The 72,089-nt window shown below is 40.8% G+C and overlaps 2 protein-coding genes across 2 annotated transcripts; both read left to right on the forward strand.

The window, feature by feature from the left end:
• The first annotated feature begins 27,658 nt into the window (after nt 1-27,658).
• On the forward strand, nt 27,659-44,538 carry LOC135512064 (inward rectifier potassium channel 16-like). The gene is made up of 2 exons (XM_064933688.1): nt 27,659-27,777; nt 40,598-44,538. The coding sequence occupies exon 2, from the start codon at nt 40,608-40,610 to the stop codon at nt 41,844-41,846; it is 1,239 nt and encodes a 412-aa protein (XP_064789760.1). The 5' UTR covers nt 27,659-27,777; nt 40,598-40,607; the 3' UTR covers nt 41,847-44,538.
• A 6,764-nt stretch (nt 44,539-51,302) lies between these two features.
• Nucleotides 51,303-55,072, forward strand: LOC135512065 (inward rectifier potassium channel 2-like). Its single transcript, XM_064933689.1, has one exon. It carries the CDS (start codon nt 51,537-51,539, stop codon nt 52,812-52,814), a length of 1,278 nt encoding a protein of 425 aa, XP_064789761.1. The 5' UTR covers nt 51,303-51,536; the 3' UTR covers nt 52,815-55,072.
• The last annotated feature ends 17,017 nt before the right edge of the window (nt 55,073-72,089 follow it).

The raw sequence follows: 72,089 nt of genomic DNA on the forward strand, positions 1-72,089 counted from the left end.
GAAGTAACTATGCATAGATAATAAACAGTGAGTAGCAGCAGTGTACACATTGACTCAGTACACTGTATATAGTCTCATTATCATTATTTTGTGTTACATATTATTTAAAAAATGTAAGTACATTTTGTATAAATATTTTTTTTTTTTAACTCTATTTCTTGAACTGTATTGTTGGTTAAGGGCTCGTAACTAACCATTTCACGGTAAGGTTGTATTCGGCACATAATATTTGGTTTGATTTGATAAAATATCATATTTTCTCAGTTAACTTACCTGGTAAAATGAGTTTTAATAAATAATATTCATAATAAATACATTTAATGTTTGCTTTAGCCTACCTGCTCTTCTGCAACGATTATATTAGTTCCATTGCACCAGGCAAGCTCAATCAAGCCCAGATACAGTATTTGAAATTATTTTGAATACTATTTGAACCCATGTCTGGTGTGTTATTAATGAGTATTCTCATCCACCACCACATAAATGAAAACAATACCCTGAGCTCTGCTCTGACTTAACTGCATGGATGGAAAGCTCTCTCTCTCATCATAACAATCTCATGAAGAATTTCTAGTTCATGCTAAATTACGTAGCATACTTTTTCAAAGTGTTCTGTGAATCTGCTGATTAGGGCTCTGTCCCAAATGGCACCTTATTTCCTGATATATTTAATTTGGGCCCTGGTCATCAGTAGTGCACTATATAGAGAATAGAGTGCAATTTGGGTCATATACTTAGGGGTCGTTCCAATTTGTCTAAACCAAGCTGGTACACTCCAAAGCCACAGAGACACTTAGAGTGAATGGTATTTTTAGTACAGCTGGGTCTGGAATCAGATCAGTTCAATTAAAGTATTTCCAAAATAGAGAGAGGGAGAGAGAAAAAAAAGTGGTGAAACTATTTTCGCCCGCTGCAACCAAACCGTTTACACAAACATTATGCACAGATGAAAGATCAGGATATGAAAATGTTGATCATATTTCTTCACACGACATTCTAAGAATAATAACTACTCAATGATGTAATATGTGTAAAAAAAACAAGATGGAAAGAAAATGTAAAACGAAATTAGACAAACTCAAGAGACAAGTTTGAACCCAAGAGCGGGCCGGCCTTTTCAATTCAATTTCAATAACTGTGACAACACAATCCCCAGTCTTTTATTGAGATGCAGAAGAAGCTCTTTATACCTATATCCAACGGCCAGTAAACAGCAGTGCAAATGGATCTAGGAAATAGTGTTTTGTTGGTCAATTGCAGGCACTTATATTTTATAGGTTCAAACTCTTAAGGGTGGCACCCATAAAGTCAAGTGTTTACAAACCTTTTAAAACACATAATTTGTGATTAGAGTTAAATAGGTTAATATAGTTTAAGTTGTTTGTTTAATTGTTGTTTATTAAATGCACTGTTAACCAAGAGGCTTTGAAATGAGCGCTGTTAGGCATACATTAATGACTTAATTCACCTGGTGATGTAAAGTATTCGGCCTACATTTTACAATACTATTACATAATGAATCATATGGTTACAATCAATGTTATTGATGGTTGTTGTTGGATGGAATAAATACAGACAAGAAACAGAAAACAAAACAATGGAAGCAAGATGTAATAGAAGAACAAAACAGCAGGTACGAGATGTGAAACGCAACAGAACACAAAAGAAAACAGAAGCCTCAGAAGCTGACGCTTAAACGTAAACTTTTTTGAATGTAGCCCCTTTGTTGATGTAGTTACACGTAATTGCACATGGTCAAAGGATACATGTTTAGCTGTTCACATTAGTTCACACCTGTCACATTTAGCCCTATCCTAACCTCATCAAGTGGCATTGATTATTTCCTGTAAAAATTCTCCATCAACCTGTCAAAGATCTTAAACCTTTTTATCACCAAACCAATGTAATTTCATAAGATGGGTCAACTCAGCCACCAGAGGAATATATATTTAAACCTCCAAATTCAAGGTTTACTTTTGTTCCACTTTACTTGGTCTGTCTCAAGTGCAGAGTGCCAATATTGCGTGATCATTGCATCCTTTAGGTCATCTTAAGACAAATCTCGTGTTCGCATATATCACTAAAATGTTTTGCTTATCCGTTTACCATGCATCCATGTGCTTTTACTGAGAAAAAGTACATCAGCTGTCTCAATATGTCTCCCGATGTTGTTAATAAAGATAACAAACAACAGGGGACCTAAAATTGATCCTTGTTGCACACTTGAGAACAACTCTACGGTGTCCAACTTACAACCAGCTTAACACACTGTGTTTGATTTGACATGTAGTTCACAAACCACTCCAGAGCATGACCAGTAATCTCAACACACTTTAATCTCTACACCAAGACAGTATAGTCCACATTGTCAAACACCTTTGGCAAGTCTATGAATACAGACACACAATGCAGCTTCCTATCCAGGGCACAGTGAACATCATTCAAAACCTTCAACATTGCTGTGACAGGGCTATGGCAAGACTTGAAACCTAATTGTATACCACTCAAATTGTTTTCCTGGAGGTAGGCCTTAAACTGCTTATTGATTAGGGACTCCAATACCTTTGTCAGAACAGACAACTTAGATATGGGCCGATAGTTATACAGTAGAGTGGGATCTCCTTGCAAAAGAGGTAGGACAAATGCTGATTTCTACACCCTGGGGATTACAATGCATTCTAGGGTGAGGTTTAAAGTGCATGTTACAGGGGGAGCAATGGTGTCTGCAGCTAATTGTGTTAGGCAGGGGTCTAGCACATCAGGGCCACGGATCTTTTAATCATTAATTGCATTCAGGGCTCTACGCATCTCTGAGACATAAAAGGGCAAGAAGGAGAACCTGGAGGAGTTCTAGGGAGTGTCAGGCAATTTCAAAGGAAGATCAAGCCAATTAAATAATCCGCCTGCATCAAGAAAATTTGATTAAAATAGTTCAGAATATAGGTAATTTTAGTTACCACCTGTGAGTCAACCAAGATTTGTTTAGGGAGCTGTGCATTTTTTTTATTATTCAGATGATCTTCTTTTGGACTGGGGTCAGTATTGAGTAGCTTGGATAAAAGGTTCCCAGAGTAAACTGCCTGCTACTCAGGCCCAAAAGCTAGAATATGCATATTATAAGTAGATTTGGATAGAAAACACTCTGAAAATTCTAAAACTGTTTGAATGATGTATGTGAGAAAACAGACCTCATATGGCAGGCAAATACCTGAGAAACCATGGGAAATCTGAGGTTTGTAGTTTTTCAAGTCATTGCCTATCGAATATACAGTGTCTATGGGGTCATATTGCACTTCCTAAGGCTTCCACTAGATGTCAACCGTCTTTAGAACCTTGTTTGAAGCTTCTACTGTGAAGGGGGAGAGAAAGAGAGCTGTTTGAGCCAGGTGTCTGGCAGAGTGCCATGAGCTGATCACGCGTGTGCCCGTGAGAGGTAGCTGCGTTCCATTGCATTTCTAAAGACAAAGGAATTCTCCTGTTGGAACATTATTGAAGATTTATGTTAAAAACATCCTAAAGATTGATTCTCTACATCGTTTGAAATGTTTCTACGAACTGTAATATAACGTTTTTGACATTTCGTCTGAGCAAGTGATTGCGCATTATGCATTTGGATTACTGGGTTAAACGTGTGAACAAAAAGGAGGTATTTGGACATAAATGATGGACTTTATCGAACAAAACAAACATTTATTGTGGAACTGCGATTCTTGGGAGTGTATCAAAGGTCATCAAAGGTCATTAAAGGTTAGTGAATATTTATAACGCTATTTCTGACTTTTCTGACACCTCTCCTTCTTTGGAAAATGGCTGGATGTTTTTCTGTGACTCGCGCTGACCGAACATAATCGCAAGCTGTGCTTTCGCCGTAAAGCCTTTTTGAAATCTGACACAGCGGTTGCATTAAGGAGAAGTTTATCTATATTTCCATACACAAGACTTGTATCTTTTATCAATGTTTATTATGAGTATTTCTGTAATTTGATGTGGCTCTCTGCACTTTCACCGGATGTTTGTTTGAGACAATGCATTTCTGATCATAACACACCAATTTCAAATGAGGTTTTTGGACATAAAGATTAACTTTATCGAACAAAAAGTCCTGTGAGTGCCATCTGATGGCTCAAGATGACTCAAGATCATCAAAGGTTAGTGATTAATTTAATCTCTATATCTGATTTTTGTGAGCCTTCTCCTTGGCTGGAAAATGGCTGTATGGTTTTCTGTGACTAGGTGCTGACCTAACATAATCGTTTGGTGTGTTTTCGCCATAAAGCCTATTTGAAATCGGAAGTTTATCTTTAAAATGGTGTAAAATACTTGTATGTTTGAGGAATTTTAATTATGGGATTTCTGTTGTTTTGAATTTGGCGCCCTGCAATTTCACTGTTTGTTGACCAGGTCGGACGTTACCGTTCCACATATCCCAGAGAAGTTATCGGCAGTAGACCACACCCTTATTTAGAAGGTGTTTAAAAGCCATTCAAACATCAGCGGAATAAGCTACATGCTCTAGATGTTCATCCATGTTTCTCAAACATCAAATTTCGAAGTTGTTGCCAAACGTCTCATTTCAAAGTGTCAAATGTTAAGTTTAGGCATTAATCCGTTTAGGGACGCAGATACTCCCAGGATTATCAGAAGCGGGTCTGGATCTATTGAAGTCTCCAAAACTTCAGAGAGGATCCCAAAAATTCCACACCAATAACCATGCAAGCTAGAGCATAGGGCAAAGCAGTGGAGTAGTGTACCCTGTGCAGCCGGGTAAAATAAAGGTAAAATAAAAAATACAAATAAATAAATATATATATATATATATACACATACACACACACATACATACACACATACATGCATATATATATATATATATATACACACATACATACACACATACATGCATATATATATATACATACATATATATACATACACACATACATGCATATATATATATATATACATACATATACATACACACACACATACATACATATATACACACACATATATATATATATATATATATATATATATATATATATATATATATACACGTACATACATACATACGTACGTACATACATACATACATACATACATACATACATACATACATACATACATACATACATACATACATACATACATACATACATACATACATACATACATACATACATACATATACATACACACATACATACATACATACACACCCACACATAGATACACACACACATACTTACAAACCTACACAAAAAAATGCATATATAAAAAAAATATGTATATACATCCATATACACATACAAACATTCATACCCCAGAATAACAATCTACAGTGATTTAAAATGTACACATACATAATACTAAATCAAATAAAATCAAAATCAAATGTATTTATATAGCCCTTCGTACATCAGCTGATATCTCAAAGTGCTGTACAGAAACCCAGCCTAAAACCCCAAACAGCAAGCAATGCAGGTGTAGAAGCATGGTGGCTAGGAAAAACTCCCTAGAAAGGCCAAAACCCAGGAAGAAACCTAGAGAGGAACCAGGCTATGTGGGGTGGCCAGTCCTCTTCTGGCTATGCCGGGTGGAGGTGCTGGACGTTGGCCCGGTCCAGGCACTGGGACAAGGGAGCGATGTGTACGGTCCAGCTGGGGAACCGAAGCCAAAACATCCGATCCCATTGCATCCTTCAAATGCTTGGCAAAGAAGTCGGTGGGGCGAGAGCCTGCCTCTACCCGCTCTGCCAGACCAACAACGCGAAGGTTATTATGTCTGGATCGGCCCTCCAGGTCCACCACTTTCACAGAAAGCCTCTGCACACTATCCTGCAATGACGTGCATAGCTTCTCTAACTCGTCGATCCTACCAGCGTTGAATTCAGAAGCTTTCTCAAGGTCCACAATACTCTGGCCATGCGAAGCGACCGTTCGAATGATGCTCTCGATTTTGGTGTCCAGTTCAGCAATAGTGGCCTTAAGATCCTCAGCTATAGCAACACATAGCTCCCCCAAAGGCCGGGTAAGTTCTGTAAGTGTCAGGTTGTTGCATGTGCTTCCCGCCATGTCTGTCTCGTTGTTTAGTGGGGAGTAGGCCTCCGCTGTGGATTTATTGTCCTTTGGTCACTTATTACTCGGCATTTTCATATAAAAAGTTACAATCTTGTATTAGAAAGAAACGTTTGTTGTAAAAAGTGCCATAAAGTAGGTTAACTTCTTCGATACAGGGGGTGCTCTTTTCATTTTTGGATAAAAAAACGTTCCCGTTTTAAACAAGATATTTTGTCACGAAAAGATGCTCGACTATGCATATAATTGACAGCTTTGGAAAGAAAATACTCTGACGTTTCCAAAACTGCAAAAATATTGTCTGTGAGTGCCACAGAACTAACGCTACAGGCGAAACCAAGATGAAATTTCATGCAGGAAATGCCCCAGATTTTGAATGCGCTGTGTTCCAATGTCTCCTTATATGGCTGTGAATGCGCCAGGAATGAGCCTACACTTTCTGTCGTTTCCCCAAGGTGTCTGCAGCATTGTGACGTATTTGTAGGCATATCATTGGAAGATTGACCATAAGAGACTACATTACAACAGGTGTCCGCTTGGGGTCCTCCGTCGAAATTATTGCGCAATCTCCAGCTGTGTCCACTTTTCCATTAGGTTCAGAGGAGAAAGGCAACTGCCACGAATGATTTATCATCGAATAGATATGTGAAAACACCTTGAGGATTGATTCTAAACAACGTTTGCCATGTTTCTGTCGATATTATGGAGTTAATTTTGAAAAAAGTTTGCCGTTGTAATGACCAAATTTTCGGGGGTTTTCTTAGCCAAACGTGATGAACAAAACGGAGCGATTTCTCCTACACAAATAATCTTTATGGAAAAACTGAACATTTGCGATCTAACTGAGAGTCTCCTCATTGAAAATATCCGAAGTTCTTCAAAGGTAAATGATTTTATTTGAATGCTTTTCTTGTTTTTGTGAAAATGTTGCCTGCTGAATGCTAGGCTTAATGCTATGCTAGCTATCAAAAGCATATTTTGAAAATGACAGTGTTGTGAACAAAAGGCTAAGCTTGTGAGCCAATATATTTATTTCATTTAATTTGCAATTTTCATGAATAGTTAACGTTGCGATATGCTAATGAGCTTGAGGCTATGATTACGCTCCCGGATACGGGATTGCTCGACGCTAGAGGTTAAATTAGATTATTTTGCAAAAAAGTTGCAGGAGCCTCTCCTGCACAGCCGTTCAATCCAACATGCTAGCTCCGCCCCCTCTCACTCCAGTTTTTAATTGCTAAATTGTAATTATTTCACCACTATAGCCTATTATTGCCTTACCTCCCTAATCTTACTACATTTGCACACACTGTATATAGACTTTTCTATTGTGTTATCGACTGTATGTTTGTTTATCCCATGTGTAACACTGTGTTGTTTGTGTCGCACTGCTTTGCTCTATCTTGGCCAGATCGCAGTTGTAAATGAGAACTTGTTCTCAACTGGCCTGCCTGGTAAAATAAAGGTGAAAAAAGTCCTTCTGCTCACCCAACCTAGCATTCCTTACAATCAAATGCCGGCCATATTACCTCCCAAGAGAATTCTCATCAGTTATCGTCACAGCTGTGTACATTCCTCATCAAGCAGACACCAAGGCGGCCCTCAAGGAACTTCACTGGACTCGATCTAAACTGGAAACCATACATCCTGAGGCTGCATTTATTGTAGCTGAGGATTTTAACAAAGCAAATTTGAGAACAAGGTTGCCTAAATTCTATCAGCATATTGATTGCACTATGCTTGGGGGTGATACACTCGATCACTGTTACACTAACTTACGCGATGCATACAATCCCTCCCCCGCCCTCCCTTCTGCAAATCTGAACACTATGCCATCTTGCTCTTACCATCTTATAGGCAGAAACTCAAACAGGATGTACCAGTGACTAGAACCATTCAACGCTGGACTGACCAATCGGAATCCACGCTTAAAGATTGTTTTGACCACACAGACTGGGATATATTTCCGGTCAACCTCAGGGGGCAGGATCGATCTATATGCTGACTTGGTGAGTGAGTTGATAAAGAAGTGCATTGGACACGTTGTAGCCACTGTGACTATTAGAACCTAGCCTAACCAGTAACTGTCGATGGATAGCGGCATTTGTGCAAAACTGAAATGGCGAACCACCGCATTTAACCATGAAAAGAGGTCTGGGAATATGGCTGAATATAAAAAGTGTAGTTATTCCCTCAACAAGGAAAACAAACAAGCTAAATGCCAGTACACAAATAAAGTGGAGTGGCAATTCAACGGCTCAGACACGAGACGTGGGTCCACAGGAAATCACAGACTATAAAAATAAAACCAGCCACGTCACGGACACCGACATCACGCTTCCAGACAAACTTAACACCTTCTTTGCCCGCTTTGAGTATAATACACGTGAGCAAAACATTTAAATGTGTTAACCCTCGCAAGGCTGCTGGCCCAGACCGCATCCATAGCCGTGTCCTCAGAACATGCGCAGACCAGCTGGCTTGTGTGTTTACGGATATATTCAATCGCTCCCTATCCCAGTCTGCTGTCCCCACATGCTTCAAGATGGCCACCATTGTTCTTGTACCCAAAAGGCAAATATAACTGAACTAAATGACTACCGCCCCTTAGCATTCACTTCTGTGATCATGGAGTGCTTTGATAGACTCACCAAGGATCAAATCACCTCCTCCTTACCGGCCACCCTAGACCCACCTCAGTTTGCATACCACCGCAAAAGGTCCACAGACGATGCAATCGCCATCACACTGCATACTGCCCTATCCTATCTGGACAAGAGGAATACCTACAGATGAAGTCGGATGTTTACATACACCTTAGCCAAATACATTTAAACTCAGTTTTTCACAATTCCTGACATTTAATCCACTTAAACACTCCCTGTCTTAGGTCAGTTAGGATCACTACTTTATTTTAAGAATGTTAAATATCAGAATGATAGTAGAGAGAATGATTGATTTCAGCTTTTGTTTCTTTCATCACATTCCCAGTGGCTCAGAAGTTTACATAAACTCAACTAGTATGTGGTTGCATTGCCTTTAAATTGTTTAACTTGGGTCGAACATTTCAGGTAGCCTTCCACAAGCTTCCCACAATTTAGTTTTTAGATTTTGGCCCATTCCTCCTGACAGAGCTGGTGTAACTCAGTCAGGTTTTTAGGCCTCCTTGCTCGCACGCGCTTTTTCAGTTCTGCTCACACATTTTCTATATGTTTGAGGTCAGGGCTTTGTGATGGTCACTCCAATACTTTGACTTTATTGTCCTTAAGCCATTTGCCATAACTTTGGAAGTTTGCTTGCGGTCATTGTCCATTTGAAAGAACCATTTGCGAACAATCTTTACCTTCCTGACTGATGTCTTATGATGTTGCTTCAATATATCCACATAATTTTCCTCCCTCATGATGCCACCTATTTTGTGAAGTGCACCAGTCCCTCCTGCAGCAGAGCACCCCCACAGCATGACGCTGCCACCCCCGTGCTTCACGGTTGGGCTGGTGTTCTTCGGCTTGAAAGCCACCTGATTTTCCTCCAAACATAACGATGGTCATTATGGCCACAGTTCTATTTTTGTTTCATCAGACCAGAGGACATTTCTCCAAAAAGTACGATCTTGTACCGTAGTCTGATTTTTTATGGCGGTTTTGGAGCAGTGGCTTCTTCCTTGCTGAGCGGCCTTTCGGGTAATGTCGATATAGGACCTGTTTTACTGTGGATATAGATACTTTTGTACCTGTTTCCTTCTGCATCTTCACAAGGTCCTTCACAAGGTTGTTCTGGGATTGATTTTCACTTTTCGCACCAAAGTACGTTCATTTCTAGGAGACAGAATGCGTCTCCTTCCTGAGCGGTATGATGGCTGCGTGGTTCCATGGTGTTTATACTTGGGTACTATTGTTTGTAAAGATGAACGTGGTACCTTCAGGCATTTGGAAATTGCTCCCAAGGATGAACCAGACTTGTGGAGGTCTACAATTGTTTTCTGAGGTCTTGGCTGATTTCTTTTGATTTTCCCTAGATGTCAAGCAAAAAGGCACTGAATTTAAAGGTAGGCCTTGAAATACATCCACAGGTACACCTCCAATTGACAAATGATGTCGATTTACCTATCAGAAGCTTCTAAAGCCATGACATCATTTTCTGGAATTTTTCAAGCTGTTTAAAGGCACAGTCAACTTAGTGTATGTAAACTTCTGACCCATTGGAATTGTGATACAGTGAATTATAAGTGAAATAATCTGTCTGTAAACAATTGTTGGAAAAATTACTTGCGTCATGCACAAAGTAGATGTGCTAACAGACTTGCCAAAACTATAGTTTGTTAACAAGACAATTGTTGAGTGGTTGAAAACTAGTTTTAATGACTCCAACCTAAGTGTAGGTAAACTTCCGACTTCAACTGTAAGTAAAAATGCTGTTCATTGACTACAGTTCAGCATTCAACACCATAGTTCCCTCCAAGCTCATCATCAAGTTGGAGGCCCTGGGTCTCAACCCCATACTTTGTAATTATGTCCTGGAATTATTGACTGGCTACCCCATTTGGTGAAGGTAGGAAACAACATCTCCACTTCCATGACCCTCAACACTGGGGCCCCACAAGGGTGCATGCTCAACCCCCTCCTGTATTCCCTGTTCACCCACAACTGCATGGCCATGCACGCCTCCAACTCAATCATCAAGTTTGCAGACAACACAACAGTAGTGGGCTTGATTACCAACAACGACAAGACAGCCTACAGGGAGGAGGTGAGAGCACCTCCTCCTGGTGTCAGGAAAACAACCTCTCACTCAACGTCAACAAAACAAATGAGATGATCGTGGACTTCAGGAAACAGCAGAGGGAGCACCCCCCTATCCACATCGAAGGGACAGCTGTGGATAAGGTGAAAAGCTTCAAGTTCCTCGGTGTACACATCACAGACAAACTGAAATGGTCCACACACACAGACAGTGTGGTGAAGAAGGTGCAACAGCACCTCTTCAACCTCAGGAGGCAGAAGAAATTTGGCTTGTCACCCAAAACGCTGATAAACTTTTACAGATGCACAATCGAGATCATCCTGTTGGGCTGTATCATGGCCAGGTACGGAAACGGCACCGCCCTCAACCACAAGGCTCTCCAGATGGTGGTGTGGGCTGCACAACACATCACCAGGGGAAATCTACCTGCCCTCCATGACACCTACAGCACCCTATGTTAATGGAAGGCCAAAAAGATCATTAAGGACAACAACCACCCAAGCCACTGCCTGTTCACACAGCTACCATCCAGAAGGTGAGGTCAGGACAGGTTCATCAAAGCTGGGACTGAGACACAGAAGCTGTTTTCAATCTCAAGGCCATCAGACTGCTTAACAGCAATCACTAACTCAGAGAGGATGCTGCCTATATTGAGAACCAATCACTGGCCAATTTAGAAAATGGATCACCAGTCACTTTCAACAATGCCACTTTAAATAATGCCACTTTAATAACGTTTAAAAATATTAGATTACTGATATCATATGAATAAATATGTATATAACATCTATTGTATATACATATGTATATACCATCTATTGCACCTTGCCTATGCAACTCGGCCATTGCTCATCCATATATTTTTTTGTACATATTCTCATTCAACCCTTTAGTTTTGTGTGTATTAGGTAGTTGTTGGGAAATTGTTATATTACTTGTTAGATATTACTGCACTGTCAGAACTAGAAGCACAAGCATTTTGCTACACTCTTATTAACATCTGCTAACCATCTGTATGTGACCAATAAAATTTGATTTGATTTGATTTTTTGTGTGTCTGCTCATGTGTGTGTGTGTGTGTGTGTGTGTGTGTGTGTGTGTGTGTGTGTGTGTGTGTGTGTGTGTGTGTGTGTGTGTGCGCGCATGTGTGTGTGTGTGAAGCAAAACATCTGTATGTATAAAAATAACACAGAGATCTTGGGTGTCAATTATTTCTGTTGGCATGCAGTGTAATGTACTCCAGAGAGCAGCCTTGATGGAGCCAGTGATGTGCCAGCAGGAGGAGAGAATATTCTCATACTGACTGGGCCACAGCCTTTTTACAGCACATACAGTCATAGAGAACACCTCAACATCATGCGGATCAAAGAGAACACAGAGACAGTGTACGTCCTCAGAAGCAAAGGGCATCAACGGGAGGCATAGGCAAACTTCTTTCTCTCCTAATGTTTAACACATGGGTAAAGCTAGTGACCTGCAGTGAACCAGAACTAGTACAGACAGTGTAAACATTAGTGAGGGTGGCCGACAAGCCTCCTGCTACAACCAGGCATGTTTGTTTTTGTGTTTATTTGTTTGTTTGATTGTTCAGGTTCTTAGAAATGGGGGTTCTTTCTGAGTCATTACAGACCAAATACCTTGAAGACACCCACCTGTTGAACACACACCCACCTGTTGAACACCCACCCACCTGTTGAACACCCACACACTAGTTGAACACTAGTTGAACACCCAACAGACACCTGTTAAAGAAACACCTGTTGAAGACACACGCACCCGTTGAAGACACACCCACTTGTTGAAGACAAATAGAGTGGGGGAAAGTGAATTATGAGACTACAAGACTCTTTCAAAAACGTATCCACAGGCAAAATGAACATCTAGAAGCAAACCTTATTGGACACACACTCTTTTAGCTATGGTTCATCATAGGAAAATAAAAATAAGAACAAATAATAATAAAACCATACAATAAATTCTGTAGACACAAATAGATGGAATTAAACTGGAGGCTTGAAAATAGGTCTGTAGGAGATGCAACAGAGGATACAGTATAGTGGTTTTGAGTACAAACATTGTAAAAAGCGTGAGAGAGATATTGCCTTTAGACTGAACGAAATTCACATTTTATGAAACCACGTCATGGAATATGAAACTCTACTACATATATTAAAGCTAACAAAATGTTGTATATTGTGGTATAAAGGATAGGAGTTGAATGGAGGTCCACATTATTTAGTAGCCTGAATCCAATATTACTACATTAAAAATCATAACAACTTCTTTATGCAATCTAGGCCAATACACAAGGACATTCATAAAAACATAATATATACATACTGTAGATCTATGTTTTGCATGGAGAGTTACAAGAGAATGGATGAGAGGGAGGAGAGGGGAGAAGAGGGAGGAAAGGGGAGGAGGGGGAGGAGCTTAGCACTCAGCAGTCTGCTATTCATGTATTCTGTGAATCTCTTTTATTGAAAACAAATTATTTCTACTTCCTGGAAATTAGGTGATTTTTTAAAATTGTTCTTCAGACTCCTGCGAACGCACACAAACTCATGCATGCACGCACACACAGACACTTCGTCTCTCAGAATATGAAATCATGTCCAGAAATTTGGCAGTGTTACACAGACACACATATTCTCAGACAGACACCCACAGGAATCTGTCTGAGGGCCTTCTACTGAGTTACAACAAGGGAAATAAAACAACTAATCATGTACAGAGAAACATGATATGTCTCGCTTTTCTCTTCTCAAATGTTTTCAAGAGGTGTTAAACAACTTGTGCAGCTTTGTTTGTCTCTCCCTTTTAAGCGAGCACATGGAATTATATTACTTGGCTAAACTCATTCAATTCCCCCACCAAGCTCACCTTAAACCTCAGTGGCCTCCCACGGGGGCCATTGACAAAAAGTGTCCCATCCATGTCTCTAAGGCGTTGCAATGATATCATGTTGTTCTTATCCTCTATACAACTGGGGTGAAGATGGGTGTCAGATTCTGGTGACCATTGAAATCCATTTCCTATGTCGACCACAGCAACCGAGCCAATACTTGGGTCGTTCCACTAATAGAGTGCATTTTATGTCCTTGTGACATTGTGTGTGCATTTTCATAAAACACTATATATAACAGTTTGAACACGTATAGGTAACTGACAAAATAAACACAACACTTGAGTAAATGAGGGATACAAAGTCCACACTGGTGTGGTTCCTGAGTGAATTAAGCAAGTAACATCCCATCATGCTTAGGGTCATGTATAAAAATGCCCAGTTGCCGATTATTTTGGCTACCATGGCTAGAAGAAGAGATCTCAGTGACTTTGAAAGAGAGGCCTCGTGTGCGCTAGTGCGTCGACCCAACTGAACACTTATGGGAAATTCTGGCACCTGAAACACCACATTCCTCCAACAGAGTTCCAGAGCAAGGCACATTGAACCTGTTCTGGCAGCTCTTGTTGCCCCACAACCATATTAAACTTTTACATTGACATTTACTGTATCTGACTGTTTCTGAACGAAACATGTAAACAGATCATTTGAATTCAGTAATGTTTTGCGTTATCTTTTTCCTGAACCTAAATATGCTACACTGCCTGCACATTTTTATACATAGTTTAATATGTCTACTCAAACAAATGAAAACTACAGTGGTAGCCTCTGCACTTCAAGGCAAAATATCAGCTGTTAAATTTGAATGTATATTATAAACTGCGCTCTCTTATAAAATGAACCCACCATGGCCAGAAAAGGTGGGCTGAATTTAGTCTGCAATGAGTTATGAAAATATGCATTATGTTAATAAATTGAATATGGTTTACTTTAGACATTTGACATTACAGTAGGCTATTTAGACGTAGACGAAGAGAGAAAAGGTGAACCATCTGTTTTAGCAATAAACTGCTCTCTGGATCAGATCACATGGAGTCAAATAGTTGAAATAGCTTATCTATTTACTACTGTGAAGTGAGTCCAATTAAATCAGAGATGAGATGTTGTAGGCTGCAAGCTACTTCGCCAGTATGAAAATATCACAGTCAGAAAAAGTGAGGGATGTATTCTGCAATGATCATGGGAATTAAATAAATAATAGGAAATACTGTATTTTCACTCTTCTTACTAATGGCAAATGATTGCATTTTGTTATTATATTTAGACCTACTTGTTGTTTTGCTGTGAATACGCGTCATGATATCCCCCATTTGCACAAAATACTAGGCTACTGGCAATGCAATAATTCAACCACTAAAAACTGTGCATGTGCATGGGAAGCTAAGCATACGGGAAGTTAAGCACATTCTCACATCAAGTTCAGTTTTTATAAATGACAACTTTTTGTGTGAAAACTGGTACACGCATGTTTTAGGGTATAGTTTGTACATACGCAATATTAAGAAATTAGGCACCCGGGGGGTATCCTGCGTAGCAAGCAACGTCTACTTAGGGATTTCTAAAGCTAACCAGCTTCAGCTAACCATACCACGTTCGAAATTGCTCGCCAACCTGACGCTAACTCTAGCAGGGTTATAACTACAAGTGCTTGTCGCACATGGCTAGTTGAACGACAAACTCTTCAGCCACGTTCAAGGTCCTAAACGATATCATAATCGCCATCGATAAGAGACATTACTGTGCAGCCGTATTCATCGACCTGGCCAAGGCTTTCGACTCTGTCAATCAACACAATCTTATCGGAAGACTCAACAGCCTTGGTTTCTCAAATGATTGCCTCGCCTGGTTCACCAACTGGTTCACCAACTACTTCTCTAATAGAGTTCAGTGTGTCAAATCGGAGGGCCTGTTGTCCGGACCTCTGGCAGTCTCTATGGGGGTGCCACAGGGTTCAAATCTCGTGCCGACTCTCTTCTCTGTAGACATCAATGATGTTGCTCTTGCTGCTGGTGATTATCTGATCCACCTCTACACAGAGGACACCATTCTGTATACCTCTGGCCCTTCTTTGGACACTGTGTTAACTAACCTCCAGACGAGCTTCAATGCCATACAACTTTTCTTCCGTGGCCGTGCATGCTCTTCAACCGATTGCTGCCCACACCTGCCTGCCCGTCCAGCATCACTACACTGGACGGTTCTGACTTAGAATATGTGGACAACTACAAATACCTAGGTGTCTGTTTAGACTGTAAACTCTCCTTCCAGACTCGCATTAAGCATCTCCAATCCAAAATTAAATCTAGAATTGGCTTCCTATTTCGCAAACAAAGCATCCTTCATCCATGTTGCCAAACATACCCTCATAAAACTGACCATCCTACCGATCCTCGACTTCGGCAATGTCATTTACAAAATAGCCTCCAACACTCTACTCAACAAATTGGATGCAGTCTATCACAGTGCCATCCGTTTTGTCAAAGCCCCATATCCTACCCACCACTGCGACCTGTACGCTCTCGTTGGCTGGCCCTCACTTCATACTCGTCTCCAAACCCACTGGCTCCAGGTCATCTACAAGTCTCTGCTACGTAAAGCGCCGTCTTATCTCAGCTCACTGGTCACCATAGCAGCACCCACTAGTAGCATGCGCACCAACAGGCATATCTCACTGGCTACCCCCAAAGCCAATTCTTCCTTTGGCTTCCTTTCTTCAAGTTCTCTGCTTCCAATTACTGGAAGGAACTGCAAAAATCACTGAAGCTGGAGACTTAATCTCTCCTCCACTTTGAGCCATGAGAGATTTACATGCATACTATTAATGTTAGCTCTCCGTGTACATTTAAGGTTCAGGTATGCTGCCCTGTTCTGAGCCAATTGTAATTTTCCGAGGTCCCTCTTTGTGGCACCTGACCACAAGACAATAGTCCAGGTATGACAACACTAGAGCCTGTAGGACCTGCCTTGTTGATTGCGTTGTTAAAAAGGCAGAGCAGCTCTTTATTATGGATAGACTTCTCCAAATCTTAGCTACTGTTGTACCAACATGTTTGGACCATAACAGTTTCCAATCCAGGGTTACTCCAAGCAGTTCAGTCACCTCAAACTTGCTCAATTTCCACATTATTTATTACAATATTTAGTTGAGGTTTAGGGTTTAGTGAATGATTTGTCACAAATACAAGGCTTTTAGTTTTTGAAATATTTAGAACTAACTAATTCTTTGCCACCCATTCTGAAACTACCTGCAGCTCTTTGTTAAGTGTTGCAGTGATTACACTCACTGTAGTTGTTGAGCTGTATAGTGTTGAGTCATCCGCATACATAGACACACTGGTTTTACTCATGGCCAGTGGCATTTTATTAGTAAAGACTGAAAAAAGTAAGGGGTATAGACAGCTGCCCTGGGGAGTTCCTGATTCTACCTGGATTATGTTTGAGAGTCTTCCATTGAAGAACACCCTCTGGAAAATATTTATCCACAATATAGCAGTGGGTATAAAGCCATAACACATACGTTTTTCCATCAGCAGACTATGGTTGATAATGTCAAAAGCCACACTGGCATGTCATGCCTGGTTGTTAATCTTGCCAATGAAACAATAATTAAAGTAACTGGCAACATCAGTGAGTTATGTGATGAATGAGCCATCTGATTCAATGAATGATGGAGCTGAGTTTGCCTTTTTGCCCAATTTTTGTTATTTAAGGTGCTCCAAAGCTTTTTACTATCATTCTTCATATCATTCATCTTTGTTTCAAAGATTAGTTTCACTACAATTTGCAGTACATTTGCGTAGTGTGTTACCAATTGTTTTCTTGGTGGCTATAGTCCCAGCTGCCTAGAGATCATTGACAAGATCCTCCCGTGTAGTTCTGGGCTGATTCCTCACCGTTCTCATGATCATTGCAACTACACGAGGTGAGATCTTGCATGGAGCCCCAGGCCGAGGGAGATTGACAGTTCTTTTGTGTTTCTTCCATTTGCGAATAATCGTACCAACTGTTGTCACCTTCTCACCAAGCTGCTTGGCGATGGTCTTGTAGCCCATTCCAGCCTTGTGTAGGTCTACAATCTTGTCCCTGACATCCTTGGAGAGCTCTTTGTTCTTGGCCATGGTGGAGAGTTTGGAATCTGATTGATTGATTGCTTCTGTGGACAGGTGTCTTTTATACAGGTATCAAACTGAGATTAGGAGCACTCCCTTTAGAGTGTGCTCCTAATCTCAGATCGTTACCTCTATAAAAGACACCTAGGAGCCAGAAATCTTTCTGATTGAGAGGGGGTCAAATACTTATTTCCCTCATTAAAATGCAAATCAATTTATAACATTTTTGACATGCGTTTTTGTGGATTTTTTTGTTCTTATTCTGTCTCTCACTGTTCAAATAAACCTACCATCAAAATTATAGACTGATCATTTCTTTATCAGTGGGAAAACGTACAAAATCAGCAGAGGATCAAATACTTTTTTCCCTCACTGTAAGTTCATCTCTAGGAGACAGACCATGTCTCCTTCCTGAGCGGTATGCCGGCTGCGTGGTCGCATGGTGTTTATACGTGCGTACTATTGTTTGTACAGATGAACGTGGTACCTTCAGGCATTTGGAAATTGCTCCAAAGGATGAACCAGACTTGTGGAGGCCTTGGCTGATTTTTTTTTAGATTTTCCCATGATGTCAAGCAAAGAGGCACTGAGTTTGAAGGTAGGCCTTGAAATACATTCACAGGTACACCTCAAATGGACTCAAATTATGTCAATTAGTCTATCAGAAGCTTCTAGAGCCATGACATCATTTTCGGGAATTGTCCAAGCTGTTTAAAGGCACAGTCAACTTAGTGTATGTAAACCTCTGACCCACTGGAATTGTGATACAGTGAATTATAAGTGAAATAATCTGTCTGTAAACAATTGTTGGACAGATTACTTGTGTCATGCACAAAGTAGATGTCCTAACCGACTTGCCAAAACTGTAGTTTACATGTGCTACGGGTGGGTGTTGTTATCGTGACAGGTGAACTGAGATAAGGCAGATCTTTACCTAGCATAGACTTATAGATGACCTGGAGCCAGTGGGTCTGGCGCCGAATATGTAGCGAGGGCCAGCCGACTAGAGCATACAGGTCACAGTGGTGGGTGGTATAAGGTGATTTGGTAACAAAACGGATGGCACTGTGATAGACTGCATCCAGTTTGCTGAGTAGAGTGTTGGAAGCTATTTTGTAGATGACATCGCCGAAGTCGAGGATCGGTAGGATAGTCAGTTTTACGAGGGTATGTTTGGCGGCGTGAGGAGACTTTGTTGCGAAATAGAAAGCCGATTCTAGATTTGATTTTTGAATGGAGATGTTTAATATGAGTCTGGAAGGAGAGTTTACAGTCTAGCCAGACACCGAGGTATATATAGTTGTCCACATATTCCAAGTCGGAACCGTCCAGCGTGGTGATGCTAGTTGGGCAGGCGGGTGCGGGCCACGAACGGTTGAAAAGCATGCATTTGGTTTTACTAAGGTTTAAGAGCAGTTGGAGTACACGGAAGGAGTGTTGTATGGCATTGAAGCCCGTTTGGAGGTTAGTTAGCATAGTGTCCAAGGAAGGGCCAGAAGTATACAGAATGGTGTCGTCTGCGTAGAGGTGGATCAGGGAATCACCCGCAGCAAGAGCGACATCATTGATATATAAAGAGAAAAGAGTCGGCGCGAGAATTGAACCCTATGGTACCTGTTTGAATCATGTCTGTGACCATAACAGAACTTATTTGGCAGGCGAAACCCTCAGATTTTATTTTTGAGGTCACTCTCTTTTCAATGAGATGTCATTGGGAATCCAGATTTATAAGGGACCTTCTTGCAGTTCCTATCGCTTCCACTGGATGTCAACAGTCTTTATAAATTGGTTAAAGTTTTTCCTTTGAGAAATTAAGAAGTAACACTGTTCAAAATGAGGGTAGAGGGAAGTATACTCTTTGTTAGAGGTGCGTGAAAAGCACGCTACACATTGTTTTCCTCCGGTATTGAACACAGTATATCTTAAATTTTATCGATTATTTACGTAGAAAAATACCTAAAGTTGTATTACAAAGCAGTTTGAAATGTTTGGACAAAACGTACAGGTAGCTTTTGTAGTCATGTTGCGCGAGTTGGAACCAGTGTTTTTCTTGATCAAACGCGCCAAATAAATGGACATTTTGGATATATATCGATGGAATTAATCGAACAAAAGGACCATTTGTGATGTTTATTTGACATATTGGAGTGCCAACAGAAGAAGCTCGTCAAATGTAAGGCATGAATTATATCTTTATTTCTGCGTTTTGTGTCGCGCCTGGAGTGTTGAAATATGATGGTCTGTGTTTGTTTTCTTGGGTGCTATCCTCAGATAATAGCGTTGTTTGCTTTTGCCGTAAAGCATTTTTGAAATCTGCCACGTTGGCTGGATTCACCTCAAGTGTACCTTTAATTTGGTATGTTGAATGTGTGATTTCATGGGAGATTAATTTTCATTGTAATATATTTGAATTTGGCGCTCTGCATTTTCACTGGATGTTGGTCAGTTGGGACTCTACCGTTCCACATATCCCAGAGAGGTAATCATAAGGCATACCCCCCACCCCTCTTCTTAACCGAAAGATGCTTGTTTCTGTCGGCGCGATGCGAGAAGAAACCAGCTGGCTGTACCGACTCCGATAGCGTGTCTCAAGTGAGCCATGTTTCCGTGAAGCAAAGAACATTACAGTCTCTTATGTCTCTCTGGAATGCTACCCTTGCTCGGATTTCATCTACCTTGTTGTCAAGAGACTGGACATTGGCGAGTTGTATGCTCGGGAGTGGTACGCGATGTGCCAGTCTCAGGAGCCTGACCAGAAGACCGCTTCGTCTGCCCCTTCGTGGTCTGATCGAAGGATTCCAGACCTTGGCCGAACGCCATGACCAAGCATTGAACGCATTGCTGGAGCAATTCCACGGGTTGTCTGATAGGCAGCCTACCATGATGGTAACCTCCCAGACCCTCAGTAAGCCGACTGTTAGCAGCACTGCCTCCCCAGCCACCAAGTTTCCAGGGAACCCGCTTACCTCCCCCGGAACGCTTCGATGGAGAGTTGGGCACCTGCCGGGTGTTTCTCGCTCCGTATTCCCTCATCATCTAGCTGCAGCCCTCCATCTTCCCCTCGGACTGCTCTAAGATAGAGTACCTCATCACGCTAATGTCTGGGAAGGGTCTCGTCTGGGTTACGGAAGTATGGAAACAACAGTTGGCCATATGCTTCAGTCTGGAGGAGTTTGTGGAGGAGGTAAGGAATGTTGTCGATGTTCCATTGTCCAGGAGAGAGGCCGCCTGGAAGTTGCTTCAGCAAGACCCCTGCATTGTGGCAGACTGCGGTGGATTTCTGCATGTTGGCAGCTGAGAGTGCCTGGAACCTGGAAGCGCTATTCGACATGTTCCTGCACGGAATGTCGGAAGAAGTAAAGGATGAGCTTGCAGCCCGGGAACTACTGACGGTTCTCGACTCCCTCATGCCATTTGACCATTTGGATTGATGGGCAACTAAAGGAATGAAGGAAGGAGAGGAGATTAGATTTCATTCGACCGCCCAAGGATTCCACCTCGCCTCCGAGGCATCCCGGAAGTCCCTGACAACTCTATTGCAAAAAGAACCCGAGGCTACCCGTATTCCCCCGAGAGTCTCTGAAGACTGCCGATTCACCTCTTCCCAAATAAATGCAACTTGGCAGAGCTAGGCTGTCCCCAGCCGAACGGCTATATAGGCTTCACACTAAGAGTTGCCTGTATTGCGGGGACTACTGGTCATTTCGCCTCCACCTATCCACTAAAAGACCAGGCTCACCGATAGGAGCGAGTGCACTGGTGGGCCATACGGATAACTTTTCTTCTCCCCTTACTCACACCCATTTTCATGCCTTTTTGCTGTGGGGGAAACAATCAAAATCTTTCTGGGTACTCACTGACTCTGGGGCCAATGAGAGCTTTATGGATGCTTTCCTGGCATCCGAGCTGGGCATGCCCACTCAGCCCCTCTCCATTCCCATGGGCGTTAGAGCGCTGGACGGGCACTCTATAGGCTGGGTCACCCACAATATCACCCCCATCCACCAACGTGTGTCAGGGAACCACAATGAGACAATCCAATTCCTGCTCATTAAGTCTCATCAGGTTCACGTGGTATTGTGATTCTCTTGGCTCCAGCAACACAATCCCCTTATTGACAGGTCAGCTGGTGCCATCATGGGCTGTAACCCGTTCTGCAACGATTATTGGCTGAAGTCAGCTCAGCTTCCCCCGGGACATCTTCCTGGGGGCTCGAAAGTTTCCACGGACCTCTCCACCATTCCTGCGGAGTACCAGGACCTCCGGGAGGTGTTTAGTAAGGCCCTGGCCACTTCGCTTCCACCGCACCGACCCTATGACTGTGGGATTTACCATCTCCCAGGCATCACTCCTCCCCGGGAATGACTGTACTCTCTGTCGGGTCCGGAGACCAAGGCTATGGAGATCTAAATTGAGGACTCCCTAGCGGCAGGGTTCATCCGTCCTTCTGTCTCCCCAGCATGCTCAAGGTTCTTCTTAGTGGGGAAGAAGGACAAAACCCTGCGCCTGTGCATTCACTACCGGGGCTTTTTTCTCTCTCTACCCTACTGATACATTTGTTACATTTGCAAAAACCTTGGTTAACATAGAGATTCTGGAAACATCAGAAGGTGGGGGGAAATTAACTATATTCTGGTAATCCGAACAATTGAACATATGCGGTGGTACTTAATGAATATGATGTCAGTTCGGTTGTCATCTGAGACATTATCATCAATGATAAGATGACAAACTCTACAGTGGAAAGTCTACACATCAGAGTTATCGGATTCACATGGAATTGTTGTTCAATTTAAATGTTTGAATATGGAATTTATTGTGATGGGATGAAATGTTATTTTAGCTTCTAAAATGTGAGATGTGGGTTTTCATAAGATAGGGCTGCTCAATCAGTGGCCCGCCCTGTGAAGGGACATGGGCTATAAAACTTTTCAAACACGCCATCCTCTCCCTTCCTATATAAGCCTTGACGACAATAGAACTGCCTGTTCCGGGGATGTAGGACGACGGTCCGATGTCAGAATGGTTCAGATAATAACTACAGAATGAAGCCAACATCAGCGTGAGCTTTGGTTGAGAATGGTATGAACTTTTACCTCCTAGCCGTTGAGTTCGCGACAGCAGCTGCAAAAACGCAGGTTAGGAAGGAACAGACAGAGTATCCCATCTATCACCCAAAGACGTTACGACAACCTATCCAATTGACAACCAGAGACATTCTTCAAAGGACTCGGTTGGGCAACACGGCCTCCCATCTACGACCAACCTACCGAAGCGCAGCTCAGAGTAAATATTTATAGCATTTTCCTTTTCCAAATGGGCGGTCATTTAGAATGCATAAGACACTGCTTCTTCCCCTTTTTCCTCAGTCTTCCCGCTCTTTCACTCAAACCCAGCCCCTTTTCTTTTGTGTAACAAGCTGTCATATCTGTTCTGCCTGCTAGGGACATTTTCCTTTATGACGTATTTGTAATCAAGTTATGATTTAATTATGTGCATGTGTAATTCTGTGTGATTAGTTAGGTATTTAGTAAATAAATAATTAAACCCAATTTTGTATTGCTGATTCCAATTGGTAGCCAGGGTTCGTGCAGATAACCAAGAATTTACAACTTTCAGATGAGACTGAATTAAGACGACGATTGATATTGACTGCTATTGATGTAAAATATTACTAGGTCTTTAAAAGTTTATTCGGAAGATAACAGCTCTATAAATATTATTTTGTGGTGCGTGACTCTCTCGTTAATTACATTTACATGATTAGCTCAATCAGGTGATATTAATTGTGGGAAAATTATTTTATAGAATAGCATGTCATATCACTTAATCCGGCATAGCCAAAGACACGACAATGGTGAAGAACTGCTACCCGCTACCACTCATCTCCTCGGCCTTTGAGCACCTCCAGGATGCCACTGTGTTCTCCAAGCTGGACCTACTGACCGCCTACCACCTGGTGCGGACACAGGAAGGGGACGAGTGGAAGACTTCCTTCAACACGACCAGCAGTCACCACGAGTATCTGGCCATGCCATTTGGCCAACGCGCCATCTGTGTTCAAGGCTCTGGTTAATGATGGTGTCCGCATCCAACGCATACCTCATCTTCTCCCGCTCTGCCCAAATAAACGTGCTCCACGTCCAACATATTCTCCAATACCTCCTGGTGAACCAGCTTTTTGTGTAAGCAGAGAAATGTGAATCCCAACGCTCCACTATCACCTTCCTGGGTTACATCATCACTGCAGTGAGTGTATAGATGGATCCCGGGAAGGTGAAAGCTGCAAACATTCCTGGGATTAACCTAATTTTATCACTGGGCCCTGCTTTTCACCTGGTTTAACTTCTCCCTCTCATATTGACCGGGATCCAAGAATGTCAAGCCTGGATGTGCTGTCACACCACTATAGCCCCATGGCTGAACCCGAGACCATCCTTCCCACCTTGTGCCTGGCGACGGCACTCAGTTTGGGAATAGGGAAGCAGGTCCATGAGGCACAGCATTTCCAGCTGAACCCCGGGGGGCCCAGATAACTAGATATTTGTTCCTGATGCGGTCCGCTCCTTGGTCCTGGAGTGGACCCACTCCTCCAGACTTGCCTGCCACCCGGGCTCCTGTCCGACCCTGGCCTTTGTTCAACAACGCTTTTGGTGGCCTACCATGGTTCCTGACATCTCTGCGTTCGTTGCCGCATGCATGATCTGTGCGCAGAACAAGACTCCTCTGCAAGCTCTGACTGGTCTCCTTAAACCTCTGCCTGTCCCTCACCATCCCTGTTCTCACATATCCCTGGACTTTGTCACGGGTCTCCCCCCATCTAATGGCAACACCACCATCCTGACAGTAGATTCCTCTCCCCAAGCTACCCTCTGCCAAAGAGACTGCCCAGCTCATGGTGCAGCATCAGGATCCATGGACTCCCAGTGGACATGGTCTCCGGCCAGGGTCCTCAGTTCTCATCTAGGTTCTGGAAGGCATTCTGCACACTCATTGGGTCATCAGCCAGCCTGTCCTCTGGGTTCCATCCCCAGTCCAATGGCCAGTCGGAGCGAGTCAAACAAGACCTGGAGACGACGCTTGGCTGCCTGGTCTCCGCCAACACCATCTGGAGCCAGCAACTAGTGTGGGTTGAATATGCCCGCAACACCCTTCCTTGCTCTGCCACGGTTCTCTTGCCCTTTGAGTGTTTCCTGGGTTTTCAGCACCTGCTCTTTCCTACCCTTTTGTGACTAGGGGGCAGTATTTTCATTTTTGGAAAAAATAATGTTCCCATAGTAAACGGGATATTTTGTCAGGACAAGATGCTAGAATATGCATATAATTGACAGCTTAGGATAGAAAACACTCTAAAGTTTCCAAAACTGTAAAAATATTGTCTGTGAGTATAACAGAACTGATATTGCAGGCGAAAGCCTGAGAAAAATCCAATCCGGAAGTGACTCATCTTCTGAAAGCTCTGCGTTCCAATGCGTCCCTATTGAGCAGTGAATGGGCTATCAACCAGATTACTTTTTCTCCTTATTCCCCAAGGTGTCTACAGCATTGTGACGTAGTTTTACGCATTTATGTTGAAGAATACCCGTAAGCGGCTACATTGTGCAACTGGTCACCTGATAGCTCCCAGAGTGATTCTCGTGTAAAATACAGAGGTAGCCATTATTCCAAACGGTCCTACTGAAAAACCAATTGTCCCGGTGGATATATTATCGAATAGATATTTGAAAAACACCTTGAGGATTGATTATAAACAACGTTTGCCATGTTTCTGTTGATATTATGGAGCTAATTTGGAATATATTTTGTCGTTTTCGTGACTGCAATTTCCGGGCAATTTCTCAGCCAAACGTGAAGGACAAACGGAGCTATTTCACCTACAAAAATTATATTCTTGGAAAAAAGGAACAGTGGCTATCTAACTGGGAGTCTCGTGAGTGAAAACATCCGAAGCTCATCAAAGGTAAACGATTTAATTTGATTGCTTTTCTGATTTCCATGACCAAGTTACCTGCTGCTAGCTGGACAAAATGCTATGCTCGGCTATCGATAAACTTACACAAATGCTTGTCCAGCTTTGGCTGTAAAGCATATTTTGAAAATCTGAGACAGGGTGATTAACAAAAGGCTAAGCTGTGTCTCAATATATTTCACTTGTGATTTTCACGAATAGGAATATATTCTAGAAATATTTATGTCCGTTTCGTTATGCTAATCACTGTCAGTCGATGATTACGCTCCTAAGCAAGAGGTCGGCATATCTTCGGCCCAGATGTTTGTCCACCGCTGTCCAGTGAAATTGCAGAGCGCCAAATTCAAAATGCAGGAATATCAATATTAAACATTCACGAAAATATATGTGTAATAGATCAAAATAAAGCTTAACTTCTTGTTAATCCAGCCGTTGTGTCAGATTTCAAAAAGTCTTTACGGCGAAAGCAGACCATGTGACTATCTGAGGACAGCGTCCCGCATACAAACACATGAAAATAATTTTTCAACCAGGCAGGTGCGGCACAAAAGTCAGAAATAGCCATATAATAAATGCCTTACCTTTGAAGATCTTCTTTTTGCAATCCCAAATGTCTCAGTGACACAATGAATGGTCATTTTGTTCGATAAATTCCTTCTTTATATCCCCAAAATGTCCATTTATTTGGTGCGTTTGATTCAGAAATACACCGTTTCCAACTCGCACAACATGACTACAAAGTATCTAATAAGTTACCTGTAAACTTGGTCCAAACATTTCAAACAACGTTCCTAATCCAACCTCAGCTATCCTAAAATGTCAATAATCGATCAAATTTAAGACGGACTTGTTTCTAGTACCGGATAAAAACAACGTGAAGAGCGTTCCTGTTCACGCACACCAAAATAGTAGGGACCTTCAGAGTGACACATGGAATGAATAGCCCTACTTCTTCCTTTCTCAAAAGAAAAACATCAAACAATTTCTAAAGACTGTTGACATCTAGTGGAAGCCATAGGAACTGCAACCAGGTTCTTCATAAATAGGGCTTCCCATAGAAACCCTTTGGGAAATCCTATGACCTCAATGTTTTTTTCCCTGGATGGTTTGTCCTCAAGTTCTTGCATGCCAATTCAGTTCTGTTATACTCACAGACATAATCCTAACAGCTTTAGAACCTTTGGAGTTGTTTCTATCCAAATAGACCAATTATATGCATATCCTAGCTTCTGGCCCTGAGTAACAGGCAGTTTACTTTGGGCACGTTTTTCATCCGGACGTCAAGTGAGAAGAAGAAGTCAACATTAAAAAGAAAACCTTGTGTAAAGAATGGCAACACTGCCATTTGATCTGAGCCTTGGTGTTAGAAAACCACATTAGTGTCCAACATTCAGCTGTCACAGATGCACCTCCCCAGACTTCATTCTTTAACATTTGTCTCAAGTCGGCTGCTTTTGCCTTAGCACTCATACATGCCCAAGATCTTCTGTTCTGCTCATGGCAAAGTCATCTCACTGAGTCTACCTTTAAATTATGAAGTCACTGTGACCCGCCATATTCAGAAGCTTGAATACCCCATTAGAATAAAAGAAAGCTTGATAACCCCATCAGATTTTTGCCCCTCCCCCCTGAAAATTTACAAATAATTCATGATGGTTTTTATCTTATTTTAGTTCGTTTTGGAGTCAAACATAATAGTTTTAGTATAGTTTTAGTTTTTCAAACAGATTTGTTATTTTATTTCAGTTTACTTAATTGTTTTTTTAATGATTTGTTTTTAGTTTACAATAATAATCTTGACACACACACACCTTAGGGGAGGTGTTATTCTTTACTTTGTGCAGCTACAGGTGGGTTGATTCATTCTTGCAGGCACGGATGTTGTTGCACCTGTGCCAGTCTCTGCTTTGGTAGCAGTCTCACTCACGGGTTGACGGACTCCGGACACTGATTCATCAACTACTTTTGTAACAGGTATGAAACAACCATGCATTCTCTCTCTCTTTCTCCTTATAGTCCCATACGGAAAAAAATACATGTCAATATATTCAACGTCACATAAATAAATACTTCAGATACATTTGCATCTTTGCTAATATAATATTCCAGAAATGCATGGCTATGACATTTAGTCTATAGTGTGGCCAAAGTGGTTCCTAATTTGACTTCTTAAATCAGACATGAATCCCCCTGTGACATGGGGAATGGAAGCTTGTTGTGTGCAACAGGGTGGGGCAATTTAATGCAATATTCCCAAAACGTTTAATTATTTAAACATTTCTGGCTTGTCTATCTATGGGTAACAGGGTGAAATGTTATGCTTAACACACTCAGGTTTTCACCACAAAACACCAGAAAATTGCCAAAAAGATTAGAATCAGCTCACCTGCTTTTACACTATGATTTGACTATCAGATATTTATTTTGAATGTTTCTTTTGAATGTATCAATGTTTCTTTTGAAATACATATTTAGAACCATTTTAGAAGGAGAGTTCAGTTCCCGGAACAGGATTGACCTTAAAATGAGGGAGGGACAGACATAAATGAATTACTAACCACATTAAATAAATAACAATCTTCAGAATTAACTTTGTCAAAGCAACAAAATTACTTAGGATTTACAATTATGTTGAAAGCGTAAGAGCATTTAATAAAATAAATATATTATTAAAAACAATTCTTCACATACACCGGGTAGGTGCAGTAAAATGTGTTATTTTACAGGGTCAGCCATAGTAGTACGGCACCCCTGGAGCAAATTAGGGTTACGTGCCTTGCTCAAGGGCACATCGACAGCTTTTTCACTTTGTTGGCTTGGGTATTTGAACCAGTGACCAATGTTCTAACAGCTAGGCTACCTGCCGCCCTATTTTGAGGGATTAGTGAGTTCAAATCTTCTTAGAAGTCACAGAGCGTGCATGGAAGGACATGTCAAAATGCTGCATTTTTTGCACTTTAGCATGTCTTTATTCATATTGAAAATCCGATGTATTGAATTGTTCATGTGGTCTATATTAAAGGGCACTTAATTTAATATAATAGTGTCAATTAAATATTGGTGTCATGTATCTGTGCTTTATTACTTTTTCACCAAGAAAGCAAATCTATACACAGATTAGTGCTGGTGTTTGTTGGGTGTCAACTTTTTGTTTTCAGATTTAAGTGTTGAGACACAACAGCTAAGTAAGGCTAAAGTGTAAACTGACAACAAGGATCTGACAACTACGATCTGCTGACAACAACAACAAAGGAAAACCTGAGAGAGAACATGTTGTAATCTAAGCTATTTAATTACAGACCGACCATGCATGACTGGTTTTACAAAAAAGGGTAGTTGTCAAGGGTGATAGGTAAAGTTTTGTTGATCAAACTTCTTCCTTTGAACTTTTATTCAAGGTTAAAGAAAAATCTATAGTAAGTATCAGAATATCAGCCCCTACATGTTGTTGCATTTCTGAGATGTCAAAAAAAACAAGACAGACAGAAGAGAAGTAAACAGAATTATTACATCAAGGTACATACAGTAAGTACTTTGTCTGAATATCTAGAAAGGTGTAAACTGGGTGAATTACAGTAATTGCCATTTGTTTCTTTGTCACTAAACCACAGGAAAGACTTCACGCTTTATGAATACGGGTCTTGCATGCCTAGTAATATGATGTTCTAGAATGCTCTAGATTCCCTTTCCTCAGAGGAACTGAAGGTTAAAAGGGGTGACAGAGGGCCCAGGGCAGAATAGGGGGCTGGGGCCACCTGCGTGAAGTACACCGTTCTGTGCCAGTGAACCCTGGATGGGGTGGCAGAATGTTATTAGTTGAATATTAAGTGAGCATGTAATGGAGTTGTAAGCAAGGGCCCTGAGCGGTACAGGAAATAAACCCTGTTTGTTGGCCAAAGTGTTTTCCCTTGTTTTATCCCTCTAGTCCAGTTGTCCCTGAATCGTTGACATGCAGCTGTGTGCCATTGTGGAACAGTGGCTAAACTAGCCTGGTCCCCAAATCTTGCCATTGGTGTGACAATGACAGATCTAAGATGAGGCTTAAGCTTGCTGCTTGTTTAGGATCTGTGTTAGAGAAAAGTTTACTGTAGGGCAGAGCCTGCTTTGCTTTGGCTGTGTGTACTTTATGTAGGTGTCGAGTCAGCTGTGCTGTTTTGTACACAAAAGGCATAAGTTCCAGCAACAGGGTAGAGGCTGAATTGCAGGTGAATTGTACAGGCATTGAGTGCAGTAAGGCAAAGGTTTTCAGCACAAACATGCATTCTGGAAGGGCACCCGCTTTACGGAATATTACTGCACACAAGCAAGCGATGTGTGTGCACTGTGCACAGCAAGGACAATCAGAGATGATCAATCAGAGATGATAGGAGTAAATAGGTGCACAAAATAAGAAAAAACATGGTTTCAATATATTTAACATGTCTTCCAGAGATGCATACAGCACCTTCAGAAAGTATTCATACCCCTTGACTTCCACTTGTTATGTTAAAGCCTGAATTCGAAATATATATATATTTAATTCACCCACACAATACCCCATTATGTGAAAACATGTTTTTTGACATTTTTGCTAATTTATTGAAAATGAAATATCTCATTTACATAAGTATTGACAACCTTGAGTCAATACTTTGTAGAAGCTCCTTTGGCAGTGATTACAGCTTTGAGTTCTCTTGTGTATGTATGTACCAGCTTTGCACATGCGGATTTAGGGATTTCCGCACAATTTTACGTGCAGATTTTCTCAAGTTCTATTAATTTAGATGGGGAGCGGTGGTGAACAGGAATATTGAATTGTAAAAGCCTGCTATGTGAAAGGAAGTGCCTTTCAATATAGACCACAGGGAGAATTCAATCAATATGTATATGGCTCAATATGGATAAATACTTGCTAAAGTGTCAAAATTCAGCATTTTGAAATGTCCCTCCGTTCACCCTCTGTGACTTTTAAGATAACGTTAAACCACTAACCCCCCAAAATACATTCCACAGATTTTCAATGGGATTCAAATCTGTGCTTGGCTGGGCCACTCAAGAACTTTCGCATTCTTGTTCTGACATGGTGTTTTGAATTCAGGACAAATGGTAAAATGTTTGTCTCATCAGACCACAGAATCTTTTGCCTTATGTTCTCAGTCTTTCACGTGCCTTTTCGTAAAACTCCAGGCGTGCTGTCATGTGCCTTTTCGTAAAACTCCAGGCGTGCTGTCATATGCCTTTTCGTAAAACTCCAGGCGTGCTGTCATGTGCCTTTTCGTAAAACTCCAGGTGTGCTGTCATGTGCCTTTTCGTAAAACTCCAGGCGTGCTGTCATGTGCCTTTTCGTAAAACTCCAGGCGTGCTGTCATGTGCCTTTTCGTAAAACTCCAGGCGTGCTGTCATGTGCCTTTTCGTAAAACTCCAGGCGTGCTGTCATGTGCCTTTTCGTAAAACTCCAGGCGTGCTGTCATGTGCCTTTTCGTAAAACTCCAGGCGTGCTGTCATGTGCCTTTTCGTAAAACTCCAGGCGTGCTGTCATGTGCCTTTTCGTAAAACTCCAGGCGTGCTGTCATGTGCCTTTTCGTAAAACTCCAGGCGTGCTGTCATGTGCCTTTTCGTAAAACTCCAGGCGTGCTGTCATGTGCCTTTTCGTAAAACTCCAGGCGTGCTGTCATGTGCCTTTTTCTCAGAAGTGGCTTCTCTCTGGCCACTCCCCCATATATCCCAGATTGGTGAAGTGCTTTAGAGACTGTTGTACTTCTGGCAGGTTCTCCCATCTCAGCCAAGGAACTCTGTAGTTCTGTCAGAGTGATCATTGTTTTCTTGGTCATCTAAAAGCAACTACATTTCTTGGTCTTTACAATTATTGTAAAATGAGTATGTTGGGGGTTTAGTGGGTTAACATTTTCCTAGAAGTCACAGGGGGTGAATGGAGGGACATTTGAAAATGCAGAATTTTGGTACTTTAGCAAGTCTTCATTCATATTGAAAATCGGATTTGTTGAATTCTCCCTGAGGTCTGTACTAAAGGGGATTTCATATAACAGGCTTTTAAAATTCAATATTGGTGCATCATTTCTACTTAACATATCAAAGGGATTCAAAAGACACACATTTTGAGGAATGACCCAGTATAGGTTAAGTTCTACCCATTGGATGTTGGTTGCAATGCTCTTGTCAAATTGATATATGCATGTGAAAATATATTCTAAAGTACTTTCTATAATGTATTTCAGAATTTACTGTATTTTGAAATAAAAAATAACAATTCATTCTGATGCATATAACATATATTATGATATACATGATTTTATTTTTTAAATAAGTTATTTGGACAATTTTAAGTCCTGAACAGTAATTCGGATTCCCATGTAAAAAAGCCTTTTCAGTCACTGAAATATCACACATAATATTTGTTTTGGATCGAAATGTTCCAAATTCTCTCATGGTTAACTCCCAGGAAGTTTGAAAACACAGGCTAAGTGGGCTGGGAACTTATATTCAGGAACTCACCTTGACTGACAGTTCTTTGAAATAACTTCATCAAGCAACTTGGAAGCAGTGAGCAGTGTTGCAGTAAAATCATCTCAAGCAGATTTGGTGACACACAATACAACTAAAATACTGAAATTGCATTAATAATGTAAATTTTGTTCATATACATCTCCTGTTTGGCATGTCTCTTGTGATGCATTTCCCAGCAGCACTGACAGATGTGTTGACATGACAACTGCATCTGAGTTTTGAACCCCACCCCCCACCGCCCTTTTGTTCCATGCTGGCTGAAGACCTAGCTAGCCAGTAACTAGCTAACACCAGACACATATGAAAGGGGAAACATATAAGCATCTTCACATACTGTAGATGAATAGGTTAAACCTTTAATTATATTTTCTGACACCCTACAGTAAAGCTTTCACATCGGTAGAATAGCTCTCTAGCTATATAAACCACGCCCCTCTGAAACACACCTTTGCAGTGTTGGTTACACGGCAGTAAGAGAAGTAAGAGAATATCATGTTACCATGGGGTGTTTTAAAATGGGAGCGTTAGGGTGATGTCATCCTATCCCGTTAATAATCCCGACTCCTGAATCCAAGTGTTTGACATGGTGGAGGGGAACAGTAACTTTATGATCAAACTTTATCAATGTAGAAGCAACAGTCATTTTTAATCCTTTGGTCATCATACTTTGATCTGGTTTCACCCAAATATCATCCCATTTCTTGAAAAACATGATTTTGACTGTTCAAGACCTTTAAATATTTCACATATCCTACATTAAAAAATATTTAAAAAATGCCCAAATGTTTTTTTTTCTCCTTATGGGTGGTGTGGAGAACAATGCCTTCCTCTGTCTTCTAAGGATAACCCTGAGATGCTCTCTCTCTGTGTGTGTGTGTGTGTGTGTGTGTGTGTGTGTGTGTGTGTGTGTGTGTGTGTGTGTGTGTGTGTGTGTGTGTGTGTGTGTGTGTGTGTGTGTGTGTGTGTGTGTGTGTGTGTGTGTCCCTCCCCATACCTGTGGCCTAAAGCAACTACAGTTATGTTGTGAGTGGTGCCTATGTACAAAAGGACAACTGGGTTACTTCAGCTGTAAATGCATTATATATTATTCTATAATATTATTATTATTATGTTATATAGACTTATTGTATGTGATCTCTGATATAATATAATATAATTAACATGAACTGAAAAATAAATCTGCTTGACATAAATGTCAGGCATTGTATATGGTTGATAGTCTACTCGGTCTCTGTGGAAATACCCTATTATGACGCTTCATAGAGAACAGTGCAAACTGGGTAGAAATCAAAGAGAAAGTGTGAAACTTAATCTGACCACAGTGTAACTTGATTCAATTAAACTGAAATTAAGACCTTTATTCTGGTGCATAGGCTACTCATGTTTTATAGCCTATTTCTCACCAGTGTGCTGTAGTTTCCTTCCTATATTCCTAGCTTCATCATTAAACATGTTTTCAAATGCAATACTAAACTTGTTTTAATAGATTTAGATGAATAAACAGATTATACTCATGGAAATCTATTTGTATGAAACTATCAACATTGGGAGGGAACAAAACACTCTGTTAACATATTTGAAGGGGGCTGTTGTGAACTTCTTTCCTTGTTCGCCATATTGTCTTGGGAGGTATGGGCCTTAATTAAGCAATATTGAACCTGACTGAGGGTTGCATCCCTAATTGCATCCTATTTCCTGTATAGTGCACTACTTTTGACCAGGGCCCATTTGAACAATGGAAAAGGGCTCTGATCAAAAGTAGTGCACTATATAGGGAATAGGGTACCATTTAGGATGACTAATGGGTAATGTAGGTTGATCAAATTAGGGCTGCTCACAACATAGCGTAGCTGGGGCTAAGTGTGTACACAGTTTACAACTGTCTTAACAGTGAGTTTATAGCAGTAAAAAACCTTTTCGTCATAAAGCACTTTCAACCTCATTTACTATACAGTATGTTGTGTTAAGTCCATTTGGATTTGTGTGCTTTGTTTTCCGTTTGAACATCTTGACCATAGTCAGTGAAAATATGTGTTGATTTAGGCAAAATACATAGAAAATACTGCTGTGATTAAGAGTTTTATGACCTGTGAAATGTGATTAAAATTTGTGTTATTATACCGCATAACAGTCTAACAGAAGGAGGATTAACTTTCAAAAGGAGACAGTTGTGGTAATGTAAAGATGATGCTCAGACATACAGGAGTTTCCATTCAATAGTATATTGTTGTCAGAATTTTAACATTGTGGTTTCCAAAATTATGTTTTGTTTCCTTCTTTCATTTAAAGATATTTACATTTTGGAGAAGAACGGGTTATAGAAAGTTAGTAGAACCTTTTTTCTGTATAACCTTATATTCTGGCAATGGGGGCTACATTTTTAGCCAGGAGGAAGCTACATCTTTTGCCAGGAGGAAGCTGTCAAGGTGTGTATGAAGGCGAAGTCAGGTGCAGGAGAGCAGAGTATGATAAATAAAGTGCACTTTATTATAGTTCCAAACCGGGAGCACAACAAAACAAACTCGCTCAAAAGAACGGAACAATAAAGTAAAACGCTAAAGAACATCGCTTGACAATAAACAATTACACACAAACATGATGGGAAACCGAGGGTTAAATACAAGTAGATTGATTGGGGAAATGAAAACCAGGTGTGTATGAAAACAAGACAAGACAAATGGATATATGAAAAATGGAGTGGCGATGGCTTGAAAGCCGGTGACTTCGATCACCGAACGCCGCCCGAACAAGGAGAGGAGCCGACTTCGGCGGAAGTCGTGGCAGAAGCAGAGTTTGAGACCATAAAGTCTGGTTGACTCAGATAGGTGGAGAATAGGAGTGATTGCACTCAGACGGAAAAAGAGAGAATGCTTTCAGTGGTGTGTGTGTGTGTGTGTGTGTGTGTGTGTGTGTGTGTGTGTGTGTGAGTAAAGAGGATGCGCTCAGTGGTTTGGCTGTGATGGAGCCTTCTTCTGCCCATGATTGTTCCAGTTTCCACATTAATTCTTCTCCTCAGCCTCAGTCTAACCTAGACCAATTCAGTCCTGTGGCGTTCCTTTACTGGCTTGTAGACAACACAACACTTTTGACTCCACCCAAATAAAAGTCACTTCAACAGTGGGCCATGCACTGCCTTGCATGCACAATCTCATCAATTTCGAGTTACATGTTTAAGATGAGTACAGAATTATTTGTCCAAGTACACTGCAAAATCGAATTACCATTTAGTTAGTAATCTGAAAGTAATACTATCCAACCACTGGCACTTGACTCAAAACGTGTATTTTTGCTGGTTCTTCAAACAATCAACATGTCACAAAATTTAAACCTAATTACTGTAAGTGTTACGTGTTTCTCCTTAGATGACCTTGGTAAGACAAAATATATAAGTTACAGGAAGCCCTGTGAGTGGCAGGGCAATAGAAACAAACTGCAGTAGGGAAAAATACACCTCTGCATAATCATGCCACATGATACTTCCAAGTAGCTGAAAACACCACAGAAAATTAATGGGGCCAACAGGGTCTGTTGCCATGGGTTTTTGCATCTCTAGGCAACTGCCTCATTATGATAAACGGTATTGACACAGTGCATGGAGGCAGGAAAAAAGGGAATCATAGATGGTAAACATTCCCAGATTAACATTTTAAAATAGCATCTTGAGAGCAGAAAAGTGCGCCATGGGAGAAAAGACAAAATATGAAGAAGAACCAATAAGAAAAAAAGAAAACCACTTCCATGAAATTATGAACAACCAGCTGTGGAAAAAAGTAGGCAATAAAGTGTCTGCCACTCCCTTCCTCTCTCTCTTCCCCCTTGTCTCAAATGCCTTGTCTCAAAGTTTTCACTGTCAACAAAAAAGTGTCCTTAGCTTTCTTCTCTCGAGCACTAATCACAAACGCATGTACATGGAACAAAAATATAAACGCAACATGTAAAATGTTGGTGCCGTGTTTCATGAGCTGAAATAAAAGATGCAAGAAAAAAAACTTATTTCTCAAAAATGTTGTGCACAAATTTGTTTACAACACTGGTAGTGAGCATTTTTCCTTTGTCAAGATAATCCATCCACCTGACAGGTGTGGCATATCAAGAAGCTAATTAAACAGCATGATCATTACCCAGGTGCACCTTGCTCTGGAGACAATAAAATGTCAGTCTAAAATGTGCAGTTTTGTCACAAAATACAATGCCACAGATGTCTCAAGTCTTGAGGGAGAGCGCAAATGGCATGATGACTGCAGTAATGTCCACCAGCACTGTTGCCAGGGAATTGAATGTTAATTTTTTGACCAATGTAATTTTACAGAATTTGGCAATATGCCCAACCGGCTTCACAAATGCAGACCTGTCACGGCTGTCGTAAGAACGGGACCAAGGTGCAGCGGATGTTGAGTTCCACATATTTATTGCAAAGTGAAACTTAAAGAAAAAACAATAAATCAATAACCGTGACTACGTGGTGCACAAACACAAAACAATATCCCACAAACACAGGTGGGAAAAATAGCTACTTAAATATGATCCCCAATTAGAGACAACGATTACCAGCTGCCTCTAATGGGGAATCATATAAAACACCAACATAGAAAGTATAAATTAGAAAACAACATAGAAATTATAAACTAGAATACCCCTTAGTCACACCCTGACCTACAACACCATAGAGAAACAAGGGTTCTCTATGGTCAGGGCATGACAAGACCATGTGTAACCGCACCAGCCCAAGCTTCCACATCCGGCTTCTTGACTTGAGGGATCGTCTGAGACCAGCCACCTGGACAACTGATGAAACTGTGGGTTTGCACAAACAAAGAATTTCTCCACAAACTCATCATCCTCACCAGGGTCTTGACCTGACTGCAGTTTGGCGCCGTAACCAATTTCAGTGGGCATATGCTCACCATCGATGGCCATTGGCAGACTGGAGATGTGTGCTCTTCACGGATGAATCCCGGTTTCAACTGTACGGGGCAGATGGCAAACAGCGTGTATGGCATTAGCTGATGTCAACATTGTGAACAGAGTGCCCCATGGTGGCGCTGAGGTTATGGTATAGGCAGGCATAAGCTATGGACAATGAACACAATTGCATTTTTTCAATGGCAATTTGAATGCACAGAGATTCTGTGACGAGATCCTAAGGGACCATTGTCCTTTCATTCATCTGCCGCCATCAACTCATGTTTCAGCATGATAATGCACATCCCTATGTCACAAGGATCTGTACACAATTCCTGGAAGCTGAAAATGTCCCAATTCTTCCATGACCTGCAAACTCACCAGACATGTCACCCATTGACCAGTAAAATCGTTGAAATTGTTTAATGTTGCACTGATATTTTTGTTGGACCCTTCTGAAATGTTGGGACTTGTCAAGTTGCTCTATATCGACGTGTACAACAGTGTGCCCCAGTTCCAGCAAATATCCAGCAACTTCGAACAACCACTGAAGGGGAGTGGGACAACATTCCACCGGCCACAATCAACAGCCTGATTAACTCTATGTAAAGGATATGTGTCAAGTGTGCATGAGAATAATGGTGGTTACACCAGATACTGACTAGTTTTCTGATCCACACCTTTTTTTAAGGTATCTGTGACCAATAGATGCATATCTGTATTCCCAGTCATGTGAAATCCATAGATTAGGGCCTAATTAATTTATTGATATGAACTGTAACTCAGTAAAATCGTTGAAATTGTTTCATGTTGCGCTGATATTTTTGTTGGACCAATCTGAAATGTTACGACTTTGTCAAGCTGCAGTAACCGACACAATTGACAATGATTTCTGTGTCATTTGGAGGAATGAAAATGAATCTAACTTTTGTGCACTAGTGCGGCGACGAAGCAAAAATACTCAAATGTGCATTTCGTGATAAAAGCACCAAAGTTGGCACAGAGGTAAATGCAAGCAGACTGAAAAGATGTAGCCACCCCAGATTTGGCCCCTGGGGGGCATTGCAGTCACTGTAACAAAAAAATAACTAAGGAATTGAAATACATATTTTGCCTTAAATCAATGTATCTGGTGAGAGTCTCATCTTTGAGATTCAATTGGAACTGAGCTGATAGCCCATAGCATTCTAAAGTTAGAGCTACAAGTCTGTTGGCACTGGTGCCCATATCACCCATATTAGAAGCCATCTTTGGTCGTACCGGTATGTCAGATTGGCTCAATCACCAATATCTCAGACTCTAAGTATCACAGAAAAACATCACTTTGAATAAATAACATCTGTTTTTCCATGATGAATCTGTTATTCAATATGTTTCTATGGGCAAATAACAGTAAGGCAAAATTCTATGTTTCATCAATTATTTTCTTTATATATGTTTTTGATACCTAAATGGGTCCTAAAATTCTAAATACAATATCTAAATAATCCTTGGTATGTACAGCTTAAAACAATTCCACATGTTAGGGGCCCACCTTGTCAAGTGTCAGTGTGCAGTGGTGAGGACGGTGTCAGGCGCAGGACACAGACCTGAATAAAATGATGTACTTTACTCGAAAAGAAAAAAACATAAATTTCACGCAGGGAAAACACACCATAACACATCAGTCTAACACTCGACAAGGAACAAACATGCATAAAACATATTGGGAACCAGAGGGTTAAATAGGGAAAATAATATTAACGTAATGGGAACCAGGTGTGTACAATCAAGACAAAACAACCTAGAAAAAAGAAATGTAGATCGGTGTCAGCTAGAAAAGCCGGTGACGACAAACGCCGCCCAAACAAGGAGAGGCACCAACTTCGGTGGAAGTCATGACACCACTCGTAATTTCAAATAAACAAAAAAGTGTGATGAGTCTGCAATGAAAAATATGTAGCATAATGCTTACTTTCTTTTTCATTTTTTAAATTAATTTCACTGCATCAGAGATAGTGTACACAGACATTTCAGCTTTGCAGCCTTCTTCAGTGTGTATGTACACATTTTCTTTGTCATTCAAAACAGCATTTATGGGGAACTGGTTAGCAGCAGGTGCTTCTAATCAGGATAGATATTTTTGTTTTTTACATCTCAGTCGACCAGACAGGTCATACAGGCTCTAGTTTTGTCGCACCTGGACTACTTCCCAGTCATGTGCGGCAAAGAGGGATATACAGTGAAAATTTTGTTGTTGTTTTGGCACTGTACTCCAGCACTTTGGATTTGAAATTATTTGATGACTATGAGGTTAAAGTGCAGACTGTCATCTTTAATTTGAGCAAATGTTCATCCATTTCGGATTATCCGTTTAGAAATTGCAGCACTTTTTGTACGTGGTAATGTGTATGCTACCATGATAAATGATAGTCCTGAATTAATTGTGAATAATGATGAGTGAGAAAGTTACAGACACACAAATATCATACCCCTCCAAATAAATGCTAACCTCCCCTGCTATTGTAATGGTGAGATGTTAGCATGTCTTGGAGGTATGATATTTGTGTGTCTGTAACTTTCTCACTCATCGTTATTCATGACATACTGTACATCAGATTTCACCAACATGTTTGATAGATTTCTTTTTCGTTCATAGTTAAATAAGTGTGGATTCTGAAAGTTAGAATTTAATGAAGTGTCTGATGATAGTATAAGCCAGTGATGACAATAGACTTGATGCTTTTACAGCTATCATTGAAAGGAAATATATTGAAAAATCATAAAATGAAATAAGCTTTACCGCTACTTCTTTTTGAGTGTGGACCATCACTCTTTGTTGCTTCCAAAACTTTCATAAAATAAACATGTTACTGCTTGATAGACAATGTCTCTTTGAAATCATTACCAAATTGGGGTCAGAGAGAGAGCAACCACATTTCAACTCAACTGCTTTCTGTCGAAACATTTTTTTTTGCCAATGAATCTCAGAGAGAAGTCTCCCAAATCACCATCAAGTTGATTCCAATTGCAGAAATGTTCCATCATAATGATGGAATTGCAAAACCTCTCCACATAAGTGTTCTCCTCCCTAACACACAAACACCCAACTCAAATCCACACACTCAAAATGACCATGACCCACCAACAAACCACGTGAATGTATCTGGATGGAGTGTGCTGTTGTAAAACTGTTGTCCTTCAAATGCCACCACACGTAAATATATTTGTTCAGATATTTTGTAAATTATGTTTGTTTAATTCTTAATTTATAATCTCGGAATCCAGAACCAAATCTCAGTTTGGCCAACAGTTCTAGAGACTACGATTCATAACAGTAACATGTTCAGTGTTATACGGTAGAAAATACAATCATTAAACATTGTTTTCTTGTCTCTCTTCTTCCCAGATCTTACAGGATGAACAAAGAGTACATCGAGGTCAGTTCCTCTGATCCCTCCGTCAATGCCCACACCACCACCCTGTCCGCTGTGAAGGCCGAGATCGACTACAAGCGCAAGAAGTGCCGCTACGTCCGCAAAGATGGCAAGTGCAATGTCCTGTTCCGCCATGTTCCTGAGGAGTGGCTCATGTACGTCACCGACATCTTCACCACGCTGGTGGAGATCAGATGGCGCGTCATGTTCCTCATCTTTGCCCTCTCCTACATCTTCTCCTGGCTCTTCTTTGGCATCATCTATTGGGTGATTGCCATGGCTAATGGTGACATGAAGGACCCTACTAACGCCCCCTGTGTGTACGAGGTGAGGGACTTCACTGGGGCATTCCTCTTCTCACTGGAGACCCAGACCACGATTGGTTATGGTTTTAGAGGGATGTCGGAGAACTGCATGGTGGCGATCATCGTTGTGACTGTGCAGGACGTCATCAGCTGTTTTATTGACACATTTGTCATCGGTATCGCTGTGGCGAAGATGGCATCGGCACGGAAACGGGCGCAGACGGTGGGCTTCAGCAACTGCGCCGTCATTAACTTGCAAAATGGGCAGTTGTGCCTGTCTTGGAGGATTGGGGACTTCCGCCGGCACCACATGGTGGAGGGGAAGGCTCGCGCCCAAATCTTCCGCCCCAACATGCACGCCACAGGCACGGAAGATGTCAACTACAAGGACCTGGAAATCAAACAGAGTGATTTAATTTTAGCGATACCAACCACCATCATCCACGTTATTGAGCCAAGTAGTCCACTCTACCGCATGAGCCTAGAGGAGCTTCGCAAAGATGACTTTGAGTTGGTGGTGTCCTTCACCTACACAGACGACTCAACGGGCATCCTGCACCAGACCCGCACCTCCTACACGCCCGATGAGATCCACTGGGGACATCTGTTCCAAGAGATGCTGAATGTTAACCGGAGGTACTACAAGGTAGACTACTCCATGTTCCACCACACTGCTAAGGTCCTGGTTCCGGAGGTCAGTGCAGAGGAGTACGAGCAAATGAAGCTTGGGCATTACCCACGCAACTCGCGGCGCCCCAAGAGCCCATGCATTAATCGCAAACCCCCAACTGTGAATGTAGAACTGGTGAATGGCACCCCAGAACCAAAGGAACATGTAGCCATGGTTGCCACTATTGCAGCAGTTTGTGAGGATCACGGACATTTGTGTCTTACAAGGAACCCCGTTCTGACATAGATGTTCTACTGATATGATGATGCCAACACAGTGATCATGGCCATTCAGAAACATATGAACTCATGGACAATTTGATCATTTCTTCACAGGCAACAATAAGAGCAGGCTGTGTACTTAGTGGAATTTCTTGCAGGAAGTAACCCCCCCAACCCGCACACAAATGTGGAAACTGCTGTCGTGTTGCTTGCTAAGTTTTTTTGTCAAACTTAGTATCTATGGTGGAGTCACAATTATACAATGTCTGCTCCTCAATATGATAGATAGGCTACTGAAATCAAAGAGATACAGAAAATGAATAAAAATAAGATAATCATGATTTTTATGGAGAGGTTATGGTAACTTAGTACTGTCATCTACAACAGAAAGTACTATATAGAGATGCATTTATTTTCAGAATATGTTTTGAGGTGTGAGATAAAATGCTGTTTTATTTTGTGAGTGCTTTGTAAAATATGTACAGTGCCTTCAGAAGTACCCCTTGACTTATTTCACATTTTGTTACAGCCTGAATACAAAATGGATTAAATATTTGTTTCTCACCCATCTACACACAATACCCCATAATGACAAAGTGAAAGCATTTAGAAATGATTGCAACTTTATTTAAAATGAATACAAAAATATCACATTTACATAAGTATTCACACTCCTGAGTTAATACATGCTAGAATCACCTTTGGCTGCGATTACAGCTGTGAGTCTTTCTGGGTAAGTCTCTAAGAGCTTTGCAAACCTTATTGTACAATATTTACACATTATTCTTTTTAAAATTCTTCAAACGATGTCAAGTTGGTTGCTGATCATTGCTACACAGCCATTTTCAAATCTTGCCATAGCTTTTCAAGCCAATTTAAGTCCAATCTGTAACTTTGCTAAACAGGAACATTCATTGTTGTCTTGGTAAGCAACTCCAGTGAATATTTGGCTGTGTTTTAGGTTATTGTCCTGTTGAAATGTGAATTTGTCCCCCAGTGCTTTGTCCCCCAAAGCAGACTGAACCAGGTTTTCCTCTAGAATTTTGCCAGTGCCTAGCTCTATTCCATTAATTTTTATCCTAAAAAACTCCCTAGTCCTTGCCGATGACAAGCATACCCATAACATGATGCAACCACCAACAAGCTTGAAAATATGAAGAGTGGTACTCAGTGATGTGTTGTGTTGGATTTGTTGAAACAAAATGCTTTATATTCAGGACATAAAGTTAATTTCTTACATCTTTACAACTTTTTTTACAACTTTAGTGCCTTATTGCAAACAGTATGTATGTTTTGAAATCGTTGTATTCTGTACGGGCTTTCTTCTTTTCACACTGTCATTTAGATTAGTATTGTGCAGTAACTACAATGTTGTTGATCCATCCTCAGTTTTCTCCTATCCCAGCCATTCAAATCTGTTTTAAAGTTAGCATTGGCCTCATGGTGAAATCCCTGAGCAGTTTCCTTCCTTTCTGGCAACTGAGTTAGGAAGGACGCTGTATCTTTGTAGTGACCGGGTGTATTGATACACCATTCAAATTGTAATTAATAACTTCACCATGCTCAAAGGGATATTCAATGTCTGTTTTTTTTATTTTTTTTATTTTTTACCCAACTACCAATAGATGCCTTATTTGCGAGTCATTTGAAAACCTCCCTGATCTTTGAGGTGGTCATTCAGAAATCATGTCAAACACTATTATTGCACACAGAGTGAGTCCATGCAACATATTATGTGACTTGTTAAGGAACTGTTTTACTCCTGAACTTAGTTAGGCTTGCTGTAACAAAGGGGTTGAATACTTTTGGACTCAAGACATTTCAGCTTTACATTTTTAATTAATTTGTAAAAATGTCTAAAAACATCATTCCACTTTGACATTATGGGGTATTGTGTGTAGTGACACAATCTCAATTTAATCCATTTTAAATTCAGACTGTAACAGATAATGTGGAACAAGTCAAGGGGTGTGATTACTTTCTGACGGCACTGTATGTGAGTATGTTGAACACAATGATGTACCATCACATTACAGAAATGTTAAGCATAGTGGAATGAAGAGTTCTGCTTGTTGTGTGGTTCGTTTAAAACATGATACTTTTGCGCACACGCTGTGTTCAATACACATTTACATCTGTTGCTTTTATAAACTGATCATTAAAATGATTCACTGCACAGCAAATTGGCTAACATTTCTAGTGTTGATTCAGGAATTAAAGTAACTCCGTAAAAGTTCAATTAAAACTCAGTGGTGTAAAATAATCCCAGTGTTTGTGTTAATAACCAGAGTTGAACAAAAACCACATCCATCATTATAATATTTACCAGCATGCCCTATTGCAGGTTGATTTTTAGAATTGTTTGTTTCAATATCTATGTTTGTGCATGTACATTGATTTTTTAATTTATCTTATGCTACTCAAATATAAATAACATACATTTTTTAAAACTAATTCAATCCGTAACTTAGATTTATTACACATGGTACTGAAATGTTTGTTCCAGTTTAGATGCTTTAGGTAGTCTCAGACTGTAGCTCAGTCTTCTCAACCATGGCAGTCATTCTGGATGCGGGTTACAGGTGAATAAACATTGGATATCCCCACTCTGGCTGGCTTGAAATTTGCAAGCCAGCATAATGTGACATGCAGGCCTGATGTGGACTGAAAACCACGAGTTTCGGGTCACTGTATTAGGGTAAAACTAGGCCCTCCAAATAAGGCTCTATGAAATATGTATTGTCTTAAAAATAAAATTTGAATGATAACATATTTGCTTAGGACGTCACTTGCTGAAAGCCACAGGACTGAAGGCAACACCCATGTCTCTGTCACTAACAAATATAGTAATGGTGGTAAACTCTACATTTCACTCGAAAGGCACACTGGAATATATGCAAATATATGGGCGGCAGGTAGCCTAGTGGTTAGAGCGTTGGACTAGTAACCAAAAGGTTGCAAGATGGAATCCCTGAGTTAACAAGGTAAAAATCTATCGTTCTGCCCCTGAACAAGGCAGTTAACCCACTGTTCCTAGGCCATCATTGAAAATAAGAATTTATTCTTAAGTGACTTGCCTAGTTAAATAAAGGTCAAAATAAATAAGGCTTTACATTAAGCAGTGTTGTAATTTAACACTGGAAAGTGTGGACCTGTATAGACTCTGGAACATTGTTAAATTGAACACTCTCTATTTTCATTTTTACTAGATGTAGAAGCACTGAAGGTGGGGGTGTTTTATTTTTGGTAGTTTCATCATTGACAAATCAATCATGAGTGTATCATGAGTGACTAAATGTCTTTCCTTGAATATGCAGAAAGTAGTAATAATCATGACCCATGTTACCTTGTCTCTTAATACGTTACTGAAGAATCATCAGTGTTATTTAACTTGGAATTGAGTGGGTACATTTTTATTTGGAGACATATTGTGGTCACTGTGGTGTAAACACCTGTTAGTCTGGCATGCCTATTTCCACTGGACCCACACTGCAGCCCAATACCCTGAAGCACAATACCTGGCATTTATAGTATCCACCTCCGTGTCATTGGTGGCAGAGCAGCACCTGGCATCTGATGAATCTGGTCCATGTCTGTAAGAACAAAAGTGAGGAACGACAAGGGAACTTTGATGTGCAGGAAGCAGATTACACTGTCTCTGTAAGTGCCTTTCAGTTGCTTTGATTTTACAGGGATGTTTAAATCCATAATGTCATTAAGGCAGTATAATGTTTTTTAAGAGGATAATAAATCTATCAAAAAACTATAATATTGTCCAAGATATACAAAACATGTGGTGTAACATTTAAAACAGTTACTGTAACTACACTGTCATGATTGCTCATATACAGCGAACTGAACAGTGAGATTAATAGGCCTACTTACCCAATATCTTCTTTAAGTCATAAGACAATCATATGAGAGGTCATAGGGCACAAACATGAACACAGATATGGCACCATGTCAATATAGAGTGAATGCAAGTTGATGGACATCTCTCCATGTTTCTCACTCATACTTCCTCCCCACAGCGTCACAGGAGAGCTCATGTGGGGACCAATCATGTTCCAATATCAGTCTCGTGCTCTCCACCTTGTGGCCCTGAGCAGCATGACTGTTTCTTCTGACTCCTGTAGTTGTAAATTGGGCATGAAAAGCAAACAGGCGCTGAGTGCCGATGGCCAACTCAGAACTCACACAGCAAGTTCGGGTAGCTAAATGTATGACCTGCTATTAATAGAGCCACTGACATATAGCACAAATAAACAGTTCAATATGTGCAGAATAGGAGGTAGGATAAGGGTCAGAGCTTATCATTAGTAATCATCCTGCTCTTATGGCATCTAACTGAAACAGCTGTGTAGCAAGACAGACAGATCTTGACCTAAAATTAAACTTTTGAGGCATAACCATCCTCAGAACTTTTATAGTGGAGGAAGATAACCAAAATATAACATTGGAAGTTAGAACAACTTTTTCCTACTAAATACATTTGCATTTTACCATAGGCTCTAGATACCATGGAAATGTCCTAGATAAACAGATCAAGAATAATGCATATTTAAGTGTATTTTATTGAGAGGGTCAGATTTATGGGAATATCTTCAGATGGGATAATGTGAAGGAAGCAGCAGGCAAATAGATAAACTGTTTCAACTTGCGTATAGGTAATGGGCACTTTTGAAGCCAACCGTGCATAACAAGTTTGATTCATTCTTTTAATTTCTAACAACTCTTTATTCTTTGACAGTAGCCTAACATTATTGCCTGAACATTGTAGAACATTTAGGATAGTTTTATAACTTGTCCCGGCGGAGGGGTTTAGAGTATAAAAATATACCCTTTGGGTGAGATTATGTTCCTGTGTTCTGCTTAAAATGAACCCACCATCCCCGGCAACTCTAAAACGAATGATCGATAATCAATATTAATTAACACCACTAAACTACCAAGTTGGTGTTAAGCACGGCCGTCCTTATCCAAACCCCTGACATGTCTCCCCAAACACCGCTTTCATTCTATAGTCTATGGAATTTCTCACAAATTTCAAACAGCAGTGTCAGTGTATCAACAGACTATATTAGCGCGTTTTCGTCTCTGTAATATTATTGGCTGGGTATGGACCAGAAGGCGGAGCATGCCGGTATACGCTATTTAAATTGCTCTGGCGAACTATTTGCGAACCACATTGTCAAGACCAGTCATTTTAGTGACATGAGGAACTGTCGGTTATCGCGGTCATCATAACAAGACAACTACTTAAAAACAGAAACAAACGGTTTGAAAAGTGTGGATACCAGATAACATAACTTCTGGAATATAATTTAAACTGTCCGTTGATCCGGTCTACAAATGAGCAACTGGTAGGTTTAAAACCTCTTTCTAGCAATTCGTGTCAAACTTTTGGGGAAGTTGATGATGCTGAATGCATGCCATGGAAGAATACTGGAGTCTATTACATAACTATTAGCCAACTCAATAGACTCAGTTTTATTTTATTTGGTCTCTCGGCCTATTTGAAAAGCGTGGAACAGTGGCACTTGAATGGATGCGCGGCGCAGGGGAGTAGGGATACGGGCGATTTACACGACAAAGTCATATCCACTGTGGCTGATAGCTTGCAGAGAATATAACTGCTATTCATCATTGTTTATGGATTTAAATCATTTGATCAAACTATTTAAACCCAGCATAATACGTTTAAGTGCGATAAATATGTCATGTTTATGCGTGGGCTGATTCATGCATGTATGATGCAATAGGCTACACTTCTTGCAAATATATGCAATACAAACATTTTACATTTGCCATGCAATCATTGTAAGTCATAGGCCCTACATTATCAATGTAAACATATGCTTGTAGGCCTACAGTTCTAACTTGTCTGAATTGAATGTTTGAAAGACGCAGTTGGTTCCCATTTTTTTAGGCCGCACCTGTTCGTATTTGTAGATGGCATTTACCTTATTTTGAGTGCCGCTTGGAGCCTGGCTGTAGATACATATTTTATTGTATGTTAAAATGGTAGTCGTAAATTAAACATTTTAATATATATATATATATTTGTGTGTGGCTGCAGAGGTATAGTAGCACTGTAACAATTGCAAGACCATCCCTTAGGCACTCGTGAACAACTGTGCGCTGGCAGTAGGTCAGGGTTACCGTAAATTCTGGTAATTCTGTTTCTGCAGAAAAACTTCAACCATGACATTGTTTCCAGTGAATGTTGGCACTATTATAAATCTCTCAGATTAGGCCAGTCCATGAGTACTGTGTTTTAGTTTTCCACAGAGCATAATTATCCCACTGATCAAAAAGGGTCTGTAATAATAGAATAATAGACAGTTATACTTTTCCATTCTGTGACCATGGTCCCATAGAAACAGATAGGAATATCGCTGTTTAGTATATATTGATCTTCCTAAAAGCAACACAAAATTAAGGATCCTGTCAAACCACATAATCTAAATAAACAAAGGAAACAAAACAGCCTTATCTATTCAATTTCAACAGTAAACTTCCTATTAATCAAGTACTGTGTAAACGAGACAATCATCCTAATTAATATTCATTGAGGAGAGGTTGTAATGCTGACTGACTTTGCATGTCATATTACTGATTCCTGCCAACAATGCAAACTTCCCCAAATAATGCCCAAGTTTGATGAATGAGGTGCTCTTAACTCCACTCATCACCAACATGCTATTTGAGATCCAATTTAATAAGATATTTTAGGACTAATTCTAGGAGCTGATACTGCAGATATCACACTTTAAAGATCGAATCCTTAATAGTGAAACGTCCACGTCCTTTTGTGATATTACAACAACAAAGAGGTTACTGCAAACAGTGAACAATATTTTTTCCCCCTCAAACAGTCATTGCAAGTGTTACAGAACAGTAGCATTTTATTTGTTATTCTACCAGGTAAGTTGACTGAGAACACACTCTCATTTGCAGCAACAACCTGGGGAATAGTTACAGGGGAGAGGGACAAATGAGCCAATTGTAAACTGGGGATTATTAGATGACCATGATGTTTTGAGGGCCACATTGGGAATTTAGCCAGGACACCAGGGTTAACACCCCTACCCTTGCGATAAGTGTCATGGGATCTTTAATGACCTCAGAGAGTCAGGACACCCGTTTAACATCCCATCCGAAAGACAGCACCCTACACAGGGCAGTGTCCCCAATCACTGCCCTGGAATATTGGGATATTGTTTTTAGACCAGAGGTAAGTGTGCCTCCTACTGGCCCTCCAACAGCATCTGGTCTCCCATCCAGGGACTGACCAGTACCAGCCCTGCTTAGCTTCAGAAGCAAGCCAGCAGTGGTATGCAGGGTGGTATGCTGCTGGATAAGCATATGTATTGCCATTTTTTTGTCTTGATTCACAACGCTCCCCACCTCTGTTTCGTCAACAAAAACAATAACATCCATGGGGCGGACAGTGGTACTGTTTCCCCTAGTGAGGATTCCATCTTTAAACTTTACTTAGAAACATGAAAATAAATATCAGAAGTCAGTCTACACACTACAGAAACGTTTGTAAATTAACTAAAGAGAGACTTCAGTCTAATCATAGCTAAACATCTCTGATGTGTTTACTCTGAGTAAAAGTAATTATATTTGGGGATTTAAGTATTGCAAACAAGGGAACACAAAGAAAATATATTTTTTCCTGACTCACACATGTCCCTTTTCATCATTGACTCTCATATCATCAAATCTCCCAAAAGTCTTTACTAAATTCAATACATTTCTTGTAAATGGAAAAAACCCAACCAAACAAAACAAAAGCTTTCACAATGTCCGTTGCAACCATGGCAAGGACATGTATAACAGAGCAGACACAGGCAAGAAGGGCTCTCTTTTAATGAGTGGTGTTATAGTAGTGCCAGAGTTAGAGCCCTCACAGGACAGCCATTTTGCTGCTGAGAGAAGATGAAGTCCCAGAGGACTCTGTGTCAACAAGTTACGCTGATGCCCTCAAATGCACACATGAGCCAGAGAAAAAGGGATACTGTGTACACTTTCATGTTCACATTTCCCCACTAATCGGGAAAGTTTCCACAAACATTTGTGTAGTCAAGTCACACAGCAAATGGAATAACTGTTATTTCTGTACCACTGACTCCCCATTTAAAAACGCATCATTACTACCTGAAAACACCAAGCACCACTACACGGTGCCAAAAGCCCTGGTCTGCCCTAGAAAGCCTGTGTAAATTATGATAGCCAGAACGGCCAAACAATAAAAAAATGTTGCCGGCCATTTTGTCCTGTAAAATTAGTTTATTATGATCAAGTTCAATCCACACAGTTAATTATGAGTCAGGAAGAGTGGTGCATGCACCGTGCAACGTGACAAACAGGCTGGTGTGGCAGTCATCACGGTAGGGTTGTCACAGTAAAAGAGTTGCGATACTCAGAGGTTTCGTGGCAAGGAAACAAAACATGAAGCGGACAACATTTCCCAAGGAAAATGTTCTAATGATGGAAACGAGCAGCCTTATGTTGCCAAACAGAATCACATGTTTATTTTCCAAGCGATAGCACATAATATGTTACCTACAGTAGGTTTCTTAAAGGACTAAAGAGTTTTATCCATGGAAAATTAGGTTTCGTAGTATCGCGATGCTGGTATTGAGACAACCCTACTGTCGTGACAACCCTACTTCACAGAGTGGAAGTGACGGGCCTACTTGACAGGTGACGGGCCTACTGACAACCCTACTTCACAGAGTGGAAGTGACGGGCCTGCTTGTTAAGCAATATTAAACCAATCATTCATTTTCTGCTTTAACAAGACTGTTATTTCCTTTTCCATGTTGCAACAAATGTGCTGGTAAATATAACATTTTGAAGGTACATGTGCATCTGACGATGGTCATCAGTTAACAGTAATGGTAGGTCAAGAACTTGAAAAAAGTCCAAAGAATCCCATCCATGGGATCCCGTAGAAACACCGTAACCCACAATCCAACAAAAACAAGTATGCTTGTGAATGACCATCAGTGGGACCTTACTCCTATTACTCTGTGACCTCTCTCAGTGGAGAGTGGAAAAGCCAGGATCGGGGTTGAATACGGTTGTTATTTTGTCATAACTGAATGAAATATTGTTGTCTTGAGGAGACGTACTTGTTCTTGCTCTTGGGTATACAGTATTTGATGGTATTCTCAGGCTGCACACACTACATGGTAATCGAATGGATAATGATATAATAATCCATGACAGTTGGTGACTATTTCATGTACAGAGTACAGATTGGAAGCTGTTACCATTAAATAAGGACATTGAGTTCATATTGCTTTTATCATGACTCGTATCATTACTAACAGATTTTTACCTCTTTATCCATTCTTTGACACCGTCAGTAAGTCTAACACCTTTCTCTCTCTATCTCTTTTTCCCTCAGCATACGTCATTGCTGGGGTCCACACAGCAATCGGGTTGCCCGATGAGAGAGCGCTGATCAACTCATCATCCTCAGCCCTGTGGATACCAGAGGCCGTCAAGGACCGAGAGAGAGAGAGGCTTTGTCTCCTCCTCCCTCCGTCCCCCTGTCCGCCTCACTTCACCACCCCATTTCCTGCTTGAGTTGGTCCCCCTTAGCGTTTCAAAACTGTTTCTCCAACGGTTTTTCCAAAAACTCAGACTGTTTTCCAAAGCAGAAGCAGCGCCACAGCCCTCCCACCAGAACGAGGTGATGGGAAGTGTGCGAGCCAACCGCTACAGCATAGTGTCAACCGAGGAGCACGGCATGAAGTTGGCCACTGTGGCAGTGCCCAACGGGTACGGCAAGGGCAAGGTGCACACGAGGCACCAGCCCCAGAGCCGCTTTGTCAAGAAGGACGGTCACTGCAACGTGCAGTTCATCAATGTCTCTGAGAAGGGCCAGCGTTATCTCGCCGACATCTTTACGACCTGTGTGGACATCCGCTGGCGGTGGATGTTCGTCATCTTCTGCCTGGCGTTCCTCCTGTCGTGGCTGTTCTTCGGCTGTGTCTTCTGGCTGGTCGCCATCTTCCATGGGGACCTGGAGAACGACGCCCAGAAGTGCGTCTCCAACGTTAGTAGTTTTACCGCAGCCTTCCTCTTCTCCATCGAGACCCAGACCACCATCGGCTATGGCTACCGCTATGTAACCGACGAATGTCCTGTGGCGGTCTTCATGGTGGTCTTCCAGAGCATTGTGGGCTGCATCATTGATGCCTTCATCATCGGCGCCGTCATGGCCAAGATGGCCAAGCCCAAGAAGAGGAACGAGACGCTGGTGTTCAGCCACAACGCTACAGTGGCCATGAGGGACAACAAGCTGTGTCTAATGTGGCGCGTGGGGAACCTGAGGAAAAGCCACCTGGTGGAGGCCCACGTTCGGGCACAGCTCCTCAAGTCGCGCACCACTGCAGAGGGGGAGTTCATCCCTCTGGACCAAGTGGACATCGACGTGGGCTTCGACAGTGGAGTCGACCGTATCTTCCTGGTGTCCCCCATCACCATCGTCCACGAAATCAGCGAGGACAGCCCATTCTATGACATGAGCAAGCAACAGCTGGAGACGTCCGAGTTTGAGATCGTGGTGATCCTGGAGGGGATGGTGGAGGCCACGGCCATGACCACCCAGTGCCGCAGCTCCTACCTGGCCAGCGAGATCCTCTGGGGCCACCGCTTTGACCCGGTGCTCTTCGAGGAGAAGAGCTACTACAAGGTGGACTACTCTCGCTTTCATAAGACTTACGAGGTGCCCAGCACTCCGCTGTGCAGTGCCAGAGACCTAGCAGAGAAAAAATACATCCTGTCCAGCTCCAACTCCTTCTGTTACGAGAACGAGGTGGCGCTGACTAGCAAAGAGGAGACGGATGAGGGGAACGGGGGTAGCGTGGGCCCAGACGTAACTCACACAGACAATATCTCAGACTCTGCACGTCACCAGGCCACTGTGCCACTAGAGCCCAGGCCCCTGAGGCGAGAATCTGAAATATAACTGTGCAGAGACTTCAAACCACCTCACAGAGAAGAAGTTTCTGATTCTAGAATCACGTCTTGTTGTTCCAAAAGGCACATTGAGCTGAGCTGGGCCTTGTGTAAAGGACAGATTCATGCCGAAGGTACTGCTGTGGGTACGGGGTAGCCGGGGACTTGTATGTAATAGTTTCTTAAAACAATGTAATTGCATATTACAACAAAAATAGCACTATGAAATGTGCATAGATGAAGGAAAATGTTCTTGAAAAATGGTTCCCACAAGAAAATGAAAAGTATACATCTCTTTAGCATCTATGGATAGACAGGAACATGCATCTATATAACATTGGAAGGGATGTTAGATATAATGACTTGAAATTAGCAGACATGTCTCTGTGTATCTGTCCAGCAAATAATGAACAAGGTGCTTTTAAGAACTATAGTTTTGATTTCTATTCACTGCCCTTAAGTTGAAAAGAAAAATGCTGCTATATGCAAATTCTCTACTTTCTCGTTTCAGAGGAACTGGGGAAAAACAAAGATGTCCACCCATAGAATAAGACAGACATTTTGAAAGTTCTGCTCTTTCAGAGTGAAAACCAAATATGATTTTATTTAGCTAATTTGCACTTTTTAATTGATCATGGGCAACCATCTCCAAAGTACTATAAAGTTATTTAATGTTTATCCAAACAATTAAGCTGTAATTCAGCCCTTTTTCTTTATAATGAGATTGGAATTTATTACCAATTTTCCAGTGAATGCACAACTGATTTTGGCTTTGACTAGAGCCTCATGTTGCAGTGAACTGGGCGATCTTTGAATGCTTTAGTGAATTGCACCAAAGGAAATGTAGCTCAATGTAGCTTTAACCTATTGGAGAAAATACTATGCAGCTGTTGTAAAGTAGCGGAACAAATCCTTTCAAAAAAACAACAACTAAATTATCAATTTGATACCTTTTTTATATGAACTACTACTTCAATACAGTACTTATCCAAAGCAGATATTTGAACCTGTATGGACTTTTGTTATTTGAGCTGGTCTCATAACAGACATACAACATAACATACTGTACATGTAAGGGCCGTTTAATGCTGGTCAATTCAATAGAAACATGCCTGTTTTCTGTTTTGTGTGAAGGAAATGAGCAGGGTGGTATTAGTATTGAAATTTAGCATAACTGAATTAATGCCTACAAGACAAGGGGGGGGGGGGTGAAAATGAGCATACAAATGTTCTCAAAAAGTGCTGCTATGTTGTTGCATTTTGTAGGGTTTGATAACAGAAGAAGCCAAAGAGTATTATTATTATCATAATAATTGTTGAGTGTCTCATCCATTTGTTAATGGTAGAAGTAGAGCATTTTTCAAAAGTAAAAAAAAATGTAGAGGAAATATTTATTTTCCAACACTCCTTTTAGATGTGTTCACAGCACTTAATTGGAACTCATTCAGCATAAGACTTAATCAATCTCACTGTGATACAGTCATGATACGCAAAGTTATGATGAGAGGCTTTCAGTAAAGTGTTACCGTCATTTTCATATTCAAAGCCAAAGATCTAAGCCAGACTAGACTAGATCAGCAACATGTTTTAACAGTTTTTCTTAGGTGTTAGCACATGCTCAGAAAATAACTCAAGTACAGTGTTACAATAGTTATTTTTCAGGAAAAAATGTTTAAGCAAAACAACAAAACATCAGTTTCGTCTTAGTACTTTTAGGTCGTCCACAATTCTGCCATCACAAAAAGAGAATATCTTCTCCTAAATTCTCTTTAAATAAGGAGAGTATAAAATACAATGCATATACCCCTCTATCATACCCTATCAATGTCTTTGCTGTTCATGAACGTGTACTTATATACAGAGTATGCCTAAGGATTACCATGCCTTGATATCAAATGTTATTTTATTTTTCATTTTAAGTTGTTTATTGTTTTACTTGGGAATCTTGGATTGGAAAACATGGTTTAAACTAAGCCAACAGTACTGTAACCTAGGCATATTAATAAGATATATTGAAAGCCTATAGAGTTTGCATTATGGCAAATCTATCTCCTATTTCTTTGACTGAAGGCCATTCGGCTAAAATGTTCCTTTTCTTGTACATAGACCCCCTCCCTCCCTGTTGCAGTAATTTTGTATCAGAGTCTTCCAGTTTTACTGCAAAACAATGGAATGTAAAGATTTTATATTATTAATAATGTTATTATTGTTATTGTACATGCTATTATATTGTTACTTTTTTCAATAAAACCTCAATGAATGATCAAATGATGTTGTGTTCATTGTAATAATGATTATAATAATTTAAGATATTGACATACAGTAACACAGTAAACCACCAATGATTTAAAGTTACCTAAAAATCTGTTATTGAGGTCACGTAAAAACACAAGTATTATCTTCCATCAGGGAAATAATATGTTAAATATCTATCATCAGGCTTCTGGGATTACTGTAGGATGTTGTGAAACTCCCCCCTTATCTTGTATCTAGTACTAAGGCAACAAGCCATTGAATAAACCAGACAAAGTTTGTGATATATTTATGAGAACATCTCAGTGTCCCTCTTTGAGAATATGAACAATTCTCAAGACAGATATGTCTTTGCCAAATGGCACCCTATTCCCTACATAATGCACTACTTTTGACCAGAGCTCAGCTCCATGGTCAAATGCAGTACACTATATAGGGAGTAGGGTGCCATTTGGGATGCAATATGGAAAAATACAGAATTGGCCAAGGGCCAGTGGATCAGCTCTGGTAGAGTATGTTTTGAAGGGACCCTGTACATGTGCGTCAGAAGTCTTACCTTCTACAGTAGTGGTTTAGCTTGTGATAGTAAGCAGCACCCCTGTCCTACGTCTTGTCGACTTCCTAGAACGCATTAGGGATTATTATTAAACCAATAGGGATTAGCAGCACCCCTTTCTATTTCTCTCACTCTGACACACTCCATCTACAATATATCCATCTATTTCAGTTTCTCTTGCTTCGACACACTTTCCCCGGCACTTTCCTGCTCTGTACATCGCTCATCTTGTCTTCCAGTCCACTGTAATTGTATTGATCTTTGTGCTGCTCATAATGAGTGTTCCAATTCTACACAATTCGTCTATTATTCATAGATAAGTGTCAATCTGAGGTTTCCAATCAACTTCAGCTACTGTAACTCCCTAGACCATGAGAATGGATTGCTGTATTTCAAGTATGACCAGAGTATGGTCAGACTTTGGGCTACTTTTCAATCCTCCACGGTTTTGAGTGTTTTTGTCACTGATTTATCTCTACATCCCGTCATTTACATGTATCTCAACTGTGACATTGAGTGAAAATGTGGTTTTATTCTCCAATATATTAAACAAATGTATATAATTTAAGTTTCTAACATAGTCCATTTCTTTCAATGATCTCTGCACAACAGACAGTCTTATAGTGTCAGGGAAATGTGCAATGATACAAAGCAATATTTCATTAGTGACAGATATAATGGTTAAACCGGGAATCTATAGGAGTACTCTAAATCACAGGTCTGCTCTGAATACAAATTAATGAGAGAAAAAAAACATGGTTTGACACTTTTTAACAGTGTCTTGTGTAATTGCCCTGTCATTATGTCACAAAGACAAAATCCAGTATTGGAAGAGAGCAAAAAGAAACGGATGACAATAACCCTCCACCCCTGCACGTGTGTTCAAGAGAGAAGAGGGATGATGGAGAAAAACAGGAGAAAACCGAGCTCCATGGAAAATTCCTAAGTGTACAGTTCATGAAGATTGACACTAATGTCAACTTCTGGAGTCTTAACTCTGGAGTCAGTGCTGTGGATGTGTGTGTGTGTGTGTGTGTGTGTGTGTGTGTGTGTGTGTGTGTGTGTGTGTGTGTGTGTGTGTGTGTGTGTGTGTGTGTGTGTGTGTGTGTGTGTGTGTGTGTGTGTGTGTGTGTGTGTGTGTGTGTGTGTGTGTGTGTGTGTGTGTCTGTGTGTGTGTGTGTGTGTGTGTGTTTGTGTTTGATGTATTCTGGCAGCTAAGTGATCTGATTCACTTCCTATCAAACTGGCAGAAGAGAGAGAAATGGAGTCAGATAATAACTCCAGTTCTGTTCTAAGAATCGACTCATTTGTCAAGAATTACTCAAAAACCCTATGGGCCCTGGTCAAAAGTAGTGCAATATATGGCAAATTGGATGCTATTTGGGATGAAGACACTGCCCAGCAAACATGAAGCTATTGGCCACATGTGGGTATTTGGTGGGCGCCAAAAACACCAAGCCCACACCAAACCCGGCGCAGGCTAGCCCACACCAAGCCAAGCACCGACTAGCCCACACCAAGCCAGCACAGGCTAGCCCACACCAAGCCCAGTACAGCCCAGCTACGTCATAATGTAGAGGCGGGTTCTCATTCGAAAATTTGAGGCCGTGGTTTCAGCATATACTCCAATTCATGTTGTTAAGTGAAAAATAACCAAATGTAGAAACACCATTCAAGCCAATGAGCGTTCCAAATGATCTTGGAATCTTATTTTTTACATATGACCTTGTAGCTCTAAGGTCACAAGCAATTTTTGTGTGAACATCTCTTGGAGTGTCGTTCCAGTTTAAGTGTTTTGTTGTGTGATGTCAAAAAACATAATAATAACAATAATTTAAAACCCAAAGTGGACTTGTGATGTTTGTTTGTTTCTTCAGATCAGTGGGAGAAGGTGCTCCGTGCGACTCAACTTGGGGAAATACCTGTTTCTTGCTTTGCTCTGTTGAAGGGAGTGATTTTTGTGGTAGCGTGTGTGGAGGAGGAGCAATTTAAGCTGAAATTCCTGGTGTTTGAGATGCCCGCTATTTGGTGCAACGCATATCCGGTGGGGAGCATGGTGAAACCGAGATGACAGTCTGTTATTTTTAGCTTCTATTCAGAGTCTCTATATGAGTTTTGCTGTTAGAGCTTTTGTACCGAATACACTGAGGTATTATAGGTGTCATGTTTATGGTCATGTCGCAGCAGTGTGTAGGAGGTAAATTCCAAGATGTGGGAAGTGTGCAGGAGGACATGGGACAGAGGAATGTGTAGTTTCGGTGGGAAAAGTTGTGTGTGTCAACTATAGGGGTCAACTATACCCTGATGAAGACAGCTTGGCTGTCGAAACGTTGGTATTAAATTTTTGCATCTGAGCTCCAAGAGTGTGCGGCTCTCTTTTATTTTTATTATCAAGTTTCTACTCCGCTAGCCAGCACCTCGTCTTTATAGGTGTGCGTTTCTTTTTCTTCTCAACTATAGGGGTGCCCATATTGCTGGAGATCGGAAGTGTCTGGTGCGAGAGAGGCAGGTTGAGGTGGCCGGGGTCAGAGTAGTGCAGAAGATATCTTATGCTGAGGCAGTGAAAAAAGTAGAGGAGGGTGGATCAAAGTTGAGGGACTCTGAGAGGATCCCTGTGAATAGTATATCTGTGCCAGAACAGAGGGATAGGCCAATGAATGATATATGTTTCAGTAAGGTTTGCTTCTCAGTAAGGTTAGCTCCTTCTTGTTCATAGCAATGGTTATCAACTGCAGAGATGGAATGTATGTCACAGAAAATAGATTTTGTGGTGGCAGCTGCAGAGAAGTACTTAAGTGTACGATATTTGACTTCAGAAGAGTTACAGGGTGTGTGGAGTGGTAGTGTTCTGTCCTCTCAGGCCATTGGCCTGGGGTAAGATCAGATAGGGTTAAAGTAGTGTAATAAGGTGCTGGGTTTTAATATTGGATGCCAAACACCGTTAAACTCCACCAAAGAGGATAAACACTGCCATTGATGAAGTCTGTAAAAAGACTTAGATAAGTGCATGTCAAATAAGATAAACGTTTAAGTGGTAAAAATATGTATATAGCAACATCTCTCTTTTCTTTCTGATGCAATGTAATGGGCAGCCGACCCAAAAGGTTTGGTTTATTTCAGGCGAAATGAGGGCTGCCCACAATGTGCCACACTGGGCCAATGCCTTGGGGGCCAATGTGGAGCCGTACGAGCAAAGGTGCATCGGCCCAATGTGGGAAGCCTACGTGGGGCCAATATTTTAGCCCTTATTGGGCCCACATCATGCCAATGTCATGTTGGCTGGGTATGTACCGCCAAGGGAGGAGGGCAATAAAAGTGAGACACAGAGGGGGACATTGGTGAGAAAGTATGGAGTAAGGAGTCAATCCATTTCTGGTTACATCATTTAATAATCCATTTATTACATTGAATTATTCATTTAAAATTAGTGATTAGGAAAGGCACATTGAGGCTACTTCCTGTTCAAAAGGAAATAATAGTCCAATATTGTTAAGTGCCTTGCAGTGTAGCAGAGTAGCGGTTCTGGCTACTGTTGGTGAGCTTCTGTTCTTCTATTGTGCCTTTCAACCCTCCACCCTCCACCTCCCCTGGTTGTGCAAAGAATAAAGTTCTATATGAGCAAACAAACATCCCAATAAGAAATGTTGGGCTAACTTTCATTATGCAAACCCATAAGAGACAGAGACCAGGTGCTTGCGGCAGTTTATAGTTCGCTAATCTTTAATCCTACAAAATTGGACACTTTTTTTGCTCAACCATTTATCAACGTTTTGAATATTTGTGATTTTCCAAAATCTGAATCAAAGGACAACAATTTAGAGCTATAAAATGGGGCAACAACACAAAACAATCCACCTCCCTCCCCAAGCAAAATATGACCGGAAACACCCTTTCTTGCTATTGAACCTGAATGGGAATTTAGCTTTTCAGACAGATCCAGCTCTCTTCCAGACCTGTGATCCCTCCGGTGTTTGCTGGATTCAACCTACCAGACAAAACCTGCCTCAGAAGAGCAGCAGGGTTAGCTAGGTTCCTTTTTACTTTGGGGACGTCAGGGTCAAATCGAAAGGCTTTTTGGCAGATTTGTTTTTAAAAGACAATGTGATGCCATTACAACCAGATTACAAAAGGAGCAAAAACTGGTTTTAAATACTGTATGTAATGATGTCATTTTAACCAGTTTTAACCATGTATCATTGGTATGCCCCAATGGTCAGTTCAGTTAGTGCTCATGTTCTTGGACCAGAGTTCCTGACCTGTTCTGTCTGAACGTGGTGACAGTATGTGACAGTGTCGAAGGTTGCAGTGATTTATAATACAGTTGAAAGACGGATGTTAGAAAATAGGGGTTAGAAAATACCTGCCCAGTTGAAAAGTAACTGCACCTCCAAGTATGAGGATACCTCAGGGTCTACCGAAGAGGGAGATGGGGCAAGTAAATATGTACCTCACAATGATAGACAACAACAAGATGATAGTGGGCGACTGGCCTCGGAAAACTACACGCAGTGGATAACTTTGTTTATCCCTTGACATTTAGCATTAAACATGTTTTATATGTGGACATAAATGTGTGTATATTTGATCTTGATGATCAAATGTGTGAAATACGCCTGCTCATACCAGCAGTCGATAATACACTGTTTTGTGATGCCACCTATCTGAGCCATTCAAACAACTTAGCAAGGTGATAGAGGACATTTTCAAGAACCGGACAGTCCAGGGGCTTCAAAAGCCTAACTAGCTCTGACTCCTCAATGCCGACTTTGAAGCTTTGCCAGATACAGTTGACTTCTCTTTGGTGTCATGCCAAGCACAGTCACCATCAGAGACAAGCCACTCTGTAACAAGACAGCATGCAACACATTGCTCTTGCGCTAAAAACTTTTTTGTCCTCTTTCAAATTGTAGAGCAGCAGTCAGAAACATGACAAACCACATCACAAAGTCTTGTTCTTTTCATACTAGTACTTAAGTTGCTAAATGTACTTACTACGACTGTCATATGTGGATATGTGCTTGTCTCACCTAGCTACACTATATATACAAAAGTATGTGGACACACTTTCAAATTAGTGGATTCGGCTATTTCCGCCACACCCATTGCTGACAGGTGTAAAATAAAATTGAGCACACAGCCATGCAATCTCCCTAGACAAACATTGGCAGTATAATGGCCTTACTGAACAGCTCAGTGACTTTCAATGTGGCAGTATCACCTTTCCAACAAGTTAGTTTGTTAAATTCTTGCCCTGCTAGAGCTACCCCGTCAACAGTAAGTTATTGTGAAGTGGAAACATCTAGAAGCAACAATGGCTCAGCCGCGAAGTGGTAGGCCACACAAGCTCACAGAATGGACCACAGAGTGTTGAAGGTCGTAACATGTCCAAACTCCTTCTGGAAGAAAGTCAACACAAAAACTGTTTGTCTGGAGCTTCATGAAATGGGTTTCCATGGTCGAACAGCCGCACAATACCCATGTTTAGGGAGTCCGCTTTCAGAGTGAAATTGAGCTTGTGTCCCAGAAACCTTTACGCCACCCACATCATTCCATCTTTCAATGGGTCGGTCATTGATTGCCATTGTCGATTGGGAGCAATAAGTTATAGAGCAAGTTTTGACATTTATAGCTCCAGAGATATGATCTGTGTAATGCATTAATTTCAAATAGGAATGTGCACACCATGGTTGTACCTGGTGGAAAATAATCCATTATGTCTTGTATTGTACAAAGCTAACTTAACTTCAAAAGTATTGAAATGAATGGCTTGCACCATGAATTATGAATAATATTACATAATACTTTTCACATAACAGTGTAATGTATTAGATACTTATAGCTTTGTACTTCTATAACTGGGCAAAATCAGTTAATACATTTTTTAAATTATTTTACTGCTATTGTATCACACTGCATAATTCATAATTATCTGTCTTCCCATTGAGTTAGTTATCCTCTATTGGCTGAAATAACTATCCGGTACTGTGGAGCAGACCAGCTGAATACTTTTCTTAATACCAAAAAGACTTGTTCCATTTCCTGCATCTGCTGTTTGACAGCGGCCCCAGGCAACAGACACACACACACACACAGAGACATAAGACTCAAACCGCATAGCACTACAGCACATGCCCCTGTGTAAAACCGAAAATCCCAAGTATGTCTTGATGGTAACTCTACCCAGATCTGAATGAGCGAATAAGCCACTACCCTGGTAGCAATCTTGTTCAAGATCTTAGAGGATCTTGTAAGATCTTGGTACTCTTGTCCTACAGTATGTATAAGGTACTATCATCTGGCAAAAAGTATAAGAGAAGACTAGTTGAAACTAGTCCAGATAACTTTTTCTTTGAGTCTGAACAATCAACCCTCCAATCAAATCACATTTTATTTGTCACATGTGTGGTAAACAGCAGATGTAGACTAACAATGAAATGCTTACTTACGGGTCCCTTTCCAACAATGCAGTATTAAAGACAAATATGGTTTTGTTTTTTAAAGCAATCATTATTCACGTAAGGGAAGGTATTGTAAACATGGTATATATTTGGTTCATGTCCTCTCCTCTCCTTTGTCCTGCAAAGGACCTGGATTAAAAGATAAAGATACACTCATCCTGGCACATGCAGGCGGACACACAGGCACAACCTAGACCAGACAGTTGTGAGGGGCCAGATATAGGGGTTAAGGGAGGGTTAGGTACAGGGTCCAGGGTGGCACTGCAGCTGGTCACAGCAACCTGAGCCTGTAGAGGAGTGACAAATGGTCTGCTCACCATTTATACCCCCACCCCTCTCTCTCTCCCTTTTCTCTCACTCTCTCTCTCCTTCCTTCTCCCCCCTCTCTCCCCCTCCCTCTCCACCTCTTTATCTTTATCAGCCCAACTAACCGGTGCCTGTATGTAGCCTCGCTGCTGTATACAGCCTCGCTACTGTTATTTTTCACTGTCTTTTTACTGTTGTTTTTTATTTCTTTACTTACCTATTGTTCACCTAATACCTTTTTTTGCACTGTTGGTTAGAGCCTGTTGTATTTGGTACACGTGACAAATACATTTTGATTTGAGTTATCTCTCTCTCTCTCACTCTCTCTCTCTCTCTCTCTCTTACCCTCTCTTACCCTCTCTTGCCCTCTACACTCCACACTGATAGATCACAGAGCATAAGGAGCAACTAGTTAGTGCTGCAAAGATTTTCCTCATAGGGCATTCTGCTAAAGTTACTGCACATAGAAAAGACGGTGGTGCTGGGTGATACAATTATTTCTACAGTATGTACTTCAGGGTCAAGCAAGAGAGAAAGCCATCAGGCAAAATCTGAATGGACAACACACTGGATTTTTTTTAGACCATGCAGCCTCAGGTAATAAACAAGAAAATAAATTGGTAGCAGGGTGATGACCCATAAATGAGGAAGCTAATAAAAAACTGAGGAACGACTCCACTACTGAATGACTGAGGAACAAAACCAGCTACTGAACAACTGAGGAACAACACCAGCTACTGACCGACTGAGGAACAACACCAGCTACTGACCAACTGAGGAACGACACCAGCTACTGAACGACTGAGGAACAACACCAGCTACTGAACGACTGATGCTGTATTTATTGGAAAGGCCATTTTAGTACAACTTTTTAAAAAGCTTCTGAAGCCTGTATATGTCTGCTGTGAGATGGTGTTCCCGTGTGGCTCAGTTGGTAGTCTGTGGCACAATAACATCATGGTTGTGGGTTCACTTCCAATGGGGGACCAGTAGGAGCATTTATAAAATCACTCTGCATAAGAGCATCTGGTAAAAATGGGATGAACGAATCATCAGACTGAAAGGATTTTACAACAATTTCAGTCAAATAGATACAGAGAGGGTGGCCTCTTTCCTCTCTTTGGTCAATGAGAGAAAAATGACCCATTCATGATAGACTATTTTGGAAACAATTTCATTCTACTAGTGGCATTTAAGCACACACAAACATGACAATGCTATTATGGCCCTATAAAGTCCTCTTGGTTTACAAAGTCCTCTGTTTTTTCAAAAATGAGTTTGTGATCTTTACCCAGCACTGTATCAAATGCTTTCGAGGAATCAAGGAAATTGTCTTTGAGGCCCAAAGCCCACCCCAGTGTTCCATTGCACCAAACCAGATGGCACGTGGAGGGAAAGGGAAGAGAAAGGGGGATATCTAGTCAATTGTCCAACTGAATGTATTCAACTGAAACGTGTCTTCTGCATTTAACCCACCCCCTCTGAATCGGAGAGGTGCGGGGGGCTGCCTTAATCGACGTCCACGTCTTTGACAGGAAACTGTCATACATCTCATCATGGTTTCACAAATTATTTGTTTATTCAACTGTTTGGTTATTGTAACAGAATCAATATAAACAAAATGTTGGCTGCATATCTCAGCTAGCTAGCTCAAATGGAATTGTCAGCACTGTTTATCAAGCTAGCTAGCCAGTTCATCTTGAACAATTTCAGTGGAAACTTTACAGGGGGAAGTCTGGGCACATTACATAAAGTGCCTTCAGAAAGTATCCAGAACCCTTGAATTCTCCACATTGTGTTACTTTACAGCCTTATTCTAAAAAGGTTTAAAACAAAAAATAACATTTTGCAACCTGCATTTGGGGATTTTTTGGTGGAGTTTTTGCTTTGTCATTATGGGGTATTGTGATGAGGGAAAACATGTTTTTCATCCTTTTGAGAGTAAGGCTGTAACAAAATATGGAAAAGGGGTCTGAATACTTCCCGAAGGCACTGTATACACAGGTAACTGCCAAAACAGCAACATAAAGTGTCTAGGGCTTTGGGCCACCACCAGCCGAATACATTCAACAAGTGTCTGGAACTCAGAGGGATGCAACACGTGAAATTGAATTGCAGGAAATTAAGATTACAACTAAAAACGTTCTGTCATCAAGAGGGGTCCACTTAAAATATTTTCCTGAGGCGGGGGCAACCAAATCTCGCTTAGGGCCCCCAAAAGGCTATGGCTGATCCTGTACATTCAAATTACCTTGAGTAAATATATCATAATATTATCAGCAATGTGCACAATAAACTAGCTGTTGAAGAAAGTGCTATGGTTAACTATAATCATAATCTTGGATTAATGATACCGATTCTATTATAATTATACTGTAATTAGCATAATAGACAGTACATGAATGTGAAAAAGGGATTGCAATGCAGCGCTGTAATAACAAAATAATTATGTGGTTTAATGTGGAGTACCACATCTAAATGATATTGCATCAGGGAGGGTGACGAGTCCATGCTTCGTTGTCTGAATCAGACCAGAGGGGTATAGTATAAAGGAGGATCAATGAGTTAGCCAGTTAACTTGATAAACAACCGAAAGTAACTATTTATTTCAGTTAATTAAGAACGCTGAACTTAAGTATACGTTTTTGGTTGTTGAGTCAATTAGACCATACCCATTTCAAGCTTATCTTCAAATATATATATTTCAGAATATTTCGATGTTAGCTGACTAACTCATTAATCCTTCTTTGTAGTACACCCCTCTGTTTTAAAATAGCATTTGTTTTCACTTCCAATACTTTATCTGCGCTTGATTGAGATGCCTGATGTGATGGAATCATTAGAATAATACCAGAAGTGCAACCCCCACCCATCAGGCAGGTTCAATAAAAGGCTGAAAAGTGTTTAAAAGGAAACAAATACTGGTCTGGATACCAGAATACGTTGCCTCTCCCCACTGACAACCGTAAACAATAACACCTAATTAGGAAGCATTCATATCGTCATCATCATCATCATTACACGGCTAGATCCTCTGGTTAATTCAATCTTATCTCACTCACCCTTTTCTTAGAAACATGACATAGCCACTACAAACATGAGTGATTAGTCTGCAAATCTAATGTAATGTTTTCCTTCTGTCATTTCTATCATGTAAAACTAGAAAGGAGCAAGAGAGTAATAGCAACAACAGAGAAAACAACATAGCCTAGTTGGCGAGTGCTGCACACTCATGTAGGCCTAGTTGCATATTTGAAACTAGTGCAAAGAGTAAAAATAATAGGTCTACATAATATTGTTTTAGTCTACACACTAAGAAACGAGGATTCCTCAAGGGTTCTTTGGGAAGGATGATGGTTCTTTTCAGAACCATAATGACTCAAATAACCCTTTGAGCCCTTTAATGGTTCTTTACCATTCAGAAAAGGGGTCTGCTCACAGCTCTTTTTGTGGAACTGTGAGTGAGTGTCATTACAGTTGATCTAATCTTTTGTGTTATGTCATTACTTGTCAAATATAGCTATGGCATTATGTGAGGCATTGTGTCAGTTGAGAACTGTTGACTAAATCAGTAGTTCTCAATTCTCTCATCAGGGACCCCAGCCGTTCCAGAGCTAGCACACCTGATTCAACTTGTGAATTAATACAATTATCATTTTTACAATATGGCTAACCAGAATTTTTTTAAACTGTTCTTCAAAAGGTTGTTTCTTGAACATTTGCGATTGAGAGAAGTTCTTTGTAGAAACATTCTTTGTAAAGATTATATTTAAAACCAAACGAAAGTGTTCCATACAGCACCAAAAATGGGTTGCTACCATAGCTGAACCCATTTTGGTGCTATAATAGAACCTTTTTTACATTCCTATGTAGAAACTTAGGAAAGGTTTATTTATTGCACCATAAAGGTTCAATTTAGAATTTTGTGAGCATGTTTCTTGATAGAACCTTCAAAAAAGGGTTATATTTAGCACCAAAAAGGGTTCTGCTATAGTTACAAGCCAAATAACCCTTATTTGGCACTATATATATATTTTTTTTTGTGTGTGTTATTGAATTTTTTTTCAAATCTGAGAGGGCTATCAGGCCTATAGGGAAGGCACCTGTTAGACAGATAAATACAATTATGCAATATTGATGGCTCAAAGTAAAAAAAGCAACGCAGGTTATTATACAACAGTACCTGTCTTCTTCCTTAATTGACTAAATATTTACCAAGCCTTGTTGAATGTTTCCTAGGAGACCTTAGAGATTTGACGAGCAGGGCTGTGGTTGAAAATAACCACTCTTCCCATTAGCTCTCCAGGTGGCAGACTTTGTTACCCATGCCATCCATCTAAAGCCAGCAACATTCCCAAAAGCAGCACCCAGGGCTCGGACAGCTGTTAGCGTCCAGCTTAGACAGAGTAGGGGTGAGTAGAGGTGCCAGGACCAAAAGAAGAAGAGGTACAGACGGATATGAAAGGTTAGGAATGTCAGACACATTAGCCTGGGATTTTTCCATCATCAGGAGCTTGTCCTGTCTGTCTGTGAATAAAATGTAATAGTATGCTGATGTGTTACTGTTTACCACAGCAATTGTTGTGGTTGTTGTGGCTGTGCTAGTGCCAAAGACTCATGTCCATTCTTAAAATGGTATAGGGCTCTGCTCAAAAGTATTGCACTATATAGGGAATAGTGTGCCACTTTCCCAGACTCAGAAATGTATTGGCTTTTTGTAGGTCAGTGGTGTTAGCGGTGCTATTGGAGGTCATTTTGTCATGCATGTGTTCGAATCCCAGATCCACCATGTCAGAGATGGACTGGCTGACGTACAGTATGTCTTGTTCTACACGTGAAAGAAGAATAGAATAGGGTTGTGAAAATCACGCCATTAAGCTTTGAAGTAATATAGGCACGTGCAATACAATGGAAACCCAATAAAGCATATAAATAGAGTAGGAGAAGATCCATGGGAACACAGGGATGTAGTCCAGTGGCATTCTAACACATTAGATGCTTTACAGAGAGGCCTTGACCTGAACCTGTCAGACTTTCCATGGGGGATTGGAGAGGGGCTGAAGGGGGGCTGGGGAGACTTGGAGGGAGCAACTGGGAGGGCTATAGGGGGAGTAGGTGTCAGGCTGTCACATGCCATGGCATGCTCTACCAAGGCACACACACACACACCTACCAACCCTACTGCAGCGTGCTGTGCTGAGTGCACACTGCTGGCAGATCCACATCCTTCACCCCGACCGACTGGGATGTTTACACACGCTCATGCACACACACAGGGGATGTTCTCCCCCTGTATCGATCTGTTTCACATGTCCTATGACACCAGCTCCCGCACCACATCGTCTCACAGCCATGGGGTGTTATGACAGTTTCCGGTTCCTATGATAAATGGGACCAAGCTTGATATCCATACGGAATTTAGTGACAGCATTTGCCTTAGACCTCACAAGAGCTTTCACAATCAATGTGTGGTGTGGCCACCTGCGGGAGGTCAAGTGTGTGCACTCTTCAAAAAGAAAGTTGTGAATTGTACTTAAAAGGGTACAAACACTTGTCACTGTAGTGGCACCCAGTAAGGTACATCAATTGTAGCTTTAGTTAGAAGTGCAGATATAGTACCTTAGTTACATATATTCCACAGATACAAAAGCATACCTTTAGAAAAGGTACAAATGTGACTTTGTAGGGTACCACCACAGTGACAAAGCCATTTGTTCCTTTTTAGTGGCACAAATGTACCCCTTCTCTATATATTAAGTCCCTCACGTGTACACAGCTTTTTAACATCCCACTCCGGACACCAATATAAGGAACTTGGTAGGTAACCCCGCCTCGGACTTGAACATGGTCCAGCGACTGACCCACGGTTCACCAAAAATAGCTAACTGAAAGCCACACCCCCACTAAGCCATCCAATATAATTTCCCAGTGTGCCTTGCCTCTTTGCGTGAATTGTAGAGTTACCACCAATGACTGTATTTGTTAGTGACAGAGAGAGACATGGTCATTGAATTCCTTCATTTTCAGTTCTGTGGCATTCACCAAGTAAGTTCCTAAGCTAATATTATCATACAAAGTTAACCTCTTTCTAACAATACATTACATATCTCATGAGGCCTTATTTTACCCTAATACAGTTCCCTGAAACTCACCCGGACAGAATTTTCAGATGCCGACTAGATTACTACTACTGCTGCTGCTGACATTACCTTACTTGACCAGTTAAAACAATTCCTACATTCATCAGGCCATATGTTGTTGTTGTTTTGTTTTTCATTAAGCACCTGATAATGTCTCTGAATGTAAGGGATAGAATAGCACCATTTCAGATTGCTTACTGCACTGTGTTGTGTGGTATGCTGTATGTGGAGATAAATGGGTATAAATGACAAGTATTATGATGCAGGGTTTGTAATGAAAGATAGCAATAAACAATTAATGCTGGAGAAGTAAATATCCCTGTACTTCTTAGCAACATGAAAAAATACAATAACATAATATGGTATGAATAGTAATGTACAGTAGTCACTGTAGTGTTTTGATGACTTCACTGTAGTATTCACTGTAGTGTTTTTTTGTGGACTAAAGTCTGTTTTTGTGGACTGTAGTATTTACTGTAGTATACTGTAGTATTTACAGTTAACTATAGTATAACTCCAGTAATAAAATTAAAATGTACTATATACTATAGTATTCATTGTAGTGTTGCAGACTAGTATACCTTAGTATTTACTGTTGTGGTTTATTATTGTAACAACGTTCTTCGTTTGTCGAAAAAGAGAGTCGGACCGAAATGCAGCGTGTTGGTTACTCATGTTTTTTAATGGAACAAATGACGATACACGAAATAACGTCTAAATACAAAAACAACAAACGGAACGTGAAAAATCTATACAGCCTGTCTGGTGAACACTAACACAGAGACAGGAACAATCACCCACGAAATACAAAGTGAAACCCAGGCTACCTAAATACGGTTCCCAATCAGAGACAACGAGAATCATCTGACTCTGATTGAGAACCGCCTCAGGCAGTCAAGCCTATACAACACCCCTACTCAGCCGCAATCCCAAATACTACAAACCCCAATACGAAAATACAATATATAAACCCATGTCACACCCTGGCCTAACCAAATATATAACAAAAACACAAAATACAATGACCAAGGCGTGACAATTATCTTTGACATCAAAGTGAAGGCTTTCGCCTCCAGGAAACCTAATGAGAAAATACTAAAAGAGCAAATGTCTCATAAACTGTAAATGGAACTGGGGTCTTCTGGGGTCTTTGCCGTGGAAATTATTACACAGGCACACTCAAAGTCAATCTTAAATGAATCATTGATTATTTGTCAGCACGCTGGAGATGTTCCAACCAACTCAATGCACCATAGTATACATGTCAATCAGGAGCTCTCCCTGGGTAGACTCAGTAGTTGTCTTATATACGGCTATACACAGACAAGTTATATTTGCATGATTTAGAATAATTAATTCATCAATATCGTTTTGTTTATTCATGTGACTGACCAATACTGTTTCATAACATGTGACAGACCAACACGTCACGAGTCTTCTACCCTTTAAGCTGAGACCTTGAAACTGAGATATCTTTTGTTTGTTCGCAAAACAAGGTCTGGGCGTGCTGCCAAATTGCAGCTACTGATAAGAGAGGGATTTGTTCAGTCAACCACTTACACAAAGACATAAATTGGTTTATAGAACAGCACAACTACTAAAATTCCCATTACATTACATCCTCTTATCACTATGTGTGATTATAATCATAACATTTTAATGTAAGCATTTAGATTTTATAGATTCAGAGGTGAATAGATCTATCAATGTTAACCATTGTTTCCATATTTCTTACCACAGTCGGGTTGCATGGACCTATGTTTTCACTAACTGTCCCTGGGACATCAACCTAGTCAAAATATAAAACCCTGTTGTTTAACAATTCTGCTAAGACCTTCAAAAGGTTGGTGCTGGCTCATGAGCTCAGTGTTCCACATAATGTAAACAGGTTAAGGGTTTAGATGACCGAACCTCAAGTTGTTAACAGAAATCAACCTTCAATCATTACTTATCGTCTGTAACTACAGGGGGCAATGGGGGCTCATCCAGAGTTGGCATCTGTTTCACCATCTTCTGGAGGAGTAGAAAACAAGTTAGCTGCTGAAATCATATCAACCAGAGAGGCACATTGCCTTACAGCACATTAATAACATTTCACAGGGAGGAGAAAGTGAACACATTGTCACGCCCTGGTCGAAGTATATTGTGTTTGTCTGCATTTATTTGGTCAGGCCAGGGTGTGACATGGGTTTTTTGTGGTGTGTTTTGTCTTGGGGGTGTCTAGCATAGTCTATGGCTGCCTGAGGCGGTTCTCAATCAGAGTCAGGTGATTATCGTTGTCTCTGATTGGGAACCATATTTAGGCAGCCATATTCTTTGAGTATTTCGTGTGTGATTGTTCCTGTCTCTGTGTTTATGTTCACCAGATAGGCTGTTTACGTTCGTTTATTGTTTTGTTTAGTTATTTCATGTCGAGTCATTTATTAAAGAACATGAATAACCACCACGCTGCATTTTGGTCCGCTTCTCTTCCACCAGACGAGAGCCGTTACACACATGTTATAATAGTTTCACACCAACCTTGCTAAGAATGAGATTGCTGCAAGGTTAGCCCAATATATAATCTTGTGTCTCTCCTCCTTTTTGGGGGGGGGGGACAGCTCTGTCTCTAGAAGCCTTGCCTTTCGATATCATAATTATAGCTATTTATAAATTATCTAACCACAATTTAGAATAACAGTTCTTAGTGCTTCACGTTGGTTATATCATTTAAATTTAAGACTTTTCTCATCACTTGTGGTAATGACAGATTGAAATACCAATGCCTTCTTGGTCTAAATTTACTATAATTTTTGCAGTGTGCAGACCTTCACAATCAACCTGATACCTCAAATAAACAATTTTGGATAAGCTTAAATAAATTACAGGCACGGTTGACCACCCCCTTCACGGCACTCATTCTTCCTTTCCTGGCGTTTCATGTTCTTCTTCAGGTAATGTTTCAGTTTGTCCTTTTAATGGCACATGTTCAAAGTGGATGGCTCTTGATAATGTATTTTACCTTTACAGTCATTATGTCTTTGCCCATTTTCCTACCAGTAAACCAGCAGCATGAGAGAAGCTTGGACTGGATCTCTCTCCATGCTCACTCCACATGGACGCAATGTCGCACTCCTGAGAGAAAAAGCATGAGAGAAAAGGCAGTTGATAGCTTCGACTGTTGTGTACTTCTTGCTGGCTGTTCATCGGCCCGAATCATCTTCCATGCTCTATATACCATCTTTGCCATTACCTCGAGGGAGGACAGACCAGAACAACAGTTTAGTTTAAAATAATAACACACCATTGAAACCATCCCACCCGCCAATGTCACGACTTCTGCCGAAGTCGTTGCCTCTCCTTGTTCGGGCGGTGCTCGGCGTTCGACGTCACCGGTCTTCTAGCCATCATTGATCCTTTTTTCATTTTCCATTGGTTTTGTCTTGTCTTCCCACACACCTGTTTTCAATCCCATTCATTACCTGTTGTGTATTTAACCCTCTGTTTCCCCTCATGTCTTTGTCAGAGATTGTTTTATTGTCAGTATAGTGTGATTGTTGCATAGGTGCGCGTCGGGTCCTCGTACCCATGTT

This window comes from Oncorhynchus masou, chromosome 24, assembly GCF_036934945.1.
Source record: "Oncorhynchus masou masou isolate Uvic2021 chromosome 24, UVic_Omas_1.1, whole genome shotgun sequence".
NCBI lineage: Eukaryota > Metazoa > Chordata > Actinopteri > Salmoniformes > Salmonidae > Oncorhynchus > Oncorhynchus masou.

Excerpts from the sequence above, each read along its gene's own strand:
- LOC135512065 (XM_064933689.1), top strand. The coding sequence starts at position 51,537 with ATGGGAAGTGTGCGAGCCAACCGCTACAGCATAGTGTCAACCGAGGAG.
- LOC135512064 (XM_064933688.1), top strand. The coding sequence starts at position 40,608 with ATGAACAAAGAGTACATCGAGGTCAGTTCCTCTGATCCCTCCGTCAAT.